Source organism: Bufo gargarizans, chromosome 6 (assembly GCF_014858855.1).
Source record: "Bufo gargarizans isolate SCDJY-AF-19 chromosome 6, ASM1485885v1, whole genome shotgun sequence".
NCBI classification, from domain to species: Eukaryota; Metazoa; Chordata; class Amphibia; order Anura; family Bufonidae; genus Bufo; species Bufo gargarizans.
Genome location: NC_058085.1, coordinates 382603248 through 382675336, shown reverse-complemented (window position 1 = coordinate 382675336; position 72089 = coordinate 382603248). Strand labels below are relative to the sequence as shown.

Genomic DNA, 72089 nt, shown 5'->3' with positions numbered 1-72089 from the left:
GTAGTAAAATAGGAGAATGGCTATATTAGCATGGCTTTATTTTTGGTCTTTTTGGTGCTTTTGTGTCATTTTCCCCCTATTTATTATTATTTTTTTTTTTAAGGCAGTATGGCTAAGGCTACATGCACACGAACGTATTTTGTTTCCTCGACCATTCCGGTCTTTTTGCGGATAGGATGAGGACCCGTTCATTTCTATGGAGCTGTTAAAAATGCGGATAGTCAACAGTTTTTTTTTTTTTTTTTTGTTAATTAACTTTTTATTGAAAAAGTTTCCAAAAAGTACATACATTTTCAAATGTAATACATGGACAAATAAACAATAAATACAATCAGGTAAATTAGTGTTACAGAGTTCTGAGGTTTCTCTCATCTGTGGGGACAGGTGCAAGTTCGGCATATATTTTTGAGTGCCGTAAAGGAATGGTTTATAGCATCAGGCGAGATAACATCATATAACGTGTACATCTAAGCGACCCTGAATCGGATCTGGTCTAGTTTGTCCAAACAGAAAACAGTAAATACCGTATAAGTAGATTACCAATAAGGGACAAAGCGTTCAACCATACTTCCTAAGAGATGACCACAGCGACCAACATTTCTGGTATGCAATTATATTTCTATTTTCCCAAGATGCAAGTTCCTCAAATCTGCATATTTGGTCAACTTTGGCAATCCACCTAGGAATAGGCGGTACCTCTGTTGAAAGCCAGTAGCAAGGTATTAGAAGACGAGCCGCATCCATTAAATGATTGAACAGTTTTTTTTTTTCACGTCCATTGTCCGTGGTTCAATTCCTCAAAAAGAAAATAGAGCATGTCCTTTTCTTGTCGGTTTTGCGGACAAGGATAGGCATATACAATGGACCCGGAAAAAAAACGGATGCCATATGGACGTCATCAGTATTTTATTTATTTTTTTGAGGATTCGGAATTTGCGGACTGCAAAACGCATACGGTAATCTGCATGTAGTCTTAGCCCTCATGCACACGACCTTTGTGTGTTTTGTGGTGCACAAATTGCGGATCTGCAAAACACGGATGGCAAATTGCGGAACGGCACGGACAGCTATTGATATAACTGCCTATTCTTGTCCGCAAAACGGCCAAGAATAGGACAGGTTATATTTGTTTTGCGAACCGCGGAATGGAGCAAAGGATGCAGACAGCACATGGAGGGCTGCCAGCATCTTTTGCGGCCCCATTGAAGTGAATGGGTCCGCATCCGAGCCGCAAAAACTGCGGCTCAGATGCAGACCAGAACAACGGCCGTGTGCATGAGGCCTAAGTCGGATGTGTTTGTGTCCCTTTGGCCTCATGCACACAACAGTTGTTTTTCTTTGCCTCCGTTCCGGTTTTTTTGCGGATAGGATGGTGACCCATTCATTTCAATGGGTCAGCAAAAAATGCTAATAGTTCATCGGTTTATGTCCTACTTTTTTCACATTTGCGGACAAGGATAGGCATGTATTACAAGGGATCTGTGGAAAAGAATGGATCTGTGGAAAAAAACGGATACCGCATTCGTTTTTTTTAGCGGACGCAAAAAACAACTGTCGTGTGCATGAGGCCTTTAGTTTACTGCCTGTTGCAGTCTTTCTGTATATGTCTCTTTCACTCTCTTTGGGCTGTTTCACACGAGCGGATGCCGTGCGTGACATCTGCTCCGTGAAAGAGTGCCAAGACCCGATGCGGACTGCAGAAGCACGGAGCATTAACATGACTGATAATGCTCGGTGCCTCTCTGTGACCACTTTACTACGAAATCACAGTGACAACTTTATCTCACTGTGATTTCATAGTAAAGAGATCACAGAGAGGCACGGAGCATTATTAATCATGTTAATGCTCCGTGCCTCTGCTGTCCGCAACGGGTCTTGGCTGTCATTCACGGAGCGGATGCCACGCACGGCATCCGCTCGTGTGAAACAGCCCTTTGTGTCTTTCCTCTCTCTGATCCGTTTCTTCTCTCTCCACACTGCCTCGTCCCGACTAGTTGTTTCTCACAGCTTTAACCCTTACATCTCCTGTGGACTGCATACTAATTCTAACCCTGCTCTTACTTAATATATTCTATTACTATTTTTTCCCATGTTGCTCTTTAAGATGTAACTTTAAAAAAAAATTTTCTCCAGGTCCTACAAAAGACACACAGAAAAAGCTAACGCCTTGGCTTACATCACCTTACACAGGTACAGAAATACATGATGCACCGATCTACTTGTATGTAACCTATTGTGTGAGATGAATTAATCAAAGGTTGACTACAATGTTCTTCGATGGGGCGATTTATTTGTCATGTAAAACAAAAAGAGGAGCGCAGCGGGTGTGACTGGGCGCGTAAGGATTAAATGCCAAATGCCGTCTCACCTGGAACGGTTGTGCACATGGATCCAGTGCGGTACCAGCATACAAAGCTCTGTGGCTACGGCTTGTCTCGGCCCCTGGGAAGGTCCTGGTCCTACCATGGAAGAAACGCACAATGTTGTCCAACGCAGGAACAACAGAAGACACCCGTTTGCCCTTTGTCACTCTCTCCCTTCTGTGAGGGAACGCTCCTCCCTCATCCCTCATCCACTCACAAGAGAGAGAGAGAGTAACTCCAAAGGCGTTTTCTGTTGCTCTGGCGTTGGGCCGTTGGGCGTTGCCTCCCGTTTCTTCGCTTTTATGGCTGCTTCTCTGAAAGCTATATACAGCTGTGTATGTCTCTCTCACGCTCTGTTTGTGCGTTTCCTCTCTAGTCTCAGTTTCCTCTCTCTCCACCCTGTTTGCTCTGATGTTCATCGCTGCCTTAAAAGGCCCCTGTCAGCAGATTTGTACCTATGAAACTGTCTGACTTGTTGCTTGTGCGCTTATTATTATTATTATTTTATGCACTTATATAGCGCTACTATATTCCACAGCGCTTTACAGACATTAGCATCCAACTGTCCCCACTGAGGCTCATAATCTAAGATCCCTATCAGTCTGTCTTTGGAGTTTGGGAGGAAACACGAGAACCCGGAGGAAACCCACGCAAACACGGGGAGAACATACAAACTCCATGCAGATGTTGTCCTTGGTCGAATTCAAACCTAGGACCCCAGTGCCGCACTAGTGCTAACCCCTGCGCTTGAAAGCCCTTTAACAATTACAACTCCCGTGGACACCATACTGAATCTAGACCCCGCTATTGCTTGATATTCCCTATCACTATTTTTTATTATGTTGCAATAGCTTTTTTAAATCCACGTGATGTGGACGTGCGGCTTGAATAAATAAAAGGTTGACTGCAGTGTTCTTTGAGAGGACTATGGACAGAAAGTCCAGAAAACTTTCCAAAACCAAGATGACTTCTTTATGTCATATCAATAGATGAGACAGATATGAGCTGCTGCGTTTTTCTAGCTGCTGTTCCTTTAATGGATTCCGGGAATTCAGTACTTGTGCTTCTGTGAAATACAATTTCTGTAAAACAAGTTCTCCTGCCTTCCTCTTGCAGCTCTGCCCTGGTAACCCTTAGCTAGTCACGTACAGCATTTATATGAGCAACCTTTGGCCAATATCTGACGGCCATAATATAGGCACATTTTTGCATCCACATTATAGCTGCAAAACACTTCCCTTGGTTCATTTGCATGAAACTTAGACCACTATAGAAGCAGTGATGGCCAGTTCGCAGTGTTCACCCGCGAACACATGCGATCTGCCATCTTAACTGACAAGTCCGGTGAGGCACAGGTAAGTCCTTACCTGTGCCTGTGCGCGAGCCAGTCTGAAATGAAATGCGGTCTCCGGGTGCAGGCAGTTCCGAGAACAGCCCGATGAAGGGCCCTGGAGACTGTTCTCGGAACTGCCTGCTCCCGGAGACCGCATTTCATTTCAGACTGGCTCGCGCACAGGTAAGGACTTACGTGTGCCTCACCGGACTTGTCAGTTAAGATGGCAGATCGCATGTGTTCGCTGGCGAACACTGCGAACTGGCCATCACTGCATAGAAGCATATGTCCAGTTCACATAAACAGTGGAAGGTCCTAGTTCTAGTTGTAGGCCATAATATGGGCACATTTTATACATCCTGCAAAACAAGTCCCCACTCCTCCCTGCAGCTCTGCCATGTTAACTCTTTACAAACTAGTCACATATAGCATTTATATAAGCAGCCTTTGGTCAATTTCTGATGGGAATAATATAAGCAGATTTTTACATTCATGCTATAGCTGCAAAACACCTCCCTTGGTTCATCTGAACTAAACTTAGACCAACATAGAAGCATCAGTCCAGTTCCGATAAACCATGAAGGGTCCCAACTCTTTTACAATGTAAAAATTGACCCATATACAGACGGTCTGAATCTCACCTTAGAGCATTTGGGGTACCGAGGGGGGGGGTGTTGGCTTTGAGATCTCTTGAGATGAGTTCTAGTGAAAAAACAGCTAAAAAGTAAAACCACAAAACCTGAAAATAAAGAAAATGAAACCTGATCACTTTACAGCTACTAAAACATATGTTACTAAACGTAAGAAAAGACATAAGGTGTAACAAATGTTAGTTTTCTTCTGGATCTACTCCAGCATTCTCCAACCTGTGGTTCTCCAGCGATATTGGACATGTTAAGGCCTCTTTCACACGGGCGTCATGTTTTTTGCCTGGATAAGATGCGGGTGCGTTGCGGGAAAATGCACGATTTTTCTGCGCGAGTGCAAAACATTGTAATGCGTTTTGCACGAGCGTGAGAAAAATCGGCATGTTTGGTAACAAGACCCGGACTTCTTCACAGAAGTTCGGGTTTGGGTTAGGTGTTCTGTAGATTGTATTATTTTCCGTTATAACATGGATATAAGGGAAAATAATAGCATTCTGAATACAGAATGCATAGTACAATAGGGCTGGAGGGGTTAAAAATAATAATAATTTAACTCACCTTAATCTACTTGTTCGCGCAGCCGGCATCTCTTCTGTCTTCATCTTTGCTGTACAGGAGGAAAAGGACCTGTGATGACGTCACTGCGCTCATCACATGGTCCGTCACATGATCCATCACCATGGTGATGCGTTCACCTCACGCATTGCACCCGCGTGGAAAACTTGCCCGTGTGAAAGGGGTATAAGAGTTGCAGTCTTACAGCTGCAGAGCATTAGGTTACAGAACACTGATACCTGTAAGGACTTTACCCTTGTTTGATTTTTACAGTTGATATTGTCCTAAGGGCAGGAACAGACAGAGCAGCTGAGACCTTGTTGTGGCAATGGCTGTACAATATAGTACTTATGCTTTACTCACAATACTGTGCACCCATTGACATGTGGGCAGGGTCTCGGCCTCATGTGGCAGCTGCTCCATCTAAATTTAACCTCAGGGAACAAACTCCTGGAGAGAAGTCTACCAGCTGCTCACCCCTCCAACCACAGTAGAAATGAAACTGGATTCATACACAGTTTTCTTGTAGTTTTGCTGCCACTTTTCACTGCATATTTTTGTAATAAAATATGAGAATGATTGTTTGCATGGTTTTGGTCTGTGGTGTTTTTTTGTCATTTATTTGCCATTTTTAGCTTTTTAAAGGCAGCAAATGCTTTTTTTTTTCTTACCTTTTTTCCTGGCTTCATAATAGGAAAAATGCCAGAAGAAAGCCTACCGATATATAAAAAATAGGCCACCAAAACAACGTTGTAAACATTGTTTTTCCACGACGTCCCTCCATGACAGCACCCACTGGAGGATGCCCAATTGGATCTCTGTAAGGGACAGAAAGCGTGAGAGGTTAAAAGGCCTCTCCCCACCCCTCCTACCCCTGTGTTCTTCCTGTCCCTACGGAGATAGGAGCAGAGAGGTATATACGGAGATAGGAGGCTGGTCGGGGGGTATGCCTCTCCTCTTCAGCCTCAGATGCGGCCTAAGCTAGCACCCCTCTGGGAAGGGGTCCCCTAGCATGGCCCGGTACCTTATCCGTCTAGAGCCGCGGTATCGGGACGCTGGCGCCGCTTCTCCAGCGCATGGAGCTCTGGGCGCAGCAACGGCTCCGGGCGCTCCTCTGATGACGCGGACCGCGTGATTTCCCATGTGACCGGAAGTGATGCGGAGAAGGTGGAAGTTAATGGCGGCGCGCATCGCATGCTGGAGGCCTCAGGGTCCTGAGGCCTCGCATGAGGGGTCGACTCTTCTCTGAATGAGTCCCCCGGAAGAGGAGGCAGAACCGAGCGGCGACGAGGGCAGGGCCAGGATGGTAAGTCCATTTAAAAAGTGTGATGTTAGCTGCATGCAGGATACATCATGGAGGCCAGGTATCTGTAACGCAGGATACTACTGCAGACCCCATCGTCCAGGGTAATGTAAGTAATGTCCACATACATAGGATTAGCACCTGCGTGCCCTGTTCTATATCTCCCTCTCCCCCTTGTCTTCTTTAAGGTGAAGAAGGAGGCTGGACACAAACCACATGGAGACTCCAGGAAAACAAAAAAGTGCGGAACCTGCACTAAGAAACTTGCGGAGTCATACAAGAAACCTCTGTGCACGGATTGTTTAATCCGAAAATCCTAAAAGAGGAGCAACCTTCCTTCCCTAGTGAGGGAAGAAGTACAAGCGGCAGGATCGAGTCAGCCCCCTTCCCTTTCTGGTTCCCTCTTCCCCACCTTCCAAATGACCCAGAGTACAGTTGGACTCCAAAGAAGAACCAGCGTACTATTAGGAATCAAAGATGAATGGGAAGAGGGTGACAAGAAGTTTTATGTGCCACAGGAATTTAAGAGCAGGCTAATCTTTAACCGAGAAGAAACAAAGCTTTGGGACGAGATACCGAAGGTGGACATTCAGGTGGCCAAGGTGGTGAAGAAAACTTCCATACCATTTGAGGATTCCTCACAATTAAAGGATCCCATGGATGGAAATATGGATGGGCTACTAAAAAAGGCCTGGGAATCATCTGCGGTCACCATAAATACGAATATTGCAACTACCTCGGTATCCCGAGCCATGTGTTTATGGCTGGATCAATTAGAGAATCATCTTAGGATGCAGACATCCAGAGAAGAAATTTTGGAATCCTTACCATTATTGAAAATGGAGGCTTTCTTTATGGCAGATGCCTCTGCAGAATCCATACGGTTCGCAGCAAGGAATGATGCTCTCACGAACACGGCAAGACGAGCCCTCTGGCTCAAATCTTGTACGGGGGACATTGCTTCCAAGAATAAACTCTGTGCAATCCCCTTTACTGGGGCTTATCTTTTTGGATAGGTCCTTGACTCCATTCTAGAAAGTGCAGCAGACAAAAAGAAACGTTTCCCAGAGGAGAAAGTAAAAAAGTCACAGCCCTTTCGTAAGCCCTCAAAACAGTTCCCAACCTCAACACAGAGGGGCAAGGGTAAGACGGGAAGATGGAGCTACCCCAAAGGAGGAAGAGGAAGGGGTTTCCTCTTCAACCCAAATACTAGCACAAACAAGCAATGACATCAGGCCAGTCGGGGGCAGATTCCTGATTACAGAGTTTTAATCAACAGGTCAACAGAATCAACTAAGTCTGGATTTACAGAAGCTGATAAAGCTAAAAGCAATAGTCCAGGTTCCACACAATCAGAAATGCTTGGGCCATTATTCAAGGCTATTCCTATTATTTATTTTTTTTAAACAGACAGAACCTTCAGGATGATTATCAACCTGAAATCCCTGAACAGATCGTTAGTATACCACAAATTAAAGATGGAATCCATAAAATCATCAATCCCACTAATATCTGTAGGGGATCTCTTATGCACCATGGACTTAAAAGACGCCTATTATCACATCCCAATACATCCACAATACCAACAGTATCTCAGGTTTGCGATCAACCAGGGTGGAACAATTATTCACTACCAGTTCCAGTGTCTACCCTTTGGAATATCCTCGGCACCTCGCATTTTCACGAAGGTAATCACGGAAGTGGTGGCATACCTAAGACAACAACAGATAAAAAAAAATCCGTACCTGGACAATTTCCTTCTTATTGCAGAGACAAAACAGAGTCTAGAGAGCCATATCCAACAGACCCTCGCCCATTTCAACGATTTGGGCTGGATAATAAACTATGCCAAATCAGACCTAGAACCAAGTACCAGGAAACAGTTCCTGGAAGTCCTCTTAGAATCAGAGAAACAACATTCCTTTCTTCCACAGATAAAACAGGAAAAAATAAGAAAGAGGATAAAAACCTTTCAAAAGAGAAGCTATGCAGGTTCTAGGCCTAATGACATCCTGTATCTCAGTCATACCTTGGGCACAGTACCATTCCAGGATCCTAAAGAACTCAGTCCTGGCAGCATGGGACAGAGATCATCAATCCTTGAACTCAAAAATAATTCTATCAAGGCAAAGTTTAGATTCTCTATCCTGGTGGACCAACCCAGAAAACCTGAGGAGAGGAGTCGCCTGGAATCTTTTACCGTCCATAGTGATCACCACGGATGCAAGCCAGAGCGGTTGGGGAGCCCATCTGAGAGATCACTACTTTCAGGGGAGATGGTCCAGTCTGGACAGTCGCAGATCCTCCAACTTCAGAGAACTGAAGGCAGTATGGGAGACTCTGAAGAAGGCAGAGCAGATACTCTCCAACCACCATATTAAGATCCTATCGGACAATGTGACGACGGTTACCTAAAACGTCAAGGTGGAACCAGAAACCCTCATCTACATAGATTGACAGACCAAATATTTTGTTGGGCAGAGAAGAAAGTCCTCTCAGTATCAGCAGTCCACCTAAAAGGAGTAGAAAACTCCACCGCCTCAACTCCGGCGAATGGTCTCTAAACAGGAAAGTCTTTCTACAGATCTGCCGCCATTGGGGGTGCCCACAAATAGACCTATTTGCGTCAAGAGAGAACACCCAGTTGAACTGTTTCTACTCTCTAAATCAGAGAGACAACCCGCTAGGAGTGGACGCCTTGTCCCAGGATTGGGACATGGAACTGGGGTACGCCTTTCCTCCATTTCCCCTGATTCCATCAGTCCTAAAGAAGAAACAATGACCCTAATTCTCATAGCTCCTGCCTTGCCGAAGAGAGCCTGGTTTCCTCTGTTGAAGGAAATGACTATAGGGTAACCAATAACCCTTCCGGGAAAGAGGGACCTTCTCCTACAGGGACCCCTAGAACATCCGAACGTCGAGAAGCTGAGGTTAACAGCTTGGATCGTGAAAGGCAGACCCTAAAAAGAAAGGGTCTGTCAGATAAGGTAATATCAACCTTACAACAAAGCCGCAAGCCCATAACCTTGGCCATATACTTGAAAATATGGAAAAGATTTACTTCATGGCTCTCACACTCACATCCAGGGGTATCAGAACCATCTATAGGCTGCATTCTGGATTTTTTACAGATGGGGTTCGATTTGGGCCTAAAACCCAGTACCCTTAAGGTCCAAATTTCAGCTTTGAGTTGCTTTTTGGAAACTTCCTTAGCAGACCACAGATGGGTTAGGAGATTTATAAAATCTGTTTCCAGAATGAGACCCACAATCAGGCAGACAGTACCATCATGGGACCTAAATATAGTTTTAGAGGGTCTATGTAATCCCCCGTTTGAACCGATTGAACAGTTATCAGATATGATGCTTTCTCTTAAGACAATTTTTTTTTCTAGCGATAACCACAGCACGCAGAATATGGGAAATTCAGGCTCTTTCCATCAGGGAACCATATCTAAAAATTTTGGACGATCGGGTTGTATTAAAGTTGGATCCATCCTTTTTAACTAAAATTGTCTCTCCATTCCATAAAAATCAAGAAATAATTCTTCCTTCCCTTTGTGCCTCCCCCAAAAATGTACAGGAAGAAAAATTTCACTGTTTGGATGTAAGAAGATCGGTTTTAGCCTACTTACAAAGAACAGCTTCTTGGAGAAGATCATCAAACCTCTTTATTTTGTTTGGAGGAAAGAACAGAGGCAACAAGGCCTCAAAACAGACTTTAGCTCGATGGATCAAGGACACTGTTCAGCAGTCTTATGTGCTGAAGGGACTGCCTTGACCTTTATCCATAAAAGCCCATTCCACCAGGGCCGTGGCGACTTCATGGGCAGAAAATGCGGAGGCCTAAATTGAACAAATATGCAGGGCCGCTACATGGTCCAGTTTTTCTACCTTTGTTAGAGATTACAGACTAGATTCTCTTGCCAACCAGGACCTAGGGTTTGGTCGTAAGGTCCTCCAGGCAGTGGTCCCCCCCCTAAGTAGTAAGCTGGTAGTTCTCCAGTGGGTGCTGTCATGGAGGGACGTCCTGGAAACTAAGATTTAGTCTTACCGGTAAATAGTTTTCCAGGAGTGCGACATGACAGCACCCGTTAATACCCCCCCTTTTTCTTTTTGGCTGCTATTTCTTTGGATCCGCATATAATTTCCAATGTGATGATATCATGGAAGTTCAAATAAAGGTTTTGGATCCTATCTGGTGTAGTAATTTGGGAAAACACTGGTAGGAGGGGTGGGGAGGGGCCTTTTAACCTCTCACGCTTCCAGTCCCCACATAGATCCAATAGGACATCCTCCAGTGGGTGCTGTCATGTCGGACTCCTGGAAAACCATTTACCGGTAAGACTAAATCTTAGTTTTGTGTTTCAATTTTTCATCCCTGTGTTCCTGGAGCCATACCTTTTTTATTTTTCTGTTCACATATCTATAAAAGGGCTTGTTTTTTTTTGCGGGACAAGTTATACTTTCTAATGCCACCATTTAATAATGTATACCATGTAGTGAGAAGCGGGGAAAAAAATTTCCAAATGGGGTGGAATTGAAAAAAAAAAAAAACGCAATTCCTCCACATTTTTACTGGTTTTGTTCATACGGCGTTCCCTTTGTGGCAAAACTGACCTGTGACCTTCATTCTCTGGGTGAGTACAATTACAACGATACCACATATGTATAGGTTTTATATTTCTATATACTGAATATATAATTAGGTCTACTGAGCTGTATAGGGGCTATTTTTTTTGCAGGATGATCTGTAGTTTTTTTAATACCATTTTGGAGTGTGTGTGTCTTCCATTACACCATTGCCGTAGTAGAAAAAAATATTTTCTTATTTAGTACGGTCGTTTTTGGACACGGTAATGCCCATGATGTTTATATTTTTATTTATATATTTACCTGTATTTTTTTATTCTATGGAAAGAGGGGGTGATTTCAATTTTTATATTTTTTTACTTTTTTAACTTTCTTAAATATTTTTTTCTAGCCTCCTTAGGAGGCTCCAATCTCCAGTACTTTGTTTTCTTTTGTTCAATATTTCTATACTCCCATAGGGAATATAGAAAACCCTAGATTGCTGATTTTCTATATCGGCCTGCCATCTGATGGCCAACATAGGAATTGCAGCTCTAATACTCTGGGTCTCTTCAATCAACAAGTTATGCTACAGTAACTTTTCTGTGGAATAAGAGCAGATGTGCTAGACAGTATTCCCCATCCATGAACCTTGGGTGTGCATGAATTTGGTATCTGATATTACTGTAGGGGAAAGCTTGGGATCTAGTGATCACCAGTCAGTGTGGTTTACTATAAGTACAGTGACTGAGTCACACCACACAAAAACAAAAGTTTTAGATTTTAGAAAAACTGACTTTTCTCAAATTAGATTAGTGGTATACGAGTCCCTATCAGACTGGAACAGTTTCATTGGAGTCCAGGAGAAATGGGACTACTTAAAAGTAGCACTATTGAAGGCAGCAGAAAATTGCATTAGGCTTGTCAGTAAAAGCAAAAAAAGCAAGAGACCACTGTGGTACTGTGATAGCATTTAGGAATTATAAAAAAAAAAAAAAAACGAGGATGACAGACAAATTTATAAGATTAGGCAGAGAGAGGCCAAACAAGTTATAAGAGCTTCTAAAGCACAGGCAGAAGAGAAATTAGCTCAGTCAGTGAAAAAAGGCGATAAGGCATTCTTCAGATACATAAATGAAAAAAGGAAACTAAAACAAGGAATTACCAAATTATAAACTAAAGAAGGAAGGTATATGGAAGAAGATAAAGAACTAGCTGAGAGCCTCAATGAATACTTCTGTTCAGTTTTTACAAAGGAAAATAAAGGAGAAGGACCTCAGTTAGGAAAGAAGACTAATGAATCTTTTGATGCATGTGTCTTTACAGAGGAAGAGATTCTAAGTCAACTGTCTAGAATTAATACAAATAAGTCACAAGGGCCTGATGGGATACACCCAAAGCTATTAAAAGAGCTCAGCGGTGAACTAGCAAAACCATTAAGATTTATTTAACCAATCACTAGCAACAGGAGTCGTCCCAGAAGATTGGAAATTAGCAAATGTTGTGCCCATTCACAAGGTAGTAGGGAGGAATCGGGCAACTATAGGCCAGTAAGCCTGACATCAATAGTGGGGAAATTAATGGAAACCATACTTAAGGAGAGGATTGTGGACCATCTAAAATCCCATGGATTGAAAGATGAAAAACAGCATGGGTTTACTTCAGGGAGATTATGTCAAACTAATCTTATAGATTTTTTTGATTGGGTGACTAAAATAATAGATGGAGGAGGTGCAGTAGACATCGCTTATCTAGACTTTAGTAAGGCTTTTGATACTATCCCACATAGAAGGCTTATCAATAAAGTGCAGTCATTGGGCTTGGACTCCCATATTGTTGAATGGATTAGGCAGTGTCTGAGGGACAGGCAACAGAGGGTTGTAGTCAATGGAGTATATTCAGACCAAGGTCTTGTTACCAGTGGGGTACCTCAGAGATCTGTTCTGGGACCCATATTGTTTAATATCTTTATCAGCGAAATTGCAGAAGGCCTCAATGGTAAGGTGTGTCTTTTTGCTGATGACACAAAGATTTGTAACAGGGTTGATGTTCCTGGAGGAATACACCAAATAGAAAAGGACTTAGGAAAACTAGAGGAATGGTCAAAAATCTGGCAACTAAAATTTAATGTTGATAAGTGCAAGATAATGCACCTGGGGTGTAAAAACCCAAGAGCAGAATATAAAATCAGTGATACAGTCCTAACCTCAGTATCTGAGGAAAGGGATTTAGGGGTCATTATTTCAGAAGACTTAAAGGTAGACAGACAATGTCATAGAGCAGCAGGAAATGCTAGCAGAATGCTTGGGTGTATAGGGAGGGGCATTACCAGTAGACAGAGGGAGGCGCTCATGCCGCTCTACAGAGCACTAGTAAGACCTCATTTGGAGTATTGTGCTCAGTACTGGAGACCATATCTCCAAAAGGATATTGATACTTTGGAGAGAGTTCAGAGAAGAGCTACTAAACTGGTACATGGATTGGAGGATAAAACTTACCAGGTAAGATTAAAGGACCTTAACATGTATAGCTTGGAAGAAAGACGAGACAGAGGGGATATGATAGAAACTTTTAAATACATAAAGGGAATCAACAAGGTAAAGGAGGAGAGAATATTTAAAAGAAGAAAAACTGCTACAAGAGGACATAGTTTTAAATTAGAGGGGCAAAGGTTTAAAAGTAATATCAGGAAGTATTACTTTACTGAGAGAGTAGTGGATGCATGGAATAGCCTTCCTGCAGAAGTGGTAGCTGCAAATACAGTGGAGGAGTTTAAGCATGCATGGGATAGGCATAAGGCCATCCTTCATATAATATAGGGCCAGGGGCTACCCATAGTACTTAGTATATTGGGCAGACTAGATGGGCCAAATGGTTCTTATCTGCCGACACATTCTATGTTTCTATGTCCCTAGTTGTCTCCCTTTAGAGTTTAGACCATCTTTGGTAGGTACTAACCACTGCATCCAGGGTACACCCAAGACCAGTGATGGTCAGTTCGCAGTGTTCGCCCGCAAACACATGCGTGCTGCCATCTTGACTCACAAGTCCGGCGATGCACAGGTAAGCCCTTGCCTGTGCCTGTGCCGGGAGCCGGCCTGAAATCAATTGCGGTTACCGGGAGCACGCAGTTCCAAGAACAGCCGCCGGGGGCCTTCATCGGGCTGTTTTCGGAACTGCCTGCTCCTGATGACCGCATTTGATTTCAGGCCGGCTCCCGGCACAGGCACAGAAAAGGGCTTACCTGTGCATTGCCGGACTTGTGAGTCAAGATGGCAGCCCGCATGTGTTCGCTGGCAAACACTGCAAACTGCCCATCACTGCCCAAGACCTGCTTTTTTTGGAGATGCCTTGACCCAGTCATTTAGCCATCACAATTTGTCAGTATCGCTGAGATCCTTACAAGTGTACATTTATTTCTTCAACTATCAAATCAACTTCATGTGCTGTTCTCATATTTGTTTTTTAAAGGGAACCTGTCACTGGGATTTTGTGTATAGAGCTGAGGACATGGGTTGCTAGATGGCCGCTAGCACATCCGCAATACCCAGTCCCCATAGCTCTTTGTGCTTTTATTGTGTAAAAAACAAATCGATTTTCTCTAGCACAATAGAAATCGGATCCATCCTCATTGATTTCCATCATGGCTACTATAGAAGACATAATACAACCAGATCCGTTCATGACGGATGCATGTGGTAGTATTATTATAAAGGAAGCGTTTTTGCAGATCCATGATGGATCCGCAAAAAACGCTAGTGTGAAAGTAGCCTAACCTGAGTTTCTGCTGGTCCGGTCTGCTCTGCTGCTCGGATACGAAGGTAGGAAAGTCACACAGCCGCTATCGGTTACACCTTCATTCGCCTTAATATGAGGACAGAACACTTCATGCCTAATACCGTATATCCCACCCCATGAGATAACAATTATTATTTACCTTACTTATTAGTGAATTTTATGTTTTGGCTAATTGATATATACTGAATGGCCAAAGTAAAAGATTACCATTTACTTTAAAGCGGAAATCCTGGCATTGGGATCTCATAAAGGAGAGTCTCCCACACAGTTTGACAGTGTGATAGCATGGGGCAGGTGTTCATTGGTTCCAGTCTCCAGAAACTGAAAAAATCTTCTCAGCTGATTGGCTGGATCCTCTGGCGGCGGGAAACCTGGAATTTAAAAGAAGGGACTTCGCCATTAGTTGAAGAAGTTCAAGAAGACCAGGCCCAGCGCAGGGATGAAAGATCTTCTGAGACAGTTGATCCGGCGAGCGGAGTCGGCAGGCGGAGTGGAGTGGCTGCGGCACTGCCTTACCCAGCCTGAAGTTGCTGCGGGAGCAGCGGAGGAACCGGAGCAGGGAGCACTGGCAGAGGAACGACGGAGACCAGTGTCGGAGATCAGGCGACTGTCAGGGGCGGAGATAGAGGCGCTGCCTAGCAAAAGAGCTCGCAGGGCACGGCGCACTTATACTCCGCCCTATGAGGCTTGGAGAAGGAGGGCCGGATCCAGAGAGTCAACGGAAGAGGAGGCGCCAGACCCAGCAAGCTACAGAAAGCGCCGGCACCGGCAAGCAGCAGAGAAGACTGTAAATGAAGCAGGGCAGCGGTGGCTTACAAGAGCGGCGAGCAGCAGTGATCTTATCCAAGGATGGCAGCAGGATGTGGATTCTAGCGCATTAAAGACCCACAGTGGATCTACAATGTACCTAGCAGCAGCCAGGGTATCTGCAGCCTGCCTATGGCCCCAGCAATCTTACAAATTTCACCGTAATTATTAATAGATGTTCCCAATTACGTCACCAATATTTCAGATCACAGTATTTGTAGGGATGCTAAAATAAAATAACAAACCAACTTTATTCTGCTATTTACTTAAAATGGGGGACACTACACAAGGATAATGAAGCGGTCGCCAAAATCCAAATGATATAACAGAGTGGCTCCTCCCACTGCCGTCCGGCACATCCAATCAACTGACCGCTGCTCGGGAGGCAGGAGCCCGCACTAAGACTCCCCCGGGCAGGCGTCAGCTGCACAGCATGAAGGCCAGTGTTACGTATACAGGTATCCAACCTATGTATTTAAGGAATTCTGAAGTGATCCAAAAAATGAGGGCAATGCAAAACCAGGTACCCAAAAGAAAGGAACTGAATAAAATATACTATGTTGTGGCAGACCAAGGGTCAGTCACGTGATGATCGTTGCCTCGTGTTCAGGTGAATGACGTCTTGTCACAAGGGTGTCAAGAACCACACCTGACTCCGTTATACCCGGGGTCAGGAAGTCGCAGCGGTTGGCTGCGCGCTCTATGTAGTAAGTTAGGGCTGTTTCTTTATGGTAGCTTTCTGGGTTTGCTTTGCAACCCTTTTTGGCTCACTCAGGGATCCGTAGCTCCTTCTCCTCAGCTGCTCCTTGTCCAGCACTCCCAACCTCCTTATATTCCCCTCTCCCACTTCTCTGGTTGCCAGATATAGAGCTTCCTGCCTGGACTTCTATACTGACCCACTGGAGCTGTGTTGCTGCGTTCCCTGGTTGTTGTTCCAGAACGTTACCCTCCGGATCCCTGTTGGGCCTTTGTGGTCTGCTGTTGTCGCCCACCTGGGATTATATGTTTGTCTGTATTGTCTGTCCTCTCCTTGGTGTTTTCCTCTTAGTGTCAGTGGTGCGGACTAGTGATCCCACGCCCGTTCACTACCTAGGGCTCATCTTAGGGAAAGCCAGGGTTTAGGCACGTGATCGGCGTACGGGTGAGGAACCCGTCTAGGGACGTCAGGGCAGTCAGGTGCCAGCCGCAAGGTGAGTCAGGGGTCACCACCTTTCCCTCTCCCTTGGGCAGGGCCTTCCCTTTTCCCTCCCTTTGCGTGACGCCGGTCATTACATTATATCTGGCCCTTATTTTGTGTAGGTAAAAAAAAAAAAAAATGTTTTTTACCTACTTAGAATCCAGTATGGATCCAATTGCTGCTTTGTCTAACCAATTTCATGGCCTGTCTTTGGAGGTGGCAGGATTAAAGGCGTCGGTCCTCCAGCAACAGCAGCAATTGCAACAGACCGCAAGCCCAGCGGTTGCTACAGGTAACCAGGTTGTTGCGGAACCCAAGGTTGCTCTTCCTGACAGATTTTCTGGGGGAAGGGACAAGTTTGTGACATTCCGTGAGGCCTGTAAATTATATTTTAAGCTGCACCCTTACTCCTCTGGTAAGGAAGAACAGCGGGTGGGGGTTGTTATTTCCCTGCTGCAGGGGGACCCGCAATCCTGGGCGTTGTCTTTACCCACTGGTTCCCAGGCTCTCCGGTCAGTGGATGAATTTTTTGGGGCCTTGGGTCTCATATATGACGACCCTGACCGAGTCGCACTGGCTGAATCAAAATTACGGAGACTCCTACAGGGGGAGCGGTCAGTAGAGGAGTATTGCTCTGAGTTCCGTAGGTGGGCTACGGATACCCAGTGGAACGATTCGGCTCTCAGGAGTCAGTTCTGCTCTGGGTTATCCGAAAGGGTTAAGGATGCGATTGCGCTGTATGAGACCCCCTTTTCCCTTGATGCGGTATGTCCCTTTCTATCCAAATAGATAGACGTCTTAGGGACAGATTGAAAAACCCGGAGCAATTGATGACCCCTCCCAAGCAGCAGTTAGTCTGTACGGACTTAGACGAGCCTATGCAGCTAGGAGGAACTACTCGTCCATCCTCCTGAGGTTCGCCGTAGGCGTGGGGTTTGTTTTTTCTGTGGGGAGAGGGGTCATTTCATTAATGTCTGTCCTTCTTTCCTCAAAAAACAAAAGACCGTCGGAAAACTACTAACCCCAGGCTGTGTGGAGGATGTCAGCCGGGGGGTATATGTTTCCTCCATACGAACATCGCAATTTGTGTTGCCAGCGGTTGTTGTTTTTGGCGTTAAGACGGAAACTATTTCTTTTTTTCTAGACAGTGGAGCAGGAGTAAATTTGATAGATGCCCATTTTGCCCACACTATGGGTTTGTCTCTCTGTACGCTACAGAGACCTATTCCCATTTTCGCTATTGACTCTGCTCCTCTGTCTCAGAGAAACCTCACTCACATTGTCCATAACTTACACCTTCGGGTAGGGGACCACCATAACGAGATGCTTTCATGTTATGTTCTGGAGGGGCTTCCCACTCCGGTGGTGCTGGGTCCTTCCCTGGTTGGTAGCGCACAATCCAGTGGTGGATTGGCAGGCCAGGGAGATATTGGAGTGGAGTGAGCATTGCACAGAAAATTGCTTAAATAGCAATTGCTTAGTCGCCTCCATAGCTACCCTACCTACATTTGTGTCGGACTTTGAGGAAGTTTTTTCTGAAAAGTGTTGTCAGAAGTTACCACCTCACCGTCCTTATGATTGCCCGGTTAACCTTATTCCTGGCGCAAAATTAGCCAAGACCAGGTTATATAATCTTTCGGGTCCGGAGAGACAAGCCATGAAAGATTATATCTCCAAGAGCTTGGCTAAGGGACACATCAGACCCTCTTCTTCACCTGTGGCTGCAGGGTTTTTCTTCGTTAAAAAGAAAGATGGGGGACTGCGTTCTTGCCTAGATTTTCGCGAATTAAACCGGATAACCATCCGAGACCCATACCCTCTTCCTCTCATTCCTGACCTGTTTAATCAGATTGCGGGTGCTAGGTGGTTCTCCAAACTTGATCTTAGGGGGGCCTACAATCTGATTCGTATCAAGGAGGGGGATGAGTGGAAGACAGCTTTTAACACCCCTGAGGGGCATTATGAAAATCTAGTCATGCCTTTCGGTCTAACCAATGCTCCTGCTGTCTTCCAACATTTCGTTAATGACATTTTTAGTCATCTTATCGGCAGGTTTGTGGTAATATACCTAGATGATATTTAAATTTATTCGTCGGATCTGAAAACACATGAGGTGCATGTCAGACAAGTACTGCAGGTCCTACGGACGAATAAATTATATGCTAAAATTGAAAAGTGTGTCTTCGCCGTTCAGGAAATACAATTCCTAGGTTATTTATTATCTGCTTCAGGTTTCCGTATGGATCCTAGGAAGGTCCACGCAATTTTAGATTGGGATCTTCCTGAGAACCTCAAAGCACTGCAACGGTTCTTGGGCTTCGCAAATTTCTATAGAAAAATTATTAAAAATTATTCAGTTATTGTAAAAAACCCTTACTGACATGACTAGGAAGGGGACTGATTTTTCTAAATGGTCTGACGCCGCTAAAATTGCTTTTTCCTCTCTAAAAGAGAGGTTTACCTCGGCACCTGTACTAGTCCAACCTGATGTGTCCCAGCCTTTTATTGTTGATGTGTCAGAGGTGACAGCTCTCTCAGGGTCGGTCTCCTGGCAAATACCGTCCTTGTGCTTTCTTTTCTAAAAAACTATCTGCAGCAGAAAAGAACTATGATATTGGCAATAGGGAACTATTAGCTATTAAACTAGCATTTGAAGAATGGCGTCACTTTTTAGAGGGGGCAATCCACCCCGTCACTGTGATTACAGATCACAAAAACCTTCTGTACCTCGAATCAGCTTGGCGTCTCACTCCTAGACAAGCTAGGTGGTTGCTATTTTTTACCAGGTTTAACTTTGTTATTACTTATTGTCCTGGGGCAAAAAATACCAAGGCTGATGCATTATCTCGTTGTTTCCCTGGAGGGGGTAATGTGAGTGATCCAGTACCCATTCTACCAAGAGGAGTGGTTGTCTCTGCGGTACACTCTTCTCTGGAGGGGAAGGTGTTAGAGGCCCAGGGGGACGCCCCGGTCTCTTGTCCCTCAGAGAAATTGTTTGTACCGTTGAACCTGCGTTTCGAATTATTAAAGGAACATCATAATTCGGCACTTGCTGGGCACCCGGGCAGTAAAGCAACCTTGGAGCTATTGTCTTGTCGTTTTTGGTGGCCAAGGTTGCGTCAGGATGTAATGGATTTTGTCTCTTCTTGTTCTACTTGTGCGCGCGTGAAAGTCTTTCATACATGTCCTGCAGGGTCTTTATTGCCACTTGTCATTCCCAATAGGCCATGGACACATCTGTCAATGGATTTTATCACTGACTTACCTTTGTCTGCGGGTAAAACAGTTATTTTGGTAGTAGTGGACAGGTTTAGCAAAATGGTACACTTCATTGCGTTACCCGCACTACCTAATGCTAAGACTCTTGCTCAGGTATTCATCAGTGAAATCGTGAAGCTTCACGGGGTCCCTTCCGATGTTGTTTCGGATCAGGGTACCCAGTTTATTTCTAAATTTTGGAAAGCTTTTTGTTCCCGTTTGGGGGTACACTTGTCGTTTTCCTCAGCTTTCCATCCTCAGTCGAATGGACAGACTGAGCGTACCAACCAAAACCTTGAGACATATCTAAGATGTTTTGTGTCTGAAAACCAAGAGTTGTGGTCATCATATTTACCGTTAGCTGAGTTTGCCAAAAATAATCGTCGTCAGGAATCCACTGGCTAGTCACCATTTCTTGGTGCATATGGTTTTCATCCCCAATTCTGTACTTTCAAGACTGATGGTACTAACCTAGGGATAGGGCAGGGAGATGATTGGGGGGGGGGGGAGTAGACCTCACCGGACCCCCCTTTCACTTAAACCAAATAAAAACTCTGACACCTTAGTTCTTTAACCAATCCTTTACTGGGTGATGATCGGCCACAGCAAAATTTTCCTTTAACAAAACGGTAACAAAACACCACCTCCTCCACAGACCATTCCTCCTATGCGGTATACCACCCTGGATCCCCAGGGCGTACGTACGCCAGTCACTCTTCACCACGACTTGCTTTCCAAATGCCGCCACGGAGGAGGATCGTATCTCAAACGGGGCTCCGACCACCACCCAGCAAACTAAAAGCCTGTTCGATGCCATCCTGCAAACCGGACAAAAAAATATCCAGACCAATCTCCGTGAGGTGCACCCCGTCCAGTCTCATCAAAGATCTATTATCGCCCTCCAACTGCCAATGACGAACCACCACCCCTCCCTTAGAGCGCACAAAGCGAGACAATCAGGCATACACCGTTCCATAGCCTCCCCATCCCTGGCGCCATGCCAAACTACTCTCGGCACCACTTCTGACCATGCCACAACTAGCTCCGGGAGACCTCATCAACGCCATTAGCTCCAGCATCCTCTGGGAACACAGGTCATTCCCACCCGCATGCAGGACCAGAATCACCGGCCCCACCGATCTACGCCCAATCTCCACCACCTCCGGCAACACTTGAGACCATCTCAACCCCCGAAGCCACCTCCAATGAACTTCCACTTCCCTGAATCTTCCACTTCCCTGCAAATTTTTTTTATTTTTTAAATTATTCAATCCACCAGTAACTCTGGCCGCACATACCGCGCAAAACAGGCAGACCTCCAACGCCCAATACGCATGACCTCCGATTCCGGCAACCCCGCCCTAGCCGCTTCCGTTGCTGCACCTATTCTAAAGGAATGGGTACCGAATTCCCCCGGATCGAAACCCAACTGCGCCAAACATTTACGCAACACGGATGCGAACTGGAATTTAGTCAAGGGGGACCCATCCGCATGCGCGAAAAAATTCCTCCCACTAACCCGCAGTGACCTATACTCCGATACAACCGTACGGGACATGCCCCACTCGCCACAGGAAGAATAGGTAACCACACCCTTTTACCAAGCTGATCAGTCTTGGAACAACGAACCCGAACACGCAGCGCATTATTATTGAGAATCACGTCCGACACCAACAAACCCCCATTACGAGAGGACGAAGGCGCAACCAGCTCCCCCACCCGCAAAGCCGCAAAAAAGGCAACACCAAAACACGCCGCGATTAATGCCCGCTCGAAACCTGAAGAACACACAACCTGACACACATCCACCTTCCCAGCAAACTGAATGAAATCGTCCGCCTACTATCACGCACCACATATTCCTTCTGCCAACCCTTCATAGCCTGACGGATCAAAAACGTCTTCGTAACATCCGGCCACCCGCATAATTTAAAATAAAAAGCCACCCCTGCCAATTTACGCCGCGCAACCGGAGCAGAAACCCCTCGTTCACGCAGCCCCAACAACCACTCCACCGTAACCTCCAAACGCACATCATCCCTGGACGACACTTCCCTATTACCTCTCACCACCAACCACTCAGCCCAGACCTTACCATGCGCCTGCCACGTGGCCGGAGTCACCGAAGAGCTGACCAGCGTCATCAATTGTTGAGCACCAGCCGCCACAGGAAATCCGGGCAAGCCAGTCCATCCATCTCCGCCTCCGGATGAAGTTCCCGAAAAACCTGCCAACGAAACCGAGAGAGAGCATCAGCAATCCTGTTATCCACCCCCGGCACGTGGCGGGCCCTAAAGTAAATGTTACGTTCCAAGCACCGTAGTACCAACTGCCGAAGTAATGCTAAGACCGGCAATGACGAGGAAGACAACCTATTAATACACTGAACCGTACCCAGGCTATCCGACCAAAAGCACACATGACGATTCTCCAATCTATCACCCCAAATCTCCACCACCACTACAATGGGGAACAATTCCAGCAACGTCAGGTTACTCACCAAACCCATAACTCTCCATTCATCCGGCCATGGAGAAGCGCACCATTCCTTACCCAACACCGTACCAAAGCCACAGGAACCAGCCGCATCAGACCACAGCTCCAACTCACAACTAGATATTTCCTGAGAAATATAACAGGTATGGCCGTTGTAAGAACTCAAAAACTCACGCCACACCATCAAATCAGCCTTGAGAGACGCGGTCAGCGTATGCGATGACGAAGAGAAACCACCCCCCGCGACGCCAACGACAACCGCCGCGAAAAAACCCGCCCCATAGGCATAACCCGACATGCAAAACACAACAAACCCAGGAGCGACTGCAACTGCCTAAGTGTCACCTTCCGGACCACCAGAAACCCATCAATCAAAGCTTTAAGCCCGACTAACTTGTCCTGAGGCAAACGAAAAACCATAGCCACTGAATCAATCTCGATACCCAAAAAAGACAACCGCGTCACCGGACCCTCCGTCTTCTCAACCGATATGGGAACACCAAAACGCTCCATCAAGGACAAAAAGGAAGACAAGAGAGCCTGACAAGCTCCCTCCCCTCCCGGCGCCACAAACAAGAAATCATCGAGATAATGAATCACCGACGAACAACCGGACTCAACACGCACCACCCATTCCAAGAATGTACTAAACATCTCGAAATAGTGGCACAAAATGGAGCATCCCATGGGCAAACAGGTATCGTAATAGAAAAAACCCTCAAAACAACCCTCAAGCAAATGGAAACAATCCGGATGGATAGGCAAAAGCCAAAACGCTGATTCCACATCCGACTTAGCCAAGAGAGCCCCCCTCCCCGCATCCCGCACTAGCGACACCGCCCGATCAAACGATACATACGACACTGATGCCTCCTCCTGAAGAATAGCATCATTCACAGATGCGCCCTTTGGATGAGACAAGTGATGTATCAGGCGAAATTTGCCCGGTTCTTTCTTGGGAACAACACCCCACGGGGAAACCCTCAAATTGGAAAAAGGGGGAACAAAGGGACCCCTAATCCTGCCCGCTGCCACTTCCTTCGGCAGCTTCTCCCTAAGGGCCTCCGGAAACTCCCTAGCCGATTTAAGATTGTCTGAAAGAACCAGGGATCTATTGAGGACAAACGGTATGAAAAACCCCTCCGAAAACCCCTTCCGCAAAACGTCCGCCGCCCTCCTATTGGGGTACCGGTCTAACCAGGGGGCCATCCTTTCCACGCTGACCGGAGTCCTTTGGATCAAAGGATGCAGGTGGCCTCCCACCTCGACCCTGGGATCTGGGGCACCTACCAGCGGGATGGGGGCCCCCGCAAGCCGAACATTCGTGCTTGTACCTACACAATCCAGCGTACTTGCAGTGCCCCTCGTTGTACAACCAACATGCACCCGGGCGTCTGACGGCCACTAGACCCTGGGCAGCCGAGGCCCCAGCGCCAGTGGCCGCCCCTGGAAAGGAAGGAGGACGAGGCGCCGTCATCAAGCGGAGCCAGACATCCGTGGCCTTCACACCCCACCCCAGCTCAGGCTGAAGCGCCAAACGCCTACAAAATTCCTCATCGTACTTCCACCAAGCACTACCCCCATGCGCCTTATACGCACTATAAATAGTATCCATGTAAATAAACAACTCCGCGCAACGCTCCGGATGCTTCTGCCCCATCACACACCCCAACACCGCAAAAGCCTGTAACCAATTATTCATCGTTCTGGCAACCTTCATCCGTTTATCATAGGGCTTATCCACAAAACGCCTCTCCTTATCCACCCCATGCTGATCGACCGACACCAAGGACCATATGTCCACATATTGGTGAGACCAGATCGTTTCCTTAACCGACTCCTCCAAATGAGCCCCCAAAGGGCTGACCCCACAAAAACACGAATCCTTATGGACCCCGCTAATACCACAGAGGCCTTCGCCACCTGCGGAGGAGCTACCACTGGAACCTCCGTCCCTCCAACAACCGGAACCGCGAGGGAAACAGGGGAAACCACGGGCAACTGATCCAGCAAAGACTTCAATAAACACTCTAAACCCGCATTACCCCCACCCGCTCCCCACGCCCCTACATATTGGTACTCACCAGTAACCGGGATCGCCGACGGAACCACCGCAGGTACAGGAACAGCCTCCCTGTGTACTGCCACCGAAGCCAGGCTTGGAACCCTGGGAACTTTAACAACCGCCAGTCGTCCACGCCCGGAACGCGGTGTACGAACAGACTTTTCCGATACGCCCCAGGATCCCTCCGAAGAGGACGGGGAACGCCACCTGGAAGATCTGGACCGCCTGCTGTACCGGGAGGACCTGGAATGCCGACTGAAAGGCCGCCTCCTGCGGCTGCGCCCCCCCCCCCCGGCCTCCTGCCCTCTCTGGAGGAAGTGGGGGACAAAGATCTCTCCCTGCGTCTGCCCATTTCAACTGCAGGAGCCGCTGCAAAAGGAGCGGGAGGAATTTGTGAAAGGGGGGGGAACACCAGGGTCCAAAACTGCAGACCCAATCACAATCGATGAACCCCCAGTAGGAGGAGCCCTACCCCTGGCCGTGTCACCACCCAAAGAGGGAGCTGATGCAACTAGCACCGCCGCAGGGAGGCAAGGAGGGGAGAGAGGGACCGCTTGAGAGGGCGGAGGAGTGATAGGGCAATCATCTGCAGCCCCATCGCTGGATTGCCGAGCACCCATAATGGCCGCAAAACTCGCCTGCCACGCCAGTGAGGAAGAAAGCGGAAGGGGAGGAGCCAGGATGCGGCCTACTTCCGGGTCCGACCCCAACGCCGGACTACAGAGGCCGCGGGCAGCCGCCGCCACATCAGGGGAGGGGGACACTTGCCGCAGCCAGGCCGGGGGGCGGCGACTACGCGCCGAGCGCCGCGGCCCCTGAGACACCTCAGAGGGGAACTCACCAATCGGCGTCTCCGGCAGCAGTAACGGGGCAGACACAGGAGGAACGGAGGCAGAGGAAGGATCAAAGCTGCACAAAAAAGATCGCGCCATCCTTCCCCCTCCGCATGAAAACGCGCCAGGAGGGAAGCGTGCAGCGCATCGTCACCTGTGGACATCTCAAGAGCCAAGCCAGCGGTAAGTACTTACCAACTCGCTTACCCTGTCAAGAGGAACTCCCCTATATATGCCTACCCCTATTCCTCCTCCCACCATCTCTCCCACTTCATCCTCACTCCTCCTACCACTTCTATTAACCCCTTCCTATCCTCCCTCAAAACCACTACCCAGGCCTATTCTCCCCCCTACCAAGGGAAACATAAGGAGAGGGGAAGAGGGGACCAACAGTCCCTCATCACCCTCCTTACCCTGTCGGGTGCTCTCCAAGAGGGGGGGTCTTCTGGGGCTCCCGAAGAGGAACGTTTTTCGTCATCTCTTTCATCGGTATGGCAGAAGGTGCAAGCTAACTTGAAAAATATGGGAGGTAAATACAAATGCATGGCTGATAAGAGACGGTCGCCAGGTCCGGACCTAGGAGTGAATGACTATGTGTGGTTGTCTACTAGGAATATTAAATTAAAGGTTCCCTCTTGGAAACTGGGTCCTAGGTTCATTGGCCCTTACAAAATTGTAGCCATCATCAACCCCGTGGCTTTTCGCCTGGAGCTACCTCAGACTTTTAAAATCCATAACGTCTTTCATAAGTCGTTACTCATAAAATATGTTCCACCTCTAGAACCGTCACCGCTGCCACCCCTCCTGTTGTTGTGGATGGTAATCTAGAGTTTCAGATATCCAAAATTGTTAATTCTCGTCGGGTCCGTCGCTCTCTTCAATATCTGGTGCATTGGAGAGGTTACGGTCCCGAGGAAAGAATGTGGGTTCCTGCGTCTGAGGTAAACGCTGACAGGCTAGTTCGGGCTTTTCATGCCTCTCATCCTGAGAGACCTGGTCCTGAGTGTCCGGAGGCACCTCGTAGAGAGGGGGGTACTGTCACGAGGGTGTCAAGAACCACGCCTGACTCCGTTATACCCGGGGTCAGGAAGTCGCAGCGGTTGGCTGCGCGCTCTATGTAGTAAGTTAGGGCTGTTTCTTTATGGTAGCTTTCTGGGTTTGCTTTGCAACCCTTTTTGGCTCGCTCAGGGATCCGTAGCTCCTTCTCCTCAGCTGCTCCTTGTCTAGCACTCCCAACCTCCTTATATTCCCCTCTCACACTTCTCTGGTTGCCAGATATAGAGCTTCCTGCCTGGACATCTATACTGACCCACTGGAGCGGTGTTGCTGTGTTCTCTGTTGTTGCAGAACGTTACCCTCCGGATCCCTGTTGGGCCTTTGTGGTCTGATGTTGTCGCCCACCTGGGATTATATGTTTGTCTGTATTGTCTGTCCTCTCCTTGGTGTTTTCCTTTTAGTGTCAGTGGTGCGGACTAGTGATCCCATCGCCCTGTTCACTACCTAGGGCTCATCTTAGGGAAAGCCAGGGTTTAGGCACGTGATCGGCGTACGGGTGAGGAACCCGTCTAGGGACGTCAGGGCAGTCAGGTGCCAGCCGCAAGGTGAGTCAGGGGTCACCACCTTTCCCTCTCCCTTGGGCAGGTCCTTCCCTCTCCCTTGGGCAGGTCCTTCCCTTTTCCCTCCCTTTGCGTGACGCCGGTCATTACACGTCTGTAACGGATCACCTGGCACCCCGACTGAGTACCTCCGTTGCTGGATGCTCCTAGCGTTTCCTTAGGTCTCCAAGCACTCTGGCAGACACCACCAGCACCGAACCGAAGAAGCAAATAAATCCTCTCAAGCATATGAATGCTGTAGACAGTGGAATAGGAAACCATACAAATAGGTTTACGCTCCTAGCAGTCAAACTGGAACATCATACCATAAATCCTCCCCCCAAGAATGAGACGACACTTCACTTTGAGGGTTAAAACAGGAACTCACTGTCCTGGGGCATACAGCTTCTTTTATTCACAATCCACAAACATAGTACTGCCCACAGGGTTTTGAAATACAACCAATCAATCCGTACAATACACACAGACATTCCCACACAAAATCCTCCCCTCTGCCTGTGATATGATTACTGAAAACAATGGGTAATATAATTATCACAGGCAGAGAAATACAGTTTTATAAAACATATCATGGGAACCCCAAAACATGCAATAACCCCATAATAAGTATATCCTCGAAACCGGGGGGTCTGGGTGAACCACATATCCAAAATTCACCCAGATCCGTTCAGTAGTATGGAAGATACAGTTTAATGCAGATTCCGCAGAACATATACAGGCTATATCAAAAATAATTACTATATAATGTAGTGCTTCTCAATTATTTTCTGTCATGCCCCCCCTAGGAAGAAGAAAACATTTTGCGCCCCCCGCGCGACTGTAAATAGTATCATTTGTCTATAAAATTATTATAAGTACAGCCCCCAGTAATAACAGCCCCTCTGTGCCAGTAATAACAGCCCCCCCTTTGCCAGTAATGTTATGGGGGGATCTGTGGATGACGGACACTGTTATGGGGGGATCTGTGGATGACGGACACTGTTATGGGGGGATCTGTGAATGACGGACACTGTTATGGGGGGATCTGTGGATGACGGACACTGTTATGGGGGATCTGTGGATGACGGACACTGTTATGGGGGGATCTGTGGATGACGGACACTGTTATGGGGGGATCTGTGGATGACGGACACTGTTATGGGGGGATCTGTGGATGACGGACACTGTTATGGGGGGATCTGTGGATGACAGACACTTATGGGGGGATCTGTGGATGACGGACACTTATGGGGGGATCTGTGGATGACGGACACTTATGGGAGGATCTGTGGATGACGGACACTTATGGGGGGATCTGTGGATGACGGACACTTATGGGGGGATCTGTGGATGACGGACACTTATGGGGGGATCTGTGGATGACGGACACTTATGGTGGGATCTGTGGATGACGGACCATTATGGTGGGATCTGTGGATGATGGACACTTATGGTGGGATCTGTGGATGACGGACACTTATGGGGGATCTGTGGATGACGGACACTTATGGGGGGATCTGTGGCTGGCACTGTTACAGGGGGATCTGTGGCTGGCATTGTTATATATGTGCCATCCACAGACCCCCCACCCCATAACAGTGCCATCCACATTGCCCCCCCAGCCCATAACAGTGCCATCCATAGACCCCCACCCCTTAACTGTGCCATCCACAGATTCCGTGTGCCCGCCGCCGCCGTTTAAAGTTATTAAACATGCCCCCCTCACTCCTAATAGTACCGTATATCCGAATTTCTTCTGTATAATGCCGGCAGGCGGGCCGGGCGGCCGGCGCGTCCTTCAGTGACGTCACTTGTCTGCGCCGCCTGCTTCATTCATAAAGCAGGCGGTGCAGGCACGTGACATCACTGAGGGACGCGCCGGACGCCCCTGGCCCGCCTGCCGGCATTATACAGAAGAAACGAGAAGCCCTGAACGAGCCCCCCTTTACGGAGCCTGGCGCGCCCCACTATTAGAGAAGCACTGGTATAATGTGTCCCCTGTTGTATAGTTTAAAACTACTGCCCGATGTCTTTGTGCACCAAATACCGCCGAGATGGCACCGTGTAGAAATGTCCAAACGGTGTCTGTGAGTTAAAAATGTCCGCCATCCATTGTTCTCACCATGTGCTTCATCCATTGTTCTCACCATGTGCCTCTGATACATGAAATGGTGGCCATCCAGTAACTCCACAGTATGTCCCCAGATGGTTCTTAAAGGGCCATAATCCAGGGGCAGGAGGCGGACAAACAGCCCCCTCCAAAACACAGTGGCGAAGTGGCTTTCGCCACAACGTCGACGGAGGAAAATTACAGAAGTCAGAGTATGGTTCAAAACTCTGCCAGGATCCCAAAGTGGGAGTGTCCTAGCCCATTTATTTATACCCAATTTAAAAGGGTGTAACTTCTCAAAGTAAAACATGATTGCTTTACAGATATTTCAATAATAGCTTTTGATTGATACACAAATAATACTTCTGATTGGTTAGAACTGAATTCATCTATTGATTGGTTAGTATTTTACAAGTTTTACTTTTCCAAGAATGTGTTTAACTGCTTCAGTTTGTTAGTTTTTTTAGCAAGAAATGCATATTTGCTACTTAGTACTTATCTTAACACACATGGCTAACTCCTATAGTTTTTAGCTTATGTCATCTTCTTGGTTTTTTTTTTCCAATTGTCACCACATTCTATTACGTACACGGAGAAATGAAAAACATCTATGAATATTTTATATCCACTTTCAGAAAAGCTGGATAATTTCCTTAACATTTTGGATAATTTCCTTAACAACTACATATGACTCCTGACATATCCACAATCTAAGAACTAAAATCGCCATAGAGGCATTGTAATTTACATTGGGAGCGACATATCAGTATAGGGACATGATTGTATAAAACTCTCTATCACTCAAATCTTTATTACCCGCAAGCACTGTAAACAGAGCTAATGGTGTAAAACATGATCCCACTCATCACTTGAAGTACAAATGTCGTTGTTGTCATTAGTGCGAATTTGCAATTGCAGTTAGATTATACAAAAGCACTATATCACAAAGCAGCCCTTCTAGATTTGTAGGATGGATCTCTGGTCATCCATGATGTAGCTATCACATAACAAAGGGGCTATACCGCCTCTAAAGCATCACAAGAAACAGCTATGCGAAATGTGATCATTTAAGCCATCAGGGCGCACTGTTCCAAGGCGAAAGGTCCATTGGGCCTCTTTTTGGAGCAGACGTTTGCCCAAATCACCCCCTCTGGGTAATGCTCTGACCACTTCAACACCTTGGAAGCTTAGAGTGGCTGTACCATCCGAGTGACTTTCAGTCATATGACGGGCAATAGGGGTATTTGCCTCTTTACGTATATCCCCAAGGTGCTCCCCTATACGCCGCCTGAACTCTCAGGGTCTTGCCTACATATTGCATACCACATGTACAGGTAGCAAGGTACACCAGTCCCAAGGTCTTACAGTTAATGAATGTTCTAATGTCATAGGACCGGCCTGTAATGTACTTATGAATGTGCTACCTTTTTTGATGGAGCTGCAGGCAATGCACTTGCCACATTTAAATGTGCCCTTTAGCGGGTTCTGTAGCCAATTGCTACTGGCTACAGCCGATTGGAAGAAACTATGTACCAGACGGTCTCTGATGTTGCGGCCTCGTCGATATGTGATAATTGGTCTCTCTCCAACCAAATGTCCAACATCCAGATCAGCACCCAAAATACCCCAGAATTCTGACAGCACTGCCCTCACAGCCTCATGGGAATTGTCAAAGTTGCTTATAATGCGAATTTGTTCAGATGATTCATCCCTTACTCGCGGGTTTAATAAAGATGCTCTATCCTGACTCAGGGCATATTGAGATGCCTGTTTAAGAACTCTGTCAGGATATCCCTGAAATGTAAACCTCTGCCGCAACTCTGCGGCCGCCATCTGGAAATCCCGTAGGGTTGAGCAGTTGCGTCTCAGTCTCAAATACTGACCCTTGGGGATACCACGTCTCAGGGGTGCTGGGTGACAACTCTTCCAACCCAAAAGACTGTAAGTGGCTGTCTTTTTTCGGAATAATTTTGTGCCCAGGATACCACCCTCTCTCCTATAGATGGTCAGATCCAAAAATGTAATGCTCAATGGATGAGTCTCATATGTGAAAAAAAGGCCCCAATTGTTCACATTGAGTTTGGCCACAAATGATGCAAACGTGTTACTGTCCCCCTTCCAGAGAATGAACACGTCATCAATGTATCTGATCCATATTACAATTGATGACGCTTCTTCCCTAAATGTCTCTCCAGTAACCTGCAATCTTACCTGAAGTCCAGTGTGAAGATCCTATGAAGCTGGATGGGAAGAATCTTCATTCCTCTGATCCTGGTCAGGAGACGCCTTCTAGTCATGAGAGAATCAATATCAATGTTCAGTCCATGTCCATTTTACTTTCCAGCCAACAATTTGTTTCTGGTTTATAATCCCTTTTTTTTTTCTTTTTATTCAGAAAGGGAATATGTCATTGCCATCTGGGGTCTGGCTTAATCAGCCCAAGGCGTCAATTCAGAGTCAAACTATTCCTGTCCTTGACAAGGGTATCGGTATTTCTGAAGCCTGCGTTAAAGAGGCTTTGTCTTGTGATTTATCGCCTCTAGGCTTTCATTTTATTAATTAAGAACATATATGGCGTTTAGATTTTATTGAAATGTTGTCACTATTACCGTCTATTAAGGAACATATTGTCCGCACGGATAAAAAGGATGAGAAGATGGATGAGGATAGGAAGTGTAGTCAGCCGTGTTCTTTTAATTTAACTGGCTGCAGGCGGTCTGCATTTATTCAGCGGTACTTGGGGAAAAATTCCCGGAAAAATGTTGCGGTTTATTCCAACGTTTGGACATCATATTGAAGGCATACCATAACTTTGGTGGTATGGCACGAATCCCTTATGATGAACTATTTAGGCAGAAGTTAGCAGTCCATCCATCTTTGAAGAGGGGTGTTAAAGTGTAACCGCCATGTTTTTATTAAAAAAAAATCAATTTTAGCATATGTTTTAGCATATAAGTAATCTTTAGTTTCTTCGCATACCACTGTTTTCTTTGAGTTTTTCCCTTAGTTACAGCTGTTTTAACCTCTACAATATGAGGACCTTCTCAAGATGGCTCCCCTGCCAAAACTGCTTTCCCTCACTTCCCTTACACACTTGCTGAAGCCAGCAGTTCCCTGCCAGCCAATCATATTGGATTACTGAGAGACACACCTCCGCACTCTGAAGCCTAATGCAGGCATGCGGTGTGAAGGACCGCCCCTCCGTCTTCCTGTCTTCTTAGCCAAAGACAGACAAGCCCTAGCAACTGTCTTTTAAGAGGGCAGTGGAAAGGGACAGAGGACATTAATGAAAGCTGTTATTATAAGGCAATTACAGATCTTTTGACAATCTTTGACAGACTAACTCAGGTATACATGCCGAGCTGTAATAAACTGGCAAAAATAATAATAATATGACAGTTACCCTTTAAGGATATCGGCTCGTGGATTAATTTGATGTTACTGCAAAGATCCGCTCCGCTTAAGCAGTCCCCCTCCCCTCAAGGTTTGAGGAAGGGTGTATGTTTTGCGTTCAACGAGAATAACTATAACTGCTCATCAAAAAAATTGTCACTATAAGCATGAGTGTTCCCAGGGCTGGCCTTAGGTGTTCAAGCGCCCTGTGCGAGCTAATCTTGTGCCCCCCCCCCCCCTCCGTTCACCTAAACATACACAAAGAGGAAAACAATAGTTTTTCACACAACCTCGGGCCGGCCTGCTGTAAGAGACCGACTGCGAGCTGTGCAGTGGCGGGTCCAGAGCCTGGTCTCGGGAGGGCCACTTCCAGATTATTTTCTGTCCGCCGCCACAAAACAATGGTGCTCATAGAACAGACTATACAGTGTAGTGGTATACTGTATATTGTGTGGCACAGTGTATGCTATATGTATATAACAAAAATATTTCACATGAAAACTTACAATTACTTGGCTTGGCCCTTGGGATCTCGGACGCCACTTCAATACTTGGCCGGGGGCTCGGCGGAGCTCATGTTGTGTTTTATCCTAATGAGAAAGATTTCATAATAAGGATTTGGAGAATGGGCAGAGGGATAGCAGAGCAGAGAGAGGCTGGTGCTGCTACTAGGGGATCATACCATGGGGGAGTAATAAAGCCCACCATAATTTTCCCCAGTAGAAATAATTCTCCTTATAATGTGGCAGTGCAAAAAATACCCCCTTGTAATGCCCCCAGTTAAGCTAATGTCCCCATAGTGCCCCCATAATGTGCCAGTATAAAATACCCCTATACAGTGCCCCATAGTGCTCCTCTCCCCGCTTCCTTGTAGTGCCCCCCATAATGTACCAGTATAAAATGCCCCAGTAGATGCCCTCAGTGTCCCCCTTAATTTGCAAGTATAAAGTACCCCTTCTTAGTGCCCCCCGTAGATGACCCCATAGTACTCCTCTCCCCCCCTTCCCCATAGTGCCCACCATAATGTGTCCCGGTATAAAATTCTACTGTACAGAGCCCCCATATAAAATACCCCTTCTTTGTGGCCTCAGTAGATGCCCCTATAGTGCCCCCAATAATGTGCCAGTAATAACGGCCCCCCATCATGTGCCAGTAATAACGGCCCCCCATCATGTGCCAGTAATAAGAGTCCCCATCATGTGCCAGTAATAAGAGCCCCCCATCATGTGCCAGTAATAACAGCCCCCCCAATGTGCCAGTAATAACAGCCCCCCCAATGTGCCAGTAATAACAGCCCCCCCAATGTGCCAGTAATAACAGCCCCCCCAATGTGCCAGTAATAACAGCCCCCCCAATGTGCCAGTAATAACAGCCCCCAATGTGCCAGTAATAACAGCCCCCCAATGTGCCAGTAATAACAGCCCCCCAATGTGCCAGTAATAACAGCCCCCCATCATGTGCCAGTAATAACAGCCCCCCATCATGTGCCAGTAATAACAGCCCCCCCATCATGTGCCAGTAATAACAGCCCCCCCATCATGTGCCAGTAAAAACAGCCCCCCAACGTGTCAGTAATAACAGCCCCCCCAATGTGTCAGTAATAACAGCCCCCCAATGTGCCAGTAATAACAGCCCCCCCAATGTGCCAGTAAAAGTATTGCATATATAAAAAAAACAAAAAACACTTATACTTACCTCAGTGTCAGCGATGCGATGCAGGCCTCTTCCGTCCTGTGTCCCGCGCTGTACGGCTCAGGCGGCGCGATGACGTCATTGCGCCGCCTGCGCCGGCCTCTGATAGGCTGCAGGCACTAGGCCGGCAGCCTATCAGAGGAAGGGAAAGGGACACGCCTCTCCCTCCCCTGCCTCAGCACAGCCGTCTGTATCGCTGTCCTGAGGACGGCGATACAGATGACTATGGAGATGAGCGCTTCCACAGTTGTTGAGTGAGCGCTAAGAGCGGTTTCCACTGCTCTTATGAGATCGGCCCGACCTTCCTCTCCCATATAGGATTTGACTGCTAAAATCTCTTGTTTCAGTGATTTCACATACAAGTTCCTGTAGGTAGATGATACCGCTCAAGGAACTGGTTGTGAGAAGTTGCTGAAACAACGGGACCATAGTGCATTTCAACGACACGGATTTAGCCTGTGTCTGAAAGGCATGACGAAGTTGTAAAAATTGATAGAAGGCCGTGTGTGGGAGATCAAATTCAGTTCTCAACTGCTCAAAGGACTTAAAAACATCAGCACTCTGTAGTTGACATAAATATCTCACTCCTTTGCGCTCCCAGGGTGAAAAGCCATCTAACTGGAACAGTTCAGGAAGGTGCGGATTTCTCCAAATAGGGGAAAACTGCGTAAACCCCTTTACTGATAACAGCGCCCAGCATTTTTGCCAAACCTTGTGCATCATAAAAAGTTTGGGGTGCCCCGACAGCTTACCAACAATTCCGCTATTTTCCAATAAAGCCACCGGAGAACTGTGCCCAATAATGTGTGGAACCAATCTAGCTGAGGCAACGTTTCCAGGAGTCCTCCCCCATCCCCTCAACTGTTGCAGCTGGGCCGAGATGTAATAAAGCCATGCATTCGGTACTGATAACCCTCCCTCCTCTTTCCCTCTTTGCAGAGTGTTCAGTCTAATCCGCGCCTTTTTATGGCGCCAAATCAAATCCCTAAACAACCTATCAATTTTTATGAATATCCTGCGAGGAATCCATACCGGAGAATTATGCAGTATATACATGAGTTTGGGCATGAGAATCATTTTAAGAAGGTTACTCCTCCCAATTTCAGAAACCGGCAACTTTCACCAAGCCTTAATTTTATCCAGCATTGCGATTAAGAGCGGCTCCACATTCAGTTTAATATAACTGTTAGGATTTGCTGTAACCATTATCCCCATATATTTGACCTGATGCGCAATTTGCAATGGACAAGAGTTTGGGATAAGAGTTATAGCAGATTCATCTAGCGGTAGGAGAGTGGACTTATCCCAGTTGATACGGAGGCCAGACCTATCACCAAACTCCCGTATAAGTGTCATGACAGGACCTAAAGACTGTTCCACATTACCCAAATAAATTAACATGTCATCAGCGTAAAGGGACACCCTCTCCTCCCAAGTCCCACAGGGAAACCCTACAATCTTATCAGATGAGCGCAACAAGCAGGCAATAGCTGGGGGGATAATGGGCATCCCTGACGGGTTCCTCTTCCCAATCTGAATGACTTCGATGTTCCCTCATTCGCCCGTATCCTAGCCGTGGGGCCATTGTATAACAACTGAACCCAGGAGATAAAGGTCGTCCCAAACCCCATGACTCGCAACACCTCCCACAGATAACACCAGTCAACACTATCAAAGGCTTTAGCCGCGTCCAATGAGAGGATGGCTCGCCCTCTGACAGACTCAACTCTTCTCTGAGTATTAAGAAAAAGGCGTCTAAGATTCACCGAAGTAGATTTGTCAGGCATGAAACCCGCCTGATCACTATGAATAATAGTGGAAATGACGGACTGTAGACGATTCGCTAACACTTTTGCCAGAATCTTAATATCAGAGGTTAACAATGAAATTGGTCTGTACGAGTCAGGGGATCCAGGATCCTTACCAGGCTTGGGCAGGACCACTACAATAGCCTTCTTCATAGAAGCGGGAAGGTTTCCTGTTTGAAGGGAATCATTAAAAACTGACAGTAAGTGGGGCATTAGAACACTACTATACTTTTTAAAAAATTATATCGGTAGTCCATCTATCCCTGGAGCTTTCTCATTGGGAAATGATTGTAAGGCCAATTCCATCTCCTTGAGTGTTAAAGGTCCTTCCAACCATGCTGCACTTGTCGCTGATAGTCTCGGAATTTCAATTTCTGTAAGATAATTAGCTATATTAGTAGAATCCACCTTCAATTTAGACCTATACAAGGATTCATAATAGGTGTGAAAAACTGACAGAATCTCCTCATCCACCGTGGCAAGAGAACCATCTGCCCTCTGGATAGACAAGATTTTGGATGGTCCCTCCTGGGCTCTAATAACCCTTGCCAGTAGTTTACCAGAACTTTCCCCCTCCTCAAAATATTTTTGTTTCACAAAAAACCTGCGATTGTCCGCCGTTTGCAATAAATGCTGCTTCAACCTCGCCTGAGCTGCTATAAGGGAGTCCTCACTTGCCCTGTCAGGTGTATTCATAAACCTTTCCTCCGCCTCAACTACCAAAGCTTGTAGCTGTTTCTGGGCTTCACGAGATTTAGTTTTATGTCTGCTAATTTTCTGAATATAAAGGCCTCTGACGTACGTTTTCCAAGTATCCCACACCACACCCACACTTGCCGACACAACATTTTGCGCAAAGAACTCTTTGAATTCCTCCCCCACGCCATTCTCCCCATCTACCAATTGGGGTTAACCCAAACCCTACCCTACCAAACGGGTTAAGTTTCCACGTCCCGATCCCAGGGAGACGCCTAGTGCCCAGATGCAATTCTATAAAAATCAGGGAATGGTCGGAGAGACTTCTAGGTAAGTATTTAATTTCCGCCACCAGCGACAACACATCAGGTGAACCTATAGCTAAATCAATCCGTGACAGCGAATGGTGAGAGCTAGAAAAACATGAAAACTGACGTACACTCGGATTTCTCACCCGCCAAATGTCATGTAAGTCCAGTTCCCGCAACACACTGGCAAAGTTAGAGTTCCTATTAGCTCCCGACATCCCTCCCCTATCCAGTGTTACTGAAGGGCAAGTATTAAAATCACCTACGATCAGAATAGGGCATTGGGGTAGACCCTCAACATATCTCATAATTTCTTTGATTACCTCACTACTGTAGGGAGGGGGAATGTACACTGCAACTAATATAAAGGACCAATGATAACAGGTACAGTGGAGACAAACATACCGTCCATTATCGTCTATGCGGGACGCATGACATATAATGGCAGAGATTTATGCACTAGAACACTTACACCCCTAGAATGAGAAGAGAATACGGAGTGAAATGCGCAACCAATCCACGGCCTTTGTAGGACCGAAGTAGTGTTGGTAGATAAATGAGTATCTGACAAACAAAATATAGCAGGGTGGAAGTGTTGAAGTGCCATAAACATCGCAGTACGTTTATTTGAATCACCTAAGCATTCCATCCAATTATCTTAAGACTATTTGCCATAGTACCGTACAATGCATTCACCATCCACGCACACCACAGCCATCATAAATGTTAGCGCTTTACTCCTCCTACACCGCCGAAATATTCGGACCCTGCTCCATCGCTTAGTCCACCCCTTCCCAACCCAAAAAACTAACCTCAAAACAAAACAACTAGCGGCAAGGACATGATCCCTACCCTGAACAAACCCACCAGCAGGGCGAAAAAACTTCCCTACGGTCGGCCATACACATGGCGGAATAAGTGCCACAGGAAAACCAATGGAAGAAAGTACACATAGAACAGGTTACCCATGCTGACCTGCCCACATGTAGGTGAATCTGTAGCGTGCTGAACATAATCAAAGTGCATAAACATAGTTAAACATTTTCAGGTGACACCCGCAACTCGTCACCAGAGTGACTTAAGGATCCGCGGATCCATATAAAACTCAGATAGTATAAACAGAAGGTCATAAAAACAGTAGACAGTAATAAGGACCGACAAACACGCAAAGCATTAATATGCAGAACATATCAAACATGTCCCTCCAACACTAGAATAGGCAGGACGCTCATCCCACAGAAGCCGAAGTCTTCAGCAAAGGCTCATTAATGTCAATCCACCGCGCCGCCTCCAGGGGGGTGTCAAAGAAACAAGCTTCTCCATGCGCCACTACGCGGAGCTTGGCCGGATACAACATGGAGTACGGGATTTGTAGATTCCGAAGGCGCCTTTTCACATCCAGGAACTTGACTCTCTTCCGTTGGACCTCTGCAGAGAAGTCTGTATAAATCGCAATTTTGCTCCCATTAATCAACAGCTCCGGATGATCTCTTGCTTTCTTAAGTATATTGTCCCTGTCCCTGAAGTGTAGCAGCTTCATTAGAACTGGACGTGGTGGGGCCCCTGGTGGCGGAGCACAAAACTGCACTCTTTGCGCCCTTTCAATAGCAAACATCCTGGACAACAAGTCCTTGCCAAATTTAATTGTAATCCAATCTTCAAAAAAGGATACTGGATCACGACCTTCAGCTTTCTCGGGGACCCCCACCAACCGGAGATTGTTCCTCCTTGAACGATTCTCTAGATTGTCTGTTTTTGACATCAACAGTGTTACATTATGAATAACCCTGCCCAGATCTCTTTTAACAGGGGACAGTTGATCCTCCACTGTGCTCACTCTGGCTTCAACCTCAGTCATCCTATCAGTGACTTTTTTAAGGTCTTGGCGGAGAAAGGAGACACTTTCTTGCAGGCTTCCCATGTTAGCGGTGAGAAGAGCAAGCGAGCTGTTGCTTTGCTGGACTGCCTTAAAGATATCCTTAAAAGTAGGCTCACCAGTAATTTCATCAGGCTGTCCCATCTGTGTGTGCTGAGGACATAACGATACAGGGCCACTCGGTGGAGCTGTTGGAACAGAGGCTGAAGCTCCAGCCATCTCCTCTGCCTGTGACTGCTCATATTCAAGTCCCAGTGACGGCCAGGCTGAGACTTTCTGCCTCATGGCTGTCTCCCCTGATGTAGTGGTGGACGGTGCAGGCGTCTCAGAGGAAGGTAAGCTTGCGGCGTATTTACCCAGGCGAGCAGCCAGGTCTGCGGCCCGCACCTCCGATGCGGCGCCATCTTGTTTTACCGGCGTGGACGTGCCAGCCTCCCTCAGCTCCCTCTCCTTTCTGCCGGTACGTGTCATGGCATTCTGTATGAGGTCCGTACACTCTCCGGTGCCCCACAGTGAAAGATTGAGCAGCGGCGCTTGCTGCAGAGACAGGATTGCTCAGGATGGCCGACGGCAGGTCAGGAGCTCCCCTCAAGCACGGCCGCTCACATGCCCGACCAGGCCACGCCCCCAAGAAATTTACTTCTAATATTGTGCTCTTAGAATTATTTCCTGTTTTAGTTGCTATAGTAGTTTGGGGTTCATTTTTTAAGAATAAGAGAATTTGTCTTTTCACAGATAATAAAGGTGTGGTTTTTGCCATCAATACACTGTCTTCTAAATGTGAGAGGACAGTTTGATTGTTGAGTTATTTGGTGTTATGCTGTATGCCATTTAACATGTGGTTGAAAGCAAAGCACATTCCTGATAGAAACAATGATATAGCCGGCTCTTTGTCTCATTTTCAGTGGAGGAAATTTCGGGAGTTGGTTCCATCAGCAGAGCAAGTAAGGACCCCTTGTCCTCCACACTTATGGGATCTTCTGCTGGATTAATAGCTGATAGTATCCTTAGTTCTGTTGCACCTAGAACATGAGCTTCTTATGCAGCCGCATGGAGGGATTGGTTCAGTTCAAGAAAAAACATCAGGTAATTTTGAAAAGTTAGGTCTGCTTTTTGTTTCATCGCTTATGTCCAAAAAGTTTTCTTGCTCTCATATTGCTAGGATAGTGGTTAGAGTGTCATTCTTTCAGAGGTTATTTGGTCAGGTACCTCTCTCTAATTTATTTCTCATTAAGCAGATGTTGAAAGGATATTGCAAGGCTAATTTTAATGCAGATTTGAGACATCCTATTTCATTGGATTTGTTAGAAAAAAATTTGGGCAATCTTCCTAATGTTGCTAAAGATCAGTATGAAGTACTTTTGTTTAGAACGGCTTTTATATTGCCATTTTTGTGGGCTTTCAGGATCGGGGAGTTGGTGGCTAGTTCTAAAATGGACCAGTTGGGCCGGGGTCAATTTGTCTAATTTGTTTTTGTGTCCAGTCAGAGCTGTGACAGCTTGGCTGGAAATTAGACCGTTATTGGACATTCGTTCATTTATTAGGCTCAGAAGAGAGTCGGGAGGAGACTTTACTTTGAGAACTTATCCTTTGAGTCCAATAAAATGCATATTTTTTGGTTTGGTTTAAGGGGTTTGAAATGGAAGGACCTTCTGAATGAGATTAAAAGACTAGCTTCTTAGAAGGCCTGCCCCGCATGTTTTAATTTTGCACCCGGGGCAGGCCTTGCATCCTGTTGAAATGCTCATTTCCGGATGCCATTCCGTTTTTATTCTGAGATCTTCCCGAGATTAATATGGTCTGCTAAAGATGGTTTGGTTTTCAATAAGATTAGAAAGCAGATCAACAGGGCCATGTCAACATTTTTACCACTTTTAGGAGGTTTTAGTTATAGAAACATTGATTTGGAAGGCTTTGTTCCAGAACTATACAGATCTGACAATATGCAGATCAGAGGTGGGTCTGGATATTTTTAACTTGGGTCTTTAGAATGTGATTGAAAAGTGGCTGTGTTGCTTTTTTTTTTTTTTGGGGGGGGGGGGGGCATGCTCTTTTTGAGGCATGGCTTGTGGGAATTTGTCGCCCAGCTAATGCTGGGTGGACTTTTGGTCAAGTTTTATTGGTTATTGATGAGATTATTATTATCTATTTATGGTTATTTATTCTTTATGGATTATTAATTAAATATTTATTGGTGCAATTTTATGGGTAACCCCAAAATAAAGCAACACGGCCTTACAACACGGTTTATGCAAATATAAGTGTCAGTGTTCTCTTATCTATTTAGAGTATTTAGTGACTTGTGTCACCATGGCAATGTCATTGGAAAAACAAAGCTCACTATTCACATCCCATATCTTCTTCAAGTTGGAAGATTTTCTTGAGCTAGACACTTAGGGGGGTCATTTACTTACAGAAATACATCTAAATTAGGCGTATTTCTGGTGCCGCAATCTGCGACTATTTCTCGCTCGCACCAGGTCTACACTAATCATTTTCTACACCTGTTTTAGGCGTAGAAAATTGTCTAAATCTACGGCAGTTAATGAATGTACGCCTTAATATGTAAGAAAATAAATCAGAATCAACATATGACGAAAATTCACGTAGTGTATTAAAAGTAATACTTGTAACTGCGGTACTGAGAACAGCCTCTAGAACATAAGAACACTCATCTGTCAGTAGGAAAATCGTGCTCACGTAAGAAACAAGATCCATTTTAAATAAAAGTGTTTGTTCTATTTATTCTAAAGGAATGTAAATTGACATTGAAATAAGATATTTGATCTGAGGATAGGTCATCAGTATAAGTCTAGGAAAACCCTTTTAATGATATAGGTGTTGGGTAGGGTTACCACCTTTCCCAACAAAAAATACCGGCCAAGTTAAGCCACACCCCAAAAGGGGTGTGGTTGTGGGCATGGCTTAACACAGGGCATTAAGTCGCTATCATACTGTGGCTCCCAATAATATTAATGCCCCCCAGAATTAATACTGTCCACATTAGTGCCCCCAGTAATATTAATGCCCCCATTAGTGCCCCCCAGTAATAGTAGTGCATCCCAGAATTAATGTCCCCATTAAGGGTAATGGGCCCATTAATGCCCCCCAGTAATAGTAATGCCCCCATCAGTGCCCCCAGAATTAATGCCCCCATTAAGAGTAATTGGCCCATTAGTGCTCCCAGTAAAAATAATTCCCCCATTGTGCCCCCCAGTAAGAATAATGCCCCCATTAGTGCACCCCAGAATTAATGCCCCCCAGGAAGAATAATGCCACTATTTGTGCCCCCAGGAAGAATAATACCCAAATTAGTGCCCCTAGAGAGAATAATGCCCCTATTAGTGCCCACCAGTTAGAATAATGCCCCCCATTAGTACCTTGAGTTACAATAATGCCCTCAATAGTGCCCCCAGTAAGAATTATTTCCCCCATGAGTGCTCCCATTTAGAATAATGACCCCATTAGTGGCCCAGTTAGAATAATGCCTCCCATTAGTGCCCCCAGTTATAATAATGCCCCGATTAGTGCCCCCCAATAAGAATAACGTCCCTCACTAGTTCCCCCTTATCTGCTTCTGCAAAAAAAAAAGCAGTCCCCTCTTCCATTTGATGGCGCCGGTGTAAACGCTGCCTGCTGACTGGATGCTCAGGACAGGACCTGCACTACAACGTAATGACGTCTCACAGGTCCTGTCCTCCAGTCAGCAGCGAGTGTTCACCGCGGTGCAAATGGAGGAGGTGAGTTCTTTTTTTTTATTAACACAGGGGGGGAGGTAAAGGCTGCAATAATGAGCGCTTCACAGTTGAAGCGCTCATTAGTAGCAGGCCTTGTAGGAAAATACCAGCAATTAACATTGCTGGTAGAAAAAATTACCGGCACCGGCAGGGCCACTAAAATACCAGCCTTGCCGGTGAGATGCCGACCGGGTGACAACCCTAGTTTTGGGCCTTAATAATTTCCTCTGGTGGGTCCAAGGAACCCCAGTCTGACACTGCTCAGAAGCACTGACTACAGATCTGTCCTCGCCATTACCTTAGTTAAGAACTTCAATTTCTCATGGATCCAATTCAACAACACATTGGAATATGCTAGAATACCCTTGAGGGACTGCAATTCCCATCACAACCACTGGGTGGCAGCACACACACTCCTACAGAATAGAGATCCTGTGACACAATATTGCAATGGCATGTTGTTTTAAAATGCCGGCCATCCTGTTACAGGTAGATGCATATTAGGACATGTCTAGTCATGAGGACAGGTACGGGAGAACACATCTGTATACTGTAGTTTAATGAAAACTTTCATTAGTTGCCTTTTGACTGAAGTACTTTACATCAATATTTGAGCCCACAAAAAAGCACACTCTGTTAATAAATCAGGCGCCTTTAAGGAATCCTCTTGGCCAAGATTATTTTCTTGACACTTTTCAAAATTATTGAAGAAGGTATAAAACGTGCCATGTCATACATAACTGGTACTAGGATTCTGGAGTATTTTGGTGAGTAATACTCCCGCAGTGTCTCCAGAATAAGAGGATCAGCTTTGCCACTGGTAATACAAGGAGAAGGGGCTGAGAAATGATTTGGGCTGTAATCTCATATACAATCCATACGTACTGTGTCTTCAGTGACATCTGGAAATGATGCTGTAAGTGTAATTGTCTTCTCTTCCACAAGTATCAATCAGACATGTTCTTCTATGCAGTGTGCTTCCTGGGTGTCCTGAATGTTATCCTGCTGTCTGTGATAATCGCATTGGTCGTCCAAGGCTGCCCTGTCAGGAATACTGGTAAGTATAACCTTTAGCTAAAGTATTAAAACTATTTGAGATTTTTTACTTTAACATATTAAGCATCTTTTTCAGTGATGGAGAACCTGCCTATGTATATTAGTTAACCAGATTCGCCAGAATACCTGTGTAATGTGCACTAGAAAAATGGCTGCAGTGACGAGTGCCAGTCCTTTTCTTAAACAGAATATTGGCATAATGGTATCACTGCCACTACTGTACTAATAGCACCTTCCATATGAATGTGGCTGGTACTGCAGCTAAGTCCCATTCTCTTGAATGGACCAGTACCAGGCGCAGCTGCTTGTACAGAGGTGTAGCTAGACTTTGCAGCACTTTCCAGGAATTTGAAGGGTTTGCCGTAGCTTACCTGGATGACATTGTTCTGTTCAGTCACACCTGGGATGATCACCTGACCCACCTGTCACAGGTGCTCCGGCAAATCCAAGGTCTGACAATCAAGCCTGGGAACTGTCAGATAGCCATGGCAGAGGTACAGTACCTCGGACACCGGGTGGGTGGAGGGACAATGAGACCCAAACCAGGGAAGGTAGACGCCATTGTCACCTGGACCACTCCCCAAACAAAAAAGCAAATGATGTCCTTTTTAGGGACTGCAGGGAACTATAGAAAGTTCATTCCTAACTATAGCACCCTTGCCAAACCACTAACGGACCTCAAGAAAAAGCAATTGCCGCAAATAGTCAATTGGACTCCAGACTGTGCACAATCTCTGCCAGCCCTTAAAAGTGCCATTGCAAGCTCGCCAGTCTTGCAAAGCCCAGACTTTTCACGCCAATTTGTGGTACAGACTGATGCCAGAGCGTATAGCTTAGGTGCAGTGCTAAGTCAGGTAAATCCAGAGGGGGGGGACATCGCATAATCTACTTGAGCAGGAAGCTGCTACCAAGGGAGGTGGCCTATGCCTCAGTAGAGAAGGAATGCTTGGCCATCGTGTGGGCCTTGCAGAAACTCCAGCCTTACCTGTATGGGCGCAGGTTCCCAGTGGTGACTGATCACAACCCCCTCAGTTGGTTACACAGGGTTGACGGTGATAATGGGAAGTTGCTAAGATGGAGTTTGACGTTACAGCAAAATGAAATCATGATTTAACACAACAAAGGGAGCAATCACAGCAATGCCGATGGCTTGTACCTCCAGGAAGAAACGTCGAGACTGGCTTGGGATATTGCTAGATGTATCAGTAATCCCAACACATATCTAAAAGGGGGAGGTGTGGTGATAGAGGGATCCTAATATTAAAATTATTGTTAGGAGCAGGCAACCCTTCCCTTTACATTGTTGTAGGGGGTCATTACCTCTTCCATGTCCTGTCAGGAGACCGGTCAGGAGATTGTAGCAATAAAAATCAGTAAGATGGAACTTCACAGAAACCAGGAACCCCTATCATAAAGTGTGAAGATGTCAGATACCAGCATTATACAGACCAGACCGTTAGAGGGGTCAGGAGAAGGCTAGTGTCCTTTTCAATGAGGTCACACATGAAACCCCTATCTTGCAATACACATCAAAGAAATACGTGGACAAATCCATATTTGAGCCACGTGCTTCCTCCTGAGAAATCAGACCATGTGTATGCTTCCATGGTATTAACATCAAATGGTTTCCAGCTCAGTAACAGGGAGCTATTAGATAACTCCAGCTATCCTGCTATTACCTCCGCCATGTTTAGTACGCACGTATGCGGGACATTCGGAAAGAGTGGATGGAGGTAATATGAAATTGTTATGGTGAATACTCGAAAAAATATTTCAATACAAAGAGCTTGAGGCAGACTTGGTTTCCAGGTAGTGGTCATAAAAACTGTCATAAAAGGTAATTCCCATACTCCCTGGCCTCCTCTGACATCACAGGTGATTTGGGGGGGGGGGGGTTATACTGACCCTTTTTAAACACGCACGGAGAGGAGAGAAGCAAATAGTGATTTCTTTGTCGATCACTAGTTTGATGGACTGACCGATATTTCTGCTTCCCCAGGCAACTGGACTTAACCGTCACATAACGTATTAAGTTTAGTTTTTATCCCTTTTATTTTCCAAACTGTTATTTTGCACTGTATGTATATGTCTGTGTATTTTATGTTATATTTTCTATGATAACCCCATTGTTTGTACTCACTGTCCATTTTTTATATTACAACTTCACTTTAATAAGAGCCTTGTGTTCTAACGATTCCATGACCTTAGAAGAAGCATTACCTAGATTGATTTATTAACCCTATGAATGCTAGCAGTTGTAGAGAGTACTTGGGTGTTATTTCATTCAAGGTGTCTCGTCGACCTGATCTGACGAAGTGCTGACAGAGGGAGGTCCAGTGTTACCCTGCACGCTCCCCTCCTTGACAGACGGTAAAAATACACCTTGTGATAAATAAAAGAACCAACTGGTCCTACCGCATGGAGGGTTTTAATGGCGTCGGTGTGATGTTCTCCTTATAGAAATATAGAAACATAGAATGTGTCGGCAGATAAGAACCATTTGGCCCATCTAGTCTGCCCAACATACTGAATACTATGGATAGCCCCTGGCCCTATCTTATATGAAGGATGGCCTTATGCCTATCCCATGCATGCTTAAACTCCTCCACTGTATTTGCAGCTACCACTTCTGCAGGAAGGCTATTCCATGCATCCACTACTCTCTCAGTAAAGTAATACTTCCTGATATTACTTTTAAACCTTTGCCCCTCTAATTTAAAACTATGTCCTCTTGTAGCAGTTTTTCTTCTTTTAAATATTCTCTCCTCCTTTACCTTGTTGATTTCCTTTATGTATTTAAAAGTTTCTATCATCTCCCCTCTGTCTCGTCTTTCTTCCAAGCTTTACATGTTAAGGTCCTTTAACTTTTCCTGGTAAGTTTTATCCTGCAATCCATGGACCAGTTTAGTAGCTCTTCTCTGAACTCTCTCCAAAGTATCAATATCCTTTTGGAGCTTTGGTCTCCAGTACTGAGCACAATACTCCAAATGAGGTCTCACTAGTGCTCTGTAGAGTGGCATGAGCGCCCCCCTCTGTCTACTGGTAATGCCTCTCCCTATACACCCAAGCTTTCTGCCAACATTTCCTGCTGCTCTGTGACATTGTCTGCCTACCTTTTAAGTCTTCTAAAATACTGATCCCTAAATCCCTTTCCTCAGATACTGAGGTTAGGACTGTATCACTGATTTTATATTCTGCTCTTGGGTTTTTACGTCCCAGGTGCATTATCTTGCACTTATCAACATAAAATTTTAGTTGCCAGATTTTTGACCATTCCTCTAGTTTTCCTAAATCCTTTTCCATTTGGTGTATCCCTCCAGGAACATCAACCCTGTTACAAATCTTTGTGTCATCAGCAAAAAGACACACCTTACCATCGAGGCCTTCTGCAATTTCGCTGATAAAGATATTAAACAATATGGGTCCCAGAACAGATTCCTGAGGTACCCCACTGGTAACAAGACCTTGGTCTGAATATACTCCATTGACTACAACCCTCTGTTGCCTGTCCCTCAGCCACTGCCTAATCCATTCAACAATATGGGAGTCCAAGCCCAAAGACTGCAATTTATTGATAAGCCTTCTATGTGGGACAGTATCAAAAGCCTTACTAAAGTCTAGATAAGCGATGTCTACTGCACCTCCTCCATCTATTATTTTAGTCACCCAATCAAAAAAATCAATAAGATCAGTTTGACATGATCTCCCTGAAGAAAAGCCATGCTGTTTTTCATATTTTAATCCATGGGATTTTAGATGTTCCACAATCCTCTCCTTAACCCCTTAAGGACACAGCCTTATTTCACCTTAAGGACCAGGCCATTTTTTGCAAATCTGACCAGTGTCCCTTTATGTAGTGATAACTTTAAAACGCTTTTACTTATCCATATGTCTGCTTCATGTTTGGATCATTTTGGGAATGACATTTAATTTTTTGGGGACGTTACAAGTCTTTTTAGGGACCAGTTCAGGTCAGAAGTCACTTTGTGATGCTTACATAATAGAAACCACCCAAAAGTGACCCCATTCTAGAAACTACACCCCTCAAGGTATTCAAAACTGATTTTACAAACATTATTAACCCTTTAGGTGTTCCCAAAGAGTTGATGGCAAATGGAGATGAAATTTCAGAATTTTAATCCATTTTTTTCCACTAACATAGCAAGGGTTAACAGCCAAACAAAACTCTATATTTATCGACCTGACGACCCTATATCCCATATCGTGGGTTGGACTACTTGTTTTAGTCTCTAAATATACCTATGCAGGATACTAAATAAAAATATAGAAATACACAAACTCCAATGCGTTTCTACCGCAACAACGGCTCATCAGGGGGTAATAATCAAGATGTGTCGCATAAATCATAGATAAAGATCAAAGAAAAAGAAAAGTGATACTTAGCTCCCATAAGATTATGGTCAGTCGCAAGTGTCCACATCAGAGTGATGTATGCCTGAAGGTCACAGTATGGAATGAGTATTACTCACAGTATACTTATCAAAATTAAATATATCCATAATATACATGTGGTTACTTACTGATGGGGACTCTGACCAAGCTTACGGTAGAAACGCGTCGGGGGTTTGTGTATTTCTATATTTTTATTTAGTATCCTGTGAGTTGAGCTTGACTCAATCCTCAACCCAAAAAGGCCCCACAAGCTCATCTTTGATGATACCAGCCCAAACCAGTACTCCACCTCCACCTTGCTGGCTTCTGAGTCGGACTGGAGCTCTCTGCCCTTTACCAATCCAGCCACGGGCCCATCCATCTGGCCCATCAAGACTCACTCTCATTTCATCAGTCCATAAAACCTTAGAAAAATCAGTCTTGAGATATTTCTTGGCCCAGTCTTGACGTTTCAGCTTTTGTGTCTTGTTCAGTGGTGGTCGTCTTTCAGCCTTTCTTACCTTGGCCATGTTTCTGAGTATTGCACACCTTGTGCTTTTGGGCATTCCAGTGATGTTGCAGCACTGAAATATGGCCAAACTGGTGGCAAGTGGCATCTTGGCAGCTGCACGCTTGACTTTTCTCAGTTCATGGGCAGTTATTTTGCGCCTTGGTTTTTCCACACGCTTCTTGCGACCCTGTTGACTATTTTGAATGAAACGCTTGATTGTTCGATGATCACGCTTCAGAAGCTTTGCAATTTTAAGAGTGCTGCATCCCTCTGCAAGATATCTCACTATTTTTGACTTTTCTGAGCCTGTCAAGTCCTTCTTTTGACCCATTTTGCCAAAGGAAAGGAAGTTGCCTAATAATTATGCACACCTGATATAGGGTGTTGATGTCATTAGACCACACCCCTTCTCATTACCGAGATGCACATCACCTAATATGCTTAATTCGTAGTAGGCTTTCGAGCCTATACAGCTTGGAGTAAGACAACATGCATAAAGAGGATGATGTGGTCAAAATACTAATTTGCCTAATAATTCTGCACTCCCTGTATTGATCCCTTTTACAACAGTAACCCACATACCTGTACCAATATTACCTATACCTTTTTCCATGTAATCCGGCCTGTGATAAAGAAAAAAATCTATTTATTTTTAAATAGATTTTGTTTGTTTTTTTTGTGAAGTTATTTGACACGGTATTAGTCACCAGGGCAATTTTAGCCTATTACCCATTTATGAAATTAAAGGTACTTTTAGCAGAGCACGTTAAACCTTGATGCACTATATAGTGTACTGCACAGTATTTCACTCACACTTTGTCTGAACAGATCTCTGCCTTTAGCACAGATCTGTTCAGCACCATGGACAGCAGGATGCCTGAGAAGGCGTCCTGTTGCCATTGAAACCTTCACCATCTGCCACAACTGAGCAGATGGGAAAGGGGAGGGAGGGGAGCTTTGATGTTTTGATGTTTCTGATCCCTGCGGTCACGGACCGCAGGGATCAGAAACTTGCATAAGCGCTACAAACCACAGGTCTGAATTGACCTGCGGTTTGTAACAATCGGCAATTTGGGGGGGGGGGGGTCACTGGACCCCCTTAGGCATTGTCACAGGGTGCCTGCTGAATTATTTCAACAGACACCCCGTTCCGATCACTGCCGGCCGTGCTGCAGTGATCAAAACTACACAGGACGTACGGGCACGCCCTGTGTCCTTAAGTACCAGGACATCAGGGTGTACCTGTACGCCCTGTGTCCTTGAGGGGTTAAGTATGGTTTCCATTAATTTCCCCACTATTGATGTCAGGCTTACTGGCCTATAGTTGCCCGATTCATCCCTACTACCTTTCTTGTGAATGGGCACAACATTTGCCAATTTCCAATCCTCTGGGATGACTCCTGTTGCCAGTGATTGGTTAAATAAATCTGTTAATGGTTTTGCTAGTTCACCGCTGAGCTCTTTTAATAGCTTTGTGTGTATCCCATCAGGCCCCTGTGACTTACTTATTTGTATTCATTTTGAAGGTGCTTACTCCATTGCAGCCCGTGTCTTGCACGTAGATGCCTGGTCATGCAGGTTGTGCTAAGGTTCAGAACGTTAATGCCTCGCTTCAGGCTCTGATGGCACAGCATGCAAATCACTTGGGTCTTGTCGTCAGCACATTGTGTGAAGAAGTGCCATGCCAGGGAACTCCTTGAAGCTGCCTTTGGGCTGCTCGGTCCCTGGTGACGGTGGCCAGTAGCAGGCGAACTGTTTTGGTGACTGCTGCTCTGCTTTTGCACTCTGCTCCCTCTTTTGCTACGATGTTGGCTCGGTCTCACCACTGCCTCTTCCTCCGAACTCTGAAAGTCAGTGGCACGACCTTCATTCCATGTGGGGTCTAGGACCCCATCGTCCCCTGCATCGTCTTCCACCCAGTCTTCCTCCCTGACATCCTTTTCGGTCTGCACACTGCAGAAAGATGCAGCAGTTGGCACCTGTGTTTCGTCATCATCAGAGATGTGCTGAGGTGGTATTCCCATGTCCTCATCAGGAAACATAAGTGCTTGTGCGTCAGTGCTTTCTATGTCTTCCACCCCTGGGGAAGGGCTAGGTGGATGCCCTTGGGAAACCCTGCCAGCAGAGTCTTCAAACAGCATAAGAAACTGCTGCATGACATGAGGCTCAGACAGGTTCCCCGATATGCATGGGGGTGATGTGACAGACTGATGGGCATGGGTTTCAGGCGCCACCTGTGCGCTTTCTGCAGAATACTGGGTGGGAAATAATGTGAACGTGCTGGATCCACTGTCGGCCACCCAATTGACTAGCGCCTGTACTTGCTCAGGCCTTACCATCCTTAGAACGGCATTAGGCCCGACCAAGTATCGCTGTAGATTCTGGCGGCTACTGAGACCTGAGGTAGTAGGTTCAGTAGGACGTGTAGCTGTGGCAGAATGGCCACGTCCTCTCCCTGCACCAGAGGCTCCACCAACACCACCACCATGACCGCGTCCTTATTAGATGTTTGCCTCATAGTTAGCGTTCACCAAGCAAAGTAAAAAGTGGTTAAGTCTGTTAAAAATAATTAACCGCCAATTAAAAACCCTGATGTAGGGTATTGCACTACATTTTTTATTTTTTAACTCTATATGACAGTGGTATTTGTGGCCTAAATTTCACAGTCACTTTTGCACGTCTAATCCCAGATGTGCACTATATCAGAGTTTTATTTTTTTTTTAACTCCAGTAAGCAAAAAGCCATATTTCTGTCCTGAATGTGAGAATTAATTAATGCACGTGTAATCCAAGATGTGCAGTATATTACAAGTTTTTTTAACCACAGTAAGCAAAAAGCCGTATTTCTGGCCTAAATGTGACAATCACTTCTGCTTGTCTAATCCCAGATGTGCAGTATATCAGAGGGTTTTTTCACCCCAGTAAGCAAAAAGCCATATTTCTGGCCAAAATGTGACACTCACTTATGCACGTGTAATCCCAGATGTGCACTATATGAAACAGATGTATTTTATTTCACCCCAGTAAGCAAAAAGCCGTATTTTCTGTCCTAAATGTGACACTCACTTATGCATGTGTAGTCCAAGATGTGCAGTATATCAGAGGGTTTTTTCACCCCAGTAAGCAAAAAGCTGTATTTCTGGCCTAAATGTGACTAATCCCAGATGTGCACTATATGAAACAGATGTATTTTTTTTCACCCCAGTAAGCAAAAAGCTGTATTTCTGGATTTACAGACATGCAGATAGCCTGTGTTGGTGCACTAGCGTTGCATAAAATGGCTGCCGATTATGTATTGATATTGACTAACTGAAGAAAAAAAAGTTTGTTTTCAGTAGTAGTTTGCTCAGGGCAGGCTTTAAAAAAATTGTGCACTGCACCCACAAAACACATTTGCTGTAGATCGCTAAGTAAAGAAGCAGTTCTGAATCGTCATAAGATTTCTCCCTGATCTCTCCCTCACAGCAGCTGCAGCCTCTCCCTACACTAATCCGAGCAGCGTGACGGGTGGTGCTACGTGACCCCAGCTTAAATAGAAGCTGGGTCACATGTTGCAGTTGGCCAATCACAGCTATGCCAATAGTAGGCATGGCTGTGATGGCCTTTTGGGGCAAGTAGTATGACGCTTGTTGATTTGCAGCCTTTCCAAAAAGCGCCATCAAAATCACCAAACCCGAACCTGAACTTTACAGTTCGGGTTCGCTCAACTCTATTCATTAGTCTTCTTTCCTAACTGAGGTCCTTTTCCTTCATTTTCCTTCATTTTCCTTTGTAAAAACTGAACAGAAGTATTCATTGAGGCAGTCAGCTAGTTCTTTATCTTCTTCCATATACCTTCCTTCTTTTGTTTTTCATTTGGTAATTCCTTGTTTTAGTTTCCTTTTTTCATTTATGTATCTGAAGAATGTCTTATCGCCTTTTTTCACTGGCTGAGCTAATTTCTCTTATGCCTGTGCTTTAGAAGCTCTTATAACTTGTTTGGTCTCTCTCTGCCTAATCTTATAAATTTGCCTGTCATCCTCAATTTTTTTTATTTTTATATAATTACTAAATGCTATCTTTTTGTTTTTATTGATTTTGGCTACTTCTGCTCAGTACCACAGTGGTCTCTTCCTTTTTTAACTTTTATTGACAAGCCTAATGCAATTTTCTGTTGCCTTCAATAGTGCCACTTTTAAGTAGCCCCATTTCTCCTGGACTCCATTGAAACTATTTCAATCTGATAGTGACTCATATACCACTAATCTAATTTTAGAAAAGTCTGTTTTTCTAAAATCTAAAACGCTTGTTTTTGTGTGGTGTGACTCAGTCACTGTACTTATAGTAAACCACACTGACTGGTGATCACTAGATCCCAAGCTTTCCCCTACAGTAATATCAGATACCAAATTCCCATTTGTGAATACTAAATCTAAAATGGCCTCCTTCCGGGTTGGCTCCTCAACTACTTGCTGTAGAGATAATCCCAGTAGGGAATTTAGAATATCTGTACTCCTGGCAGAACTAGCTATTTTGGTTTTCCAGTTTACATCAGGAAGAATAAAGTCTTTCATAATGACAACTTCCCCCCTTCAATGTCATTTTAGCTATTTCCTCAACTAGTAGATCATCTAAATCTTTGACTTGGCTAGGTGGTCTATATATCACACCTACACGAGTTACCTTATGATTATCAAGCTGCAGGGTAACCCAAACGGACTCTAAATTGGTCTCACTAACTTGTATCAAATTAGATTTCACGCTATCTTTCACATACAGGGTGTCAAGGAACCATGAACCAGACGTACAACAGAGATAAGTGGAAGTAAGAAGGCTTTATTGACAATAAAGCTGTAAGGCAAAAGTCCAAACGGATGGCTAAACCGAGGCAGGGTCTTGCGCAGCCAGAGGTCAGGAACCAGCAGGGTAGTCAGACGAAGCCAGGATCAGGAGCCGGAAGGGTAGTCAGACGAAGCCAGGATCAGGAACCGGAAGGGTAGTCAGACGAAGCCAGGATCAGGAACCGGAAGGGTAGTCAGACGAAGCCAGGATCAGGAACCGGAAGGGTAGTCAGACGAAGCCGGGATCAGGAACCAGAATCAGCAGAAGTCTTAGAAGCATGTGCACACAGGAGGACCAAGCAGGGAACTGAAGCCACAGACCTCCTATATATATGAGCTGGGCATCCAGCTCCTCCCAGTGGGAGGGAGGAGCCGCAGGGTAGGAGGCTACAAGAAACCCAGAAACCAAGATGGCCGCCAGCACATGTCAAACGAAGGGAACAGCCAGAAGGTAAGACCATGACACAGGGCCACCCCTCCCCCTTCTTGCCTTCTCTGTCTTTCCTGTATAGAGAGAACCCTGGTATTGTTATATCCCAGTCATTACTCCCATTGAACCACGTCTCAGTAACAGCCACTAAATCTATATTCTCAGATGCCATTATAGCCTCAAGTTCATTGATCTTATTCCCTAAACTGCGAGCATTTGTAGACAAGAATCTGAGCTTGTCATTTTTTTTTTTTTTTTTTTTTGAACAATAGTTTTTTTAAATTCAATTATAGAATAGGTTACAAGTACAAAATGAATTAGTACATTAAAGTAGGGTATTGACACATTTGTGCTACTGGCATCTTCTGGCATTGTTCCAGGGGGCAGTCGGACTGCTGGATTATCACTCTTTTGCCCCCCTTTCCTAGTTTAAATGCTCCTTAGCAAATACTTGGAACTGTTCACTGAGGACATTCATTCCCTTGAGAGAAAGATGCAAACCATCTTGCTTGTACAGTTATTTTCCATTCCAACGTGAGCTAACATGAGACACAAAGCCAAACCCTTGGTTCAGACACCATTCACCAAGCCATACATTGAATTCCTTAATGCGCATCTTCCTGTCATGCTGAAGGTTATGCACTGGCAAAACTGCAGAGAATGAAATCGGTTGATGCAACCTCCCTTATATCATTTCCAAGTGTGTGAAAAGCTTCCTTCACCTTTGAAACCTCATTGCAAGCCAGATCATTTGTTCTAAAATGGACAATAACATCCACCTCCCTTTCCTGCTTTGCTTGCCTAACAATATTGAGGATCCGTCGTCTATCCCTGCTAGCGGTAGCACCAGGGAGACATCTCACAACACCATTTTCCTCAAACTTCACACCTCTTATGATGGAATCGCCCACCAACAGCTGGTTACTATCAGTCCTCACTTTCTGCTTTTTGTCTTTGGCTGCAGTCTTGCATACTTTAGGCATGGGAGATGATTGTTTCTCACCCACTGTGCTTGAGCCATCCTCCATGTTGCTCTTGCACTCTGAAAGTGCTGAAAATGAATTATGGAGAGCCGCAGACTGTGGGACATGTCTTCTATCAACAACTCTCAGTCTACCAGAACCTGCAGTAACCCATCTTCCATTTCTAGGGGGCCTCTGTGGCAGTGGCATTGCAACGTTCTCATCCTGAGTTTAACGGTTAATTTACAAATCTCAGTTTTCAAAAACGCGATTTCCTGCTGCATTATGGAGAGCTGTCTACAGATCAGACAGCATCTAAACCTTGGAAGAGTGGAACCTTAAATAAAAGCACAACAATTCCTGCACAGAACCAGGTCTGCCATTTTAAAGAGGTGAAAGATTTTAAACAAACAAATCTTACTTGTTTAGATTGTATCCACCTCCAGATTACCTCCTGAGTATCTCTTGAATATCTCCAATGCACTTATAAAAATCAGCAAGCTATAATAAGGCACGCTAATACTATCTGGCTATATATACACACACTCCTACAAAAACTCCTCCCCCAACAACACATTTAACACCTTAATCACCTATGCTCATTTGCAATCAGACAATAGTGATAATCTGTCTAACAAATTCCTCACCTGTTTTGAAACACAGTGTCTGAGTATCCACCAGAAACACCGCTGAAGTTCTGCTACAGTGGAAGATCTCTACGTTAGTCTAAGTTAGTCTCCTGAATATCTCCAATGCACTTATAAAAATCATCACTTGGAAAATCAGCTAGCTATAATTAGGCAAGTTACGGTAATACTATCTGGCTATATATACACACACTCCCACAAAAGCTCCTCCCCCCTCACAGTAGTTATGTTCTCCTAGTGGTCCCTTACAGTAGTTTTGTCCTCCTTGTTGTCGCTCACAGTAGTTATGTCCTCCTTGTGGTCGCTCACAGTAGTTATGTCCTCCTTGGGGTTGCTCACAGTAGTTATGTCCTCCTTGTGGCCCCTCACAGTAGTTAAGTTCTCCTTGTTTCCCTCCTCACAGTAGTTGTGTCCTCCTTCTTCCCCCCTCACAATCATAATCCCACATTTTGCCCGTAGTGCCCCCTCCAGCTCCATTAATAAAGTTAAAAAACAAACAAAAAAAAACACAAATACGTGTTTCCATGATCTGATCACTTCCGGTGTTCTGCCAGATCTCTATAGTTTGCGAAAAGTCTATACCGGAAGTGACGCGGCCGCACCAGAAGAGACGCGGCCGCACAGGAATCAGTTAGAGGAGGGTGTGCGCGGCGCTGCGCAAGCTCACATCCACTGGCTTACCAAAGAATCATTGCAGCGCCGCAATAAACGTACTTCATGCACCGCACGTGCGCACTTAGGAGTATAGAGATTTTGCAGCGCAAAATGTTGCATCAAATCTCCCTACCCCTGAGTGCGCAGGCGACTGCTGCCCTGCGGTATCCAGCATTCAGCTCTGCAGTAAGCATATACAGTATTTATGTGTACAGGTTATGTGTATCTGTTTTTCTTTTTTGACATAATCATGGATTTTTATTTGTTATTTTTTTGTGTTTTTTTATATTTTAAATATTTTATTAAGCCTTTTTTTCTATAGTCTCACTAGGGGACTTAGCATGTTTATTGCACTGTATTATGCCTGTCAGTGAGATGCCCGCAGGCCTTCTATTAGGTCCTGCTTTTGGCCTAATTCATCAGGGTTAATTGATAAAAAAGTGTCCATAGAGTGTTACAGTCTCCAGAAAGTGATGACGTATCTGTCGGCCCCCGCTAAATGGTGTTATTCTAAACAGATGATGAACGGATAACATATTATGAACGGATAACTAATATAAATGAAGCCAGGAACCAGAAGCCTGTCCCATGTGAAGCTGACTGGATCTGGTCCCGGGGAAAGTGCTACTACTTCTCAAAAAAATCTGATACATGGGACAACAGCCAGAAATTCTGTATGTCACATAATGCATCACTGGCGCTTATAGATAATCAGGATGAACTGGTGAGTAACTGAAAGCGAATGTATAGCACACAGAGATTAGTGAAGTAAATAGGTTTTCTAGTTACCATAGGTTAATGAAGCTCAATCACTGTATAGTAGACACGGGGGGAATTTACTAACAGGTTTAAATCAGTTTCCCAATGTATAAAAGTTACAAATTTTGACGCATGCCACATTTGTGGAAAAAAATTCAACTTTTTGTTGATTTTTGCTTTCCTTGCTACTTTTGGAAAGTGATGGTGCTTAAAGAGGCCCCGTCCCCTCTCCTGACAGGCCTGTTTTAATATATACATGCATTCCCCATGTAATAACAGTTCTGGAGCCAGGCTCGGATTGACCCACAGGGGTACAGGTGAATCCCCCGGTGGGCCCCTGGGCAAAGGGGGCCCCTAGTCTCCCACCCCCTGCACAAGTGGCACTTAACACAGAAGACTTACTGCACTACATACATATATTCAATGTACAGCCCCTCAAAGAGCCTGTGTTCATATAAAAGACTTGTTAGATTATTTATTATATTTGAATGTATCCATTTGGTGGGCCCCCAAAATACATTTTACTGGTGGGCCCTAGGTACCCCAGTCCAACACTGTCTGGAACATCTCTTCTTATGGCTCTATGTTGTACCATTCCTTTGTTATTTCTACTAGAAGTTATGAATGAATTGCTAGCAGTCTGCAGTAAGGGTACAGAGAGAGGTAACCAGTTGGGGGGGGGGGGGGTGTACCTGCACAGACTCACTCTATCCAGTCAGTGCTGCCATTGTCAGACTGTGCAGGTAACACCCCCCCAACCGGTTACCTCCCTCTGTACCCTTACTGCAGACTGATAGCAAATCATTCATAACTTCTAGTAGAGATAATAAAGGAATGGCACAACACAGAGCCATAAGAAGAGATGCTCCAGAACTGTTATTACATGGGGAATGTGTGAAGCTATTAAAACGGGCGTCAGGAGCGGGGAGAGGTCCTCCTTAATGGGATGGATATGGCCTCTCACAAATGACACATTTACCATAAATTATTTTGGCACATATCTACTGTACTCCTGTAGACTTGTTTGTCCATTTTCTAGAAAAGCTAAATCATGCCGACTTTATTAAGACACCTGCAGTGGCTGCCAGAGGCCTAACAAAGCCCCCCAGGACTCCAGGACCGCTATAGCTCTATACATTTCAGGTCACGGTGAAGGTGCAGCGTAATAGAATGGCTTTAAGTTAGTTACAGTCAGGCAATACATGTTTGATATACTGACTATACCAAAGCATGTTAAAAGTGGTTAAATGATCGCTGTGTGAAATTATTTAAAATAAATTAAATAAAGTTTAACCCCTTCATGCACCTTGGGGTAACTATAAACCTGAGGGGCATGAGGAGTGTATGTAGCAGGCTCATGGGCTGTGACTGCCCCATATATTGCGAGTATCAGCTGTATTAAGCTACTTTCACAGCTGCGTTTTGCTTTACGGATTTGAGATCCTTCACAGCAAAACACTTCAGTTTTCTCCCTATTTATTTTCAATGGGGACAAAACTGATAGAACTTGAGCATCGTACACCACAATGCTCTCCGTTCTGTTTTGTTGCGTTCCCATGCCGCACACAAAAACACTGCAAGCAAGCATTTTTGTGTGCTTCATCGGACACTTAGCAAGACGGATCCGGCATGAAAGATACCGTAAGTCAATGGTGCTGGATCCGTTTTTTCGGACATGAAAAAAACAGATCCGGCGCCTATTGACTTACAGTGGTTTTAGTGCTGGATCTGTATTGTTCATTTTGGAGATAATACGACCGGATCTGTTCGTTGTATTATTGACCGGATGCGTTTTCGCTGATCCCCTTACAGATCGAGCAAAAACGCAGATGTGAAGGTAGCCTCACACAGCTAACACCCGTCCATAGAAGCCAGAACTGGAAACTCTGACCTTGGTCCTGAAGGGGATTCTGGAACTAGTTTATGTTGAGATAAAATTAAGTGCAATAACTAAGATCTGTTTTTTATTATTGCAGGATTTTTTGCTCTGGCGTAAGGGTTCAAACAATCACTGGATCGGTCTGAGACGTACAGATGATAATATGGACTGGATTTGGACCAATGGAACATTATACTACGAAAGCCTGTAAGTCACCTTATTAAAGTGTATATATATATCCACTCTATTACATCTATGGCAAGTTCTCAGAACATGAAGTCTTAGATGATTTAGTGATTGAAACAGTATGAAAATTGCTATGAACCGATCTACATTCTATGATACAAGATTGAAGAGCTTTTCCAGTTCTTTGCAATCAATGGCATACTGAAAATGTATGATTGAGTGGCCGATAGTCTGTGATAAAGGCACGTCTGTGTGTTAAAAGTTGGGGGGGTGTCCCTGCATAGTCTGACATAATCAGTGCTGCCAGTGTCAGACTTGCAGGGACACCACCCTTTGGCAGGAGGAATAGTAATGCCCTGTTATCAATTTCTTCAAAAATATTCATGGGGAGTAACAGAGGAATGGCACATAGGTAGAGATGTAACAGAAAGGTCCCCATAATCCTTAGAAGTATCTTCCATTTGGTATAAAATAATGAAAATAGATATTAATATTTCGTTTTCAAGAGGAGATGATTTAGTAAAAGAATAGATTGATTAAACTATTTTTCCTGACTGGATTATAGATACCGTATTATGGGCCGACAATTGAAATGATCATTGCTAACCAGCATTACTAGTAATACTCGTTAGTGATGATCTGGCGGTGTAAATGCACTGCCAAGTACCCGATGAATGGGTAATTGTATCTTTTGTACAGCACAAAAAAATTCTTGTTTCCCGGTGGCAGATCGTGCTGTGTAAACACAATCTGCTGCTGGGAACCAACAGTATGCGGAAGAGCGATGGCATTAGCAACAGTTCCTCCCCATACTCTGTACATGTAAATGCACCGATCTCCTCCGCTAGCGATCAGAAAGAACGCTTCCTTCCCGACAATCTGCTAGATCATCGTCCTGTGTAAAGGGGCCATTACCATACCATAAGACGCAACTATTTTTTTTTTTTTTACAAAGGGTTACTTTATATCAATTATTATGTTATACAAAGCTCATACTTTACATAATGCCAATGATTGTTCCACAAATAACGGAGATTTCACATCTCAGTTTCATTTTCCATTCTTGTGAACCATCAGAAGAACAGGAAAAAAGATAAAACAGGATCCTATAAAAAAAAATTGACCCTGTTGCACATTTGGCATCCGTTTTTTTTTTATAGAAAAAAAGTAATTCATGCAGGACTTTTTGTTCTGCAAAAAAAAAAAAAAAAAAGATCCTGCGCACTAGGCTGGGTTTACATCATGTTATTGGCTTTCCCTCAGAGGTATACGCCAAGAGGACGGAGTTATGATGCTATATAACCCTTAGAGGTCTGGATTGTATTGTATTCCACTGACAGTGTTATTCAATACATTCGAGAACTGTAAGGGTTACATAGCATCATTACAAGTCAATATAATGCCCTGCTGTAGACTGATAGCTGTAGGCTGTCCAGGCATGCTGGGAGTTGTAGTTTTGAAACATCTGGAGGGCCGCAGGTTGGACATCCCTGCTTTAAAGTATACCCTTGAATGCAATTTTTATTATTGCACTGTACTTGGTGTAAATCATTTTGCAGGTAGGTCAGCATTAACCCCTTAGGGACCCATGACGTACCGATACGGCATGGATCCCGAATCCTTAAGGACCCATGACGTACCGGTACGTCATGGCTTTAATTCGTGATTCCGGCGCCGCAGGGGTTAATCGGAACGGGATGCCGGCTGAAATCATTCAGCCGGCATCCCGTAACAACGCAGGGGGGGTAATTTGACCCCCCCGTATCGACGATCGCAGAAAACCGCAGGTCAATTCAGACCTGCGGTTTTCTGCGTTTCCGGTCCATTCGGGTGTCCTGTGACCCGATGAACCGGAAAAACACTGCAATCGGTGGCGTGATTACACACCACCAATCGCAGTGCGAAGCTTTGCAGAGGCGGAGCTGGCCCTGGTGCTGAACACTGCTGTCCAGGGTGCTGATTGGTGCAGGGGAGAGAGGCGCGAGATTCAAACTTCCTGCGCTCCTCTCTCCCCTCCTCTTCCTGTCCAGCACCCTGACCGTGCAGCACCGTTCAGCACCAGCTCCTGCGTCCCCCTAATCGGCATCCATCACCCTCCTGCACCCATCGCCACCCAGGTAGGTTAGGGTCAGTGAGGGAGAGGCACCATTAGGAAGGGAAAGAAGGGAAAAGTTAGTTAGGAAAAAAATAAAAATAAATAACTTTTACACAAAATTTTCTTTGATCCATCTATCAGACCCCAGACCCCCCCTGCCATCCCCCTAGGGATCCCGTGGCCCACACAAGTACGAGCCGCCCTGGGGTTCGTACTGGTTTCCCGGCCCACCAAATAAGTTCACCGGAGCCCCCTGCCGATGAACTTAGCTGGTGTCCCCCAGTGGACTTTGAGCCTGAGATTACGGATTTTGCTGGCAATCCTGGAATCCAGATTCCCACAGTGGGGTTTACTGGAATTGACTATTTTAGTTTTTTTTTCAGTAACCCACTGGTGAATCTGATGGTGGAGTAGACGAATCTGTACGCCCAACAGTTCGTCGCTCAAAACCCAGGCTCATTTTTGGCTAGACCCAGTGGCTGGACGCCGGTCAGTGCAGCCGAGATGAGGACATTTTGGGGCCTCGTGCTGCATATGGGTCTAGTCCAAAAACCCAGTGTCAGGCAATACTGGAGTGGGGACGTCTTATACCAGACCCCACTGTACAGTATGGCCATGACACGTCCCCAGTTTAAGGCCATCTGGAAATGTCTGCATTATTCCGATAATGCAGCATGTCCACCCCGAGGTGATCCTGCCTATGACCGGCTGTATAAGATACGGCCGGTCATCGATCACTTTGGGGCCAAATTTGAACAGGCCTACGTACCTGGAAGGGAGGTCGCGGTTGATGAGTCTCTCGTTGCGTTCAAGGGGAGACTCAGTTTCCGCCAATATATTCCCACAAAGCGGGCGAGGTATGGCGTGAAGCTATACAACATTTTTGAGAGTACCTCAGGGTACACTTACAAATTTTGTGTGTACGAGGGGCGAGATTCCCGTATTCAACCCCCAGAATGTCCCCCCACTCTGGGTGTTAGCGGGAAACTCGTGTGGGACCTTATGTACCCACTGCTGGATAACGGTTACCACTTGTATGTGGATAACTTTTATACCAGCATTCCCTTGTTCAGGTCCCTTGCCGCCAGATCCACGTTCGCTTGTGGGACCGTGCGGAAAAATCAACGCGGCCTCCCTGCCCACCCCCTCCAGGTACCTATCCCCAGGGGTGAGACCCGTGCACTTACCAGTGGAAACCTGTTGCTGGTCAGGTATAAGGACAAGAGGGATGTCCTTATGCTGTCCACAATCCACGGTAACAGCACCACCCCAGTCTCTGTGCGAGGTACCACGGCAACGGTCCTCAAGCCCAATTGTATCGTCGACTACAATCGGTATATGGGAGGAGTTGATCTCTCTGATCAAGTCCTCAAGCCATATAACGCCATGCGCAAAACCCGGGCATGGTACAAAAAAGTTGCGGTCTACTTGGTACAGGTTGCCATGTACAACTCTTTTGTACTATCCCGAAGCGCTGGCAGCACAGGGACATTCCTCCAGTTCTATGAGGCAGTCCTCAAAGACCTGATCTTTTCGGACCAGGAAAGAGCAGGCCGGAGTACCTCGGGAACTGGAGGCGCCCGGATCGTCCCTGGCTAACACTTTCCAGGTGTGGTCCCCCATACTGGAAAGAAGGGACGAACCCAAAAAAGATGCCGAGTGTGTCACAAGAGGGGGATACGGAAGGACACCACTACTCAATGTGACACGTGCCCCGATCATCCTGGCCTCTGCGTTATCGATTGCTTCAGGGAGTATCACACTTCCATGGAGTACTAAATTTTTGTAATCCCCAACAGTTCACTAGAGAACATAAAACATTATGGCTCTTAGACTTTGGAGACACAGAAACTTCAAAAGTTACTTTACAAACTATGTTAACCCTTTAGGTGTTCCACAAAACTAAATAGCGAATGTAGAAACATTTTTAGAATTTAATTTTTTTGTTACATTGCCTCAAAAAAGAGTAATATAGAGCAACCAAAAATCATATTTACCCCTAAAATAGTCCCAAAACAACAACCACCTTATCCCGTAGTTTCCTAGATGGGGTCACTTTTATGGAGTTTCTACTCTAGGGGTGCATCAGGGGGCTTGAAAGGGTGCATGGTGTAAATAAACCAGTCCAGCAAAATCTGCCTTCCAAAAACCATATGACGTCCCCCTCCTTTTATGTCCTGACGTTTAGCCAAATAGTAGTTTACGACCACATATGGGGTGTTTCTGCAAACTACAGAATCAGGGCAACCCATTTTGAGTTTTGTTTGGCTGTTAACCCTTGTTTTACTCCTGGAAAAAATTTATTATATTGGAAAATTTTCCAAAAAATAGAAATTTCTAAATTGTTTCTCCATCTGCCATTAACTCTTGTGGAACACCTAAAGGGTTAACAAAGTTTGTAAACCCAGTTTTGAATACCTTGAGGGGTGTACTTTCTTAGATGGAGTCACTTTTTGGGAATTTCTATTCAAGGGGTGCAACAGGGGGCTTCAAATGGGACATGGTATAAACAAAACCAGTCCAGCAAAATCTGCCTTCCAAAACACATATGGTGTTCCCCTCCTTCTATGTGCTCCTGTTCGGCCAAATAGTAGTTTACGACCACATATGGGGTGTTTCTGCAAACTACAGAATCAGGGCAACCCATTTTGAGTTTTGTTTGGCAGTTAACCCTTGTTTTACTCCTGGAAAAAATTGATTATATTGGAAAATTTTCCCAAAAATAGAAATTTCAAAATTGTTTCTCCATCTGCCATTAACTCTTGTGGAAGACCTAAAGGGTTAATAAAGTTTGAAAAAACAGTTTTGAATACCTTGAGGGGTTTAGTTTCTAGAATGGGAGGTTTCTATTATCTAAGCCTCACAATATGACTTCAAACCTGAACTGGTCCATAAAAAGTGGGATTTTGAAGATTTCTGAAAAATTTCAAAATTTTCTTCTAAACTTCTAAGCCTTGTAACATCCCCAAAAAATTAAATATCATTCCCAAAATGCTACAAACATGAAGTAGACATATGGGGAATGTAAAGCCATCACAATTTTTGGGGTTATTACTATGTATTACAGAAGTAGAGAAACTGAAACTTTGAAATTTGCTAATTTTTCAAAATTTTGGGTAAAATTTTTATTTTTTTGTGCAAAAAAATAAACTTTTTTGACCCAATTTTAGCAGTGTCATGAAGTACAATATGTGACGAAAAAACAATCTCAGAACGGCCTGGGTAAGTCAAAGCGTTTTAAAGTTATGAGCACTTAAAGGGACACTGGTCAGATTTGCAAAAAATGGCCAAGTCCTTAAGGTGAAATAGGGCTGAGTCCTTAAGGGGTTAAAAATGGGGCTCTGTTTTCATTACATTGAAGGCTGTTCTGTGCCATACAGAGTGAACGCCATCGAGACCAACTTTCTAACACTACGGGAGATTTATCAAAAACTGGTGTAAAGTAGAACTGGGTCAGTTGCTCAGAGCAACCAATCAGATTCGACCTTTCATTTTTCAAAGCTCTTTTGGAAAATGAAAGGTAGAATCTAATTGGTTGCTATGGGATACTAAACCAGTTATTTTGATTTTGTCATAAATTTGCTTAGAAGATGGTTGGGGAGAGAAGAGGCTCTGGCTGCAGACAGTAGGGGTACATAGAGAAGTAAGGGCCCCATAGCAGGGATCAAACCGGGCCCCCTTTCAGTGACCCTTGGGCCATTTCTCCACTGCCTCATTTGCTAAAAGTTGTTCCTTTAGAAGAGGGTAGAGTCCGGTCCAAGTGTTCACCCCCAGTAGAAGAGGAGATAATCCCAACTAAGACTGGGCCCCCTCCTGCCCTGGGCCCCATAGTAGTCGCATGGTCTGACGCTATGGTAGTTATGTCCCTGGCTGCAGACCAAGCAATAAGAGAGTTTGTCTGACAGAAGGAGCTCTGAGCAGTTTGCACTGTATTGTAAAACATGTCAGTTATGTACGGAAAGCTATAAAAAACTTTTAATTACAACCTTTCTAAAATGTTTTTTTTTTTTTCATGAAATACACTTTTTTTTTTTTACGTCTTTAACCACCTCACGATCGCCGTACGCAGGATTGCGTCTTCGCGGCGGTCGTGCTGTTCTGGGTGGACGCGCCGGTGCGTCCTCTCGCGAGACGCGAGATTTCCGGGTATGCCGGCCCGCGCATGCGCATCGCGGGCCGGCAAAATTCAAAGAAGAACTTCGTCATCAACCTGCCGGCCACGATCATTGGCTGGCAGGTTGATGATTTTCAAAAAAATGAATCAGCAGCCAGATAACCCATCATATTAGTAAATATGATGGGGTTATATGGCTGCTGTGCTCCTCTGCTCCTTCTTTTGGTCGGTTGGTTCCAGGAGAGGAGCAGAGGAGCACATCATTACTGTGAGTACCCACTACAGTACACTTAGCCCCCAGATCACCTCCCAGCACCCAATTAACCCTTTGATCACCCTGTCAATCACTAGTGAAAAGGAAAAAAAGTGATCAGTGCAAACTGTCACTTTTTTTTTTTTCACTGTTATTGACCGTTAGGTTTTAGGTATAGTTTAGGTCCCTTGGTTAGGTAGTTAGCGATCAGTTAGCGCCCAGCCCACCGCACCGCAGTCCGTTATTCGCTGATTAGCGTATCGCTAATCAGCATTTGTACTTTTATAGTATCTGAAAGTGATCAAAACTGATCACGGTCAGATCTATAATAGTACTAGTGTCACTTTAGTTCGCCCTCCACCCAAAACGCAGTGTTTGCCCGATCAGGCCTGATCGGTCGCCCACACGTGCGTTTGCCCACGCCCGCCCCACCGCAGTGACAAAAAAATTATTTTTTTTTGATCACTGCACATTCACTTTACACGCACTGCGGCGATAAAAAAATCAGTTTTGATATTTTTTATCAACCGCAGCGGCCTCCGGTACTTCGCTAGGCTCCCCTTTGTAAGACAGGCTTGCTTTTTTTTTCTTGGGTAGTCTCAGGGAATACCCCGAAATTTAGTTGCCCACATGTCTAACAGGGGGTATTCTTCTGAAGAGGCCTACAGGCTTCTGACCCAGTCGGATGAGGAGTGGGAACCCTCATCTGATGAATCCAGCGGGTCAGAATACGAACCTGTAGAAAGCAGTGGCTCTCTGACCCAAAGTTCGGACGAGGAGGTTGAGGTCCCTGATAGCACCAGGCGTACCCGGCCCCGTGTCGCTAGACCGCAGGTTGCGCAGGATCCGCTTCAAGAGCAGCAGAGTGGGGCTGGTGCTGTCGGATTACGTGGTGAGGCATACACCAGCAGCCCAGCCCTTCCTGGACCTAGTACCAGCACTGCCGTACAACCTGGTGAAGTAGCGAGCACCAGAAGGGCAGTTGAAGCTGGTACGGTGGCACGTGCAGTAGTGACCCCGTCGCAGCCACCGCAAAGACGTGCCCGTAGAGCCCCTAGAATCCCAGAGGTGCTGGCAAACCCTGATTGGCAGTCCCCAACTTCCGCCGCACCCGTAGTTTTCCCTTTCACTGCCCAGTCTGGAGTTCGGGTTGAGACGGCTCAGATCGGTTCGGCCCTGGGATTTTTTGAGCTGTTCTTGACTGCGGAGCTTTTAGACTTAGTTGTGGCCGAAACAAACAGATATGCCACACAATTTATAACCGCTAACCCGGGAAGCTCTTATGCCCAGTCTTTCCGGTGGAAACCAGTCCAAGTTTCCGAAATTAAAACTTTTCTGGGCCTCCTCCTCAACATGGGCCTGACAAAAAAACATGAATTGCGGTCATATTGGTCCACGAACCCGATTCATCACATGCCCATGTTCTCTGCTGCTATGTCCAGGACACGATTTGAGACCATCCTGCGTTTCCTGCACTTTAGTGACAACAGCACCTCTCGTCCCAGAGGCCACCCTGCTTTTGACCGGCTCCACAAAATTCGGCCCCTCATAGACCATTTCAACCAGAAATTTGCAGATATTTATACCCCAGAGCAAAACATCTGCATAGACGAGTCCCTAATACATTTTACCGGGCGCCTTGGCTTCAAACAATACATCCCAAGCAAGCGCGCCCGGTATGGGGTCAAATTGTATAAGCTCTGTGAAAGGGCCACAGGCTATACCCACAAATTTCGGGTCTATGAGGGAAAAGATCAGACCCTGGAGCCGGTCGGTTGCCCTGACTACCTGGGGAGCAGTGGGAAGACAGTTTGGGACTTGGTGTCACCCTTATTCGGCAAGGGGTACCATCTTTATGTGGACAATTTTTACACAAGTGTGGCCCTCTTTAGGCATTTGTTTCTAGAACGGATTGGCGCCTGTGGTACCGCGCGAACTAGTCGCGCGGGCTTCCCCCAACGGCTCGTTACCACCCGTCTTGCAAGGGGGCAGAGGGCCGCACTGTGTAACGAAGAACTGCTCGCGGTGAAATGGAGAGACAAGCGTGACGTTTACATGCTCTCCTCCATTCACGCAGACACGACAATCCAAATTGAGCGAGCAACCCGTGTCATTGAAAAGCCCCTCTCAGTCCACGACTATAACCTCCACATGGGAGGGGTCGACTTCAATGACCAGATGTTGGCTCCGTATTTAGTTTCCCGACGCACCAGACGCTGGTATAAGAAGGTGTCTGTATATTTAATTCAATTGGCTCTGTACAATAGTTTTGTTCTCTACAGTAAGGCTGGGAGAACTGGATCCTTCCTCAAATTTCAGGAAGAGATCATCGCGAACCTCCTGTATCCAGGAGGTTCCGTGGCCCCATCCACCAGTGTAGTTAGCCGTCTACACGAGCGACACTTCCCCAGTGTCGTTGCTGGTACCTCAAACCGACCGCCACCCCGAAAAAAATGTCGTGTCTGTAGCAGGAGTGGAATAAGGCGTGACACCCGCTATTTCTGTCCTGACTGTCCCGACCACCCTGCCCTATGCTTTGGAGAGTGTTTCCGGAAGTACCACTCACAGGTACACTATTAGCATAGGGATCATCTCACCAGGATAGGCACACAGGGCTATTAGGGCCCATTCACTCACAGCTGCTGCAAACGTCTCCTTTCACATGGGACAAAGTGCATAACGCACTTCGCCACATCTTTGGGCGATTTGCGCTTTGCACATTGACCCATGGGGAAGGAGAGGTTTGTTCTATAAAGGTAAAAAAAAAAAAAAAAAAAAAAAAAAAAAAAAACAGGTAAGCAAACAGGTTAATGTTTAGTTCCAAAAGTTAAAGTTACATGTTCTGTTCCAAAGTTAATAAAATTATTGCGTTGTGGCCTGGTTTTTTCTTTTTTTTTTTTTTTTTTGTCTTTTTACCTTCCAGGTGGACCAACCGATCTACTAGCTGCAGCACCGATGTGCATTCTGACAGAAGCATTGCGCTGCTGTCAGATTACACGCAAGTCGGTGTATGCGGCGCTGCAAGACGGGATTTTCTCCTCTGCAGTGACAGATACGTTTGCCGAGTAGGGATGAGCGAACTCGAACTGTATAGTTCGGGTTCGTACCGAATTTTGGGGTGTCCGTGACACGGACCCGAACCCGGACATTTTCGTAAAAGTCCGGGTTCGGGTTCGGTGTTCGTCGCTTTCTTGGCGCTTTTGTGACGCTTTCTTGGCGCTTTTTGAAAGGCTGCAAAGCAGCCAATCAACAAGCGTCATACTACTTGCCCCAAGAGGCCATCACAGCCATGCCTACTATTGGCATGGCTGTGATTGGCCAGAGCACCATGTGACCCAGCCTCTATTTAAGCTGGAGTCACATAGCGCCGCCCGTCACTCTGCTCTGATTAGCGTAGGGAGAGGTTGCGGCTGCGACAGTAGGGCGAGATTAGGCAGATTAACTCCTCCAAAGGACTTGATTAACTGATCGATCTGCAGCTGTGGATCATTGAGCTGCTGATCCTCAATTGCTCACTGTTTTTAGGCTGCACAGACCGTTTGTCAGTCTCATTTTTCTGGGGTGATCGGCGGCCATTTTGTGTCTTGTGGTGCGCCAGCACAAGCTGCGACCAAGTGCATTTAACCCTCAATGGTGTGGTTGTTTTTTGGCTAAAGCCTACATCAGGGTGAAGCTGTCACACCAAGTGCATTTAACCAGCAATAGTCTGTTCATTTTTTGGCCATATACAAAATCAGGGGCAAGCTGCGCCTGTCACCAAGTGCATTTAACCCTCAATGGTGTGGTTGTTTTTTGGCTAAAGCCTACATCAGGGTGAAGCTGTGACACCAAGTGCATTTAACCAGCAATAGTCTGTTCATTTTTTGGCCATATACAAAATCAGGGGCAAGCTGCGCCTGTCACCAAGTGCATTTAACCCTCAATGGTGTGGTTGTTTTTTGGCTAAAGCCTACATCAGGGTGAAGCTGTCACACCAAGTGCATTTAACCAGCAATAGTCTGTTCATTTTTTGGCCATATACAAAATCAGGGGCAAGCTGCGCCTGTCACCAAGTGCATTTAACCCTCAATGGTGTGGTTGTTTTTTGGCTAAAGCCTACATCAGGGTGAAGCTGTCACACCAAGTGCATTTAACCAGCAATAGTCTGTTTATTTTTTGGCCATATCCCAGTCTAATTCTGTCACTAAATCCATACCGGTCACCCAGCGCCTAAATACTAGGCCTCAAATTTATATCCAGCTAAATCTGTCCCTAGTGCTGTAGCTGGGCGAGTTATTTAGTGTCCGTTCAAGCACATTTCTTGTTCTGGGTTGAAATACAATTCCCAATTTAGCAATTTCATAATTTAGTGGTTCCTGCTATATCAGAGCTATTTGAAATCTATCCCAAAAAGGGTATATAATATTGAAGGTGCACATTGGGTCATTCAGAATAACTTCACACACACCCGCTACAGTGCATTTCCAAGTCTAATTCTGTCACTAAACCCATACCTGTCACCCAGCGCCTAAATACTAGGCCTCAAATTTAAATCCCTCTAAATCTCTCGTTACCGCTGTACTGTTGTTGCTGGGCAAGATATTTAGTGTCCGTCAAAGCACATTTTTTGTTCTGGGTTGAAGTACAATTCCCAATTTAGCAATTTCATAATTTAGTGGTTTCTGCTATATCAGAGCTATTTGAAATCTATCCCTAAAAGGGTATATAATATTGAAGGTGCACATTGGGTCATTCAGAATAACTTCACACACACGCTTCTGTGCATTTCCAAGTCTAATTCTGTCACTAAATCCATACCGGTGACCCAGCGCCTAAATACTAGGCCTCAAATTTAAATCCCTCTAAATCTCTCGTTACCCACCGCTGTACTGTTGTTGCTGGGCAAGATATTTAGTGTCCGTCAAAGCACATTTTTTGTTCTGGGTTGAAGTACAATTCCCAATTTAGCAATTTCATAATTTAGTGGTTTCTGCTATATCAGAGCTATTTGAAATCTATCCCTAAAAGGGTATATAATATTGAAGGTGCACATAGGGTCATTCAGAATAACTTCACACACACGCTTCTGTGCATTTCCAAGTCTAATTCTGTCACTAAATCCATACCGGTGACCCAGCGCCTAAATACTAGGCCTCAAATTTAAATCCCTCTAAATCTCTCGTTACCCACCGCTGTACTGTTGTTGCTGGGCAAGATATTTAGTGTCCGTCAAAGCACATTTTTTGTTCTGGGTTGAAGTACAATTCCCAATTTAGCAATTTCATAATTTAGTGGTTTCTGCTATATCAGAGCTATTTGAAATCTATCCCTAAAAGGGTATATAATATTGAAGGTGCACATAGGGTCATTCAGAATAACTTCACACACACGCTTCTGTGCATTTCCAAGTCTAATTCTGTCACTAAATCCATACCGGTGACCCAGCGCCTAAATACTAGGCCTCAAATTTAAATCCCTCTAAATCTCTCGTTACCCACCGCTGTACTGTTGTTGCTGGGCAAGATATTTAGTGTCCGTCAAAGCACATTTTTTGTTCTGGGTTGAAGTACAATTCCCAATTTAGCAATTTCATAATTTAGTGGTTTCTGCTATATCAGAGCTATTTGAAATCTATCCCTAAAAGGGTATATAATATTGAAGGTGCACATAGGGTCATTCAGAATAACTTCACACACACGCTTCTGTGCATTTCCAAGTCTAATTCTGTCACTAAATCCATACCGGTGACCCAGCGCCTAAATACTAGGCCTCAAATTTAAATCCCTCTAAATCTCTCGTTACCCACCGCTGTACTGTTGTTGCTGGGCAAGATATTTAGTGTCCGTCAAAGCACATTTTTTGTTCTGGGTTGAAGTACAATTCCCAATTTAGCAATTTCATAATTTAGTGGTTTCTGCTATATCAGAGCTATTTGAAATCTATCCCTAAAAGGGTATATAATATTGAAGGTGCACATAGGGTCATTCAGAATAACTTCACACACACGCTTCTGTGCATTTCCAAGTCTAATTCTGTCACTAAATCCATACCGGTGACCCAGCGCCTAAATACTAGGCCTCAAATTTATATCCCGCTAAATCTCTCGTTACCGCTGTACTGTTGTTGCTGGGCAAGATATTTAGTGTCCGTCAAAGCACATTTTTTGTTCTGGGTTGAAGTACAATTCCCAATTTAGCAATTTCATAATTTAGTGGTTCCTGCTATATCAGAGCTATTTGAAATCTATCCCAAAAAGGGTATATAATATTGAAGGTGCACATTGGGTCATTCAGAATAACTTCACACACACCCGCTACTGTGTATTTCCAAGTCTAATTCTGTCACTAAACCCATACCTGTCACCCAGCGCCTAAATACTAGGCCTCAAATTTAAATCCCTCTAAATCTCTCGTTACCGCTGTCCTGTTGTAGCTGGGAAAGTTATTTAGTGCCCGTCAAAGCACATTTTTTGTTCTGGGTTGAAGTACAATTCCCAATTTAGCAATTTCATAATTTAGTGGTTCCTGCTATATCAGAGCTATTTGAAATCTATCCCAAAAAGGGTATATAATATTCAAGGTGCACATTGGGTCATTCAGAATAACTTCACACACACGCTTCTGTGCATTTCCAAGTCTAATTCTGTCACTAAATCCATACCGGTCACCCAGCGCCTAAATACTAGGCCTCAAATTTATATCCCGCTGAATTTGAATACAATACATTGGGCCAAATAATATATTTGTTGTTGTGGTGAACCATAACAATGAGAAAAACATCTAGTAAGGGACGCGGACGTGGACATGGTCGTGGTGGTGTTAGTGGACCCTCTGGTGCTGGGAGAGGACGTGGCCGTTCTGCCACATCCACACGTCCTAGTGTACCAACTACCTCAGGTCCCAGTAGCCGCCAGAATTTACAGCGATATATG

At 45.3% G+C, this 72089-nt stretch overlaps 1 protein-coding gene across 1 annotated transcript; it reads left to right on the top strand.

The window, feature by feature from the left end:
- The first annotated feature begins 39610 nt into the window (after window positions 1-39610).
- LOC122942261 (C-type lectin domain family 2 member D-like) lies at window positions 39611-58742 on the top strand. Its single transcript, XM_044299764.1, has 4 exons — window positions 39611-39770; window positions 43395-43478; window positions 56412-56617; window positions 58629-58742. The coding sequence occupies exons 1-4, from the start codon at window positions 39725-39727 to the stop codon at window positions 58740-58742; spliced, it is 450 nt and encodes a 149-aa protein (XP_044155699.1). The 5' UTR covers window positions 39611-39724.
- The last annotated feature ends 13347 nt before the right edge of the window (window positions 58743-72089 follow it).

Coding starts and splice junctions, on each gene's coding strand:
- LOC122942261 (XM_044299764.1), top strand. CDS start 39,725: ATGCAGCCGCATGGAGGGATTGGTTCAGTTCAAGAAAAAACATCAG. Junction 43,479..56,411: donor CTGCCCTGTCAGGAATACTG/GTAAGTATAACC, acceptor TATTCTAAACAG/ATGATGAACGGATAACATAT. Junction 56,618..58,628: donor TAGATAATCAGGATGAACTG/GTGAGTAACTGA, acceptor TTATTATTGCAG/GATTTTTTGCTCTGGCGTAA.